Raw genomic sequence first — 72,089 nt, 5'->3', positions numbered from 1 at the left:
TCATGTAATGGTTAACTTTCCCTGTGTTTTTTCTTTTCTGAGCATGCCCAGTCTTGCAAATCTGCGGTCTGTCGGCCGAATTCTGTACTGACTGGCGAACAATCGGGCGTTCTGGTGTCGGCATACAAAAATTTTAATGCTTGCATGACAGATTCTTGTCGGCAGAATGTGCGCTGACGGCTGTCGGAGGCATCATACTAACAAGCGTACAATCGGCAGATCATTCGTCGGCCGACGCTTGTCTGCCGACGATCGGTACGTGTGTACGGGCCTTTAGTCTCAATTAGTATTTGCCGTGAAAACTCCTTCATGTGTCTAATGGGCTGCCTTTTAGTTCTACAGAAGACGTGCACAGACCTAATAGGCTGCCCAAAAGCCAGCTACATGGCAGGTAGACATAGTTGATTCTAATTACAAGGAAGTGGCTTAACGTTCTCATTAGAACCAAGTGCTCTTACTGGCAGGATTTGCAGTTAACAAGCTTTACAACAGATTCACAAAAACAATTTACCTAAAGCTGAACTTCACTCTCTTACTCAACATTTACTATTTTTAATATTTATACTGCTAGCATTAGTAAATAGATAGGAGAGTATATCAAATTAACTTGTTTTAAAATATTTTTATTTCTCTTCAGTTACTTTCTGGTGTCTTTCTTAGCCAGATGATGTCATACTTCCCAGACTTCTGGAGGGGAGGAGGGGATTTACACCCTCCTGCCTGCATGCCTGAACTAAGGGCAGATAGATTTCAGGAAGTAAATGCTACATGAATCATCTGCCCTCACTCAAGATGACCATGGCCAGAAATGCTAGGGGGTGTTTTTAAAATTGATTAATCTGCAAATTAAGCATGGAGATATGGGTGGATGGGTGAGTTTGCTTTAAATATTAAAAACGAGTTAAATAGCATTTTTGCTTTGTGGTTCTTAGATGCAGTGTAGTTCCCCTTTAAAGCGAAGCTTCACCCAAAAGGGGAAGCTCTGCTTGTTTGCTTCCTCCCCCCCTCCGCTGCCATGTTTGGCACCTTTCGGGGGGGAATGGGGGAGCAGATACCTGTCAAAACCGGGTACCCCCTCCCACTTACTGGTAAGATCGCTGCAATCTTTGTGCGGTGATCTTAAAAAATGTCCTTTCCCCCCAATGCCTTCTGGAAGACACATAGGTCCAAGCACACAGCAGGGCCATTCAGATAATGCAGTGGACTCATGCATGCGCAGTAGGAAACAGGTTGTGAAGCCGCGAGGCTTCACTTTTGGTTTCCCTTAGTGAAGATGTTGGCACCTGCACTCGAGAGCCCATGGACGGATTAGCTTGGGGTGCCGACATGGTCCCTGGATAGGTAAGTGTCCTTATATTAAAATTCAGCAGCTACAGTATTTATTGTCTCTTCCAAATATAAGGAAGTCACCCTCTCAGAACTCTTACAATTTTCATTTTTTTTTCCAACACCAGTCATTGCGAAGTCTGTGCTATCAATCTACTGCAACCTTTCTTAGCCACGGTTCTTTGGAACCCTAGGGTTCCATCAGAGATTTCCAGAGGTTCCAGTTTCTGCTGCACAGATGTAACCAATGACACCAATGATCTATTTAGCTATTTATAAAGGACTGGACTTAGCATTGGTGTAAGGGGGGGCTTCTTCCAATGACCTCCAATGTAAAAGGGTCCTTTCCTGAATTGCCACCAATATAAAGGAGCCCTTCTCCACTAAGCACTAGTGAAAAGGGGCACTTTACTAATCAACAATGTAAGAAAGCACTTCTCCATTGACCACGAATATGAGGGAACACTATTTTCATTGTTTGCATTTCTTTTCTGACCATAAATATTTTATCATTCATATTTTTATAAAAATAAAAAGTTTATAATTAATTTAAAACAGGAATTCCTTGGATGCTAAACGTTATTTTGAAGGATCGTTCTCGTTAAAAAAAGTTAAGAAAGATTGATCTACTGTATTTAACAATATTTTACAAAATTTACTTTTGACAGCATGATGCCATGTAAGAGGTAAATATGGGTTGTTGTGAACATTAAAGCGGTATTAAACCCAAAAGGAAACATTTATTATATTGCAGTTTACCAATTCTTAGATATGATGGCTGCATTTGTTCTATTTTTTAGGCTTTCTTTCTTCTATTTTCACATTATGAACCAGCCAGCAAGTCTGTTGTTTTTCAAAAGAAGAAACTCTTTCAGATGTATCAGTTTACAGGCATGAGACAAAGTATTTAAAGCAGAACTCCGGGATCGACAAAAAAATTCCCCATTAGTACACCCCCTACACAACACACTAAACAGTTATTACATTTGTGAAATTCCTTACCATCGAAGAGTAAAATCGAATTGAGTTTTCAGGAAGTCCTCTCTGTAATTCAAAATATGCAGCATCTATTGTGCCAAGAAGGAGCTGTAAATGCAGGGAGACATCACATCCTCCACTTTCACTCTAAACTCATTAATGACTACAATTCCCATCATGCAAAGGGAATTGTGAATGCGGGTGGGTAAATTTTGCCTGTGTACTTGCCCACTTGTATGGCAAATTACGTCCCCACATTCACCAGCTTTAAAGGCATTAAAGGCTAGAATTAGATAAATAAAACGTGTTTTCCTCCTTCAAGTGTTCAGGTTTTAGAACAACGGTAACTCATAGCTCATCCCTGGCTGCAACCAAATCAGAAACAAAGTGCCTGGGCATGCGACCCTGTGGTAAAACAATTAAAATTACACTCACAAAAGTCCACTTGTGACAGGCACATCATCCACTGACCTGTGTATATCTCCGCCACTGACCTGTGTATATCTCCGCCACTGACCTGTGTATATCTCCGCCACTGACCTGTTTATATCTCCGCCACTGACCTGTGTATATCTCCGCCACTGACCTGTGTATATCTCCGCCACTGACCTGTGTATATCGCCGCCGCCGCTGACCTGTGTATATTGCTGCTGCTGAGCTCCTCTGTATGGAGCCAAAGAGATGACACTTCAGGCTCCAGTTGCAGCTCTAGCCGAGCACACACTCTCCTAGCAGAGACTACCTGCTGCTGTCCTCTCCTCCCATGTAGTGCTGTTATGGACCTGGCTCTGCTGATAGCTGAGAGTGCCCCTCGCCATACGCTGGGGGCCTGGATACCTGTCAGCCTGGTATGAGTTTGTGCTAGGAGAGTGTGTGCTCGGCTAGAGGAGCTGCAACTGGAGCCTGAAGTGTCATCTCTATAGCATCACACAGAGGAGATCAGCGGCGGCGATATACACAGGTCAGCAGAGTTGATATACACAGGTCAGCGCAGCGGAGTTGATATACACTGGTCAGCGGAGGCGATATACACAGGTCAGCGGAGGCGATATACACAGGTCAGCGGAGGTGATATACACAGGTCAGCGGAGGTGATATACACAGGTCAGCGGAGTTTATATACACAGGTCAGCGGAGGTGATATACACAGGTCAGCGGAGGCAATATACACAGGTCAGCGGAGGCGATATACACAGGTCAGCGGAGGCAATATACACAGGTCAGCGGAGGCAATATACACAGGTCAGCGGAGGCGATATACACAGGTCAGTGGAGGCAATATACACAGGTCAGCTGAGGCAATATATACAGGTCAGCAGAGTTGATATACACAGGTCCGCGGAGGCGATATACACAGGTCAGCAGAGTTGATATACACAGGTCAGCGGAGGCGATATACACAGAGCAGCAGAGTTGATATACACAGGTCAGCGGAGGCGATATACACAGAGCAGCAGAGTTGATATACACAGGTCGGCGGAGGCGATATATATACAGGTCACCGGAGGCCATATACACAGGTAAGTGGCGGTGATATACAGTTGGCGGTGATATACATGTTGTGAGTGTAACATTTAATTGTTTTACCACAGGGTTGCATGCCCAGGCACTTTTTTTTCTATTTGGTCGCAGCCAGTGAGCCAGTTGCCGGTGAGTAAACAGTCAGCTGCCCCAGACCATTCTGCTACTATAGGATTGGAGGAGAGGCCAAGACTCCTAGCCTGTAAGCAGTCTGGGGGGATCAGAGCACTAGTCTCCGCCTCACTGGTCTGCCCACTACAGCTAGCAGGGATTGTATCACTTCCTGCTCGCTGTAGAAAGAACTACAGTGGTGTTGTGAGTTGTGACAAGACTGGTGGTCGGTAAAATACAAGGCAAAGCGGCCACCGGTCTTATAAAATGGAAGAGAGAGGGAAGTAACCCTGTAGTTCGAAAAACACATCTGCTATATCACAGAAATTACAGAGCCAACTCAAAAATGGACTACATATTTTAAGAAGGTATAAAAGCAGGATTAAAAGTCAGTAAAGAAGTTTTGCTTTAACAGAGTTCTGCTTTAACAGTAAAACTGCTTAGAATGATCAGCTTTATTTATTTATGTAAACCCTTAATGGATCATAAAGAATGAGTTGCAATTTGGCTTCAACTTTATAGTGTTATCTAAATCTGCTAGAACATTTTAACACTCCCCGTATCCCAGATTGACATTGCTGCTGTCTACTGTGCCCCCTGTGCCCCTTCAACTATAGTGGGGGCACTCTAAAACAGGAGTTGTGTTACAGGCTGGATCAAGAGTGAAAACGGAGAGAAGAAAAAACCTAAAAAAAAAAGAAAACAAATGCAGTCACCAAATCTAATGATTGGTAAGTTGCAATATATTACACTTTTGGTTTTGGGTTTAATACCGCTTTAATGTTGTGAAGGCTATTGTTTTATGACTAGGCATTTTAATGCATCAGCTGTCTTTTTAAAATTATGCTGCAGTAGGAAGATTTTAGATTGTTTCATAAATTGCTGTGTTACAAAATCTACCAGCGTATTGTTTTTTTTTTTTTTTTTTAGAACAGATATAACATTTTCAATATTCTATACAAGGAATGTTCCCCTGCAAGTTACAGTTTGTTCATTTTAATTATACTGTGATTCACAAAACTGAAGTTGCTGAAAGGGTCAGTGGGCCTGAAACATCAAATGCTGGTAAAAGTATTCCCGCTGTAGGTATTGCTCAACTCTGCATGCTAATTAGTGCTTAAATCTTAAAAAGTTCCTATGTGATACTGAGCAATAAGTTCAAGCTGTATTTATACTGTAAGTGAGCTTACCATTCAATTAAACAAAATATAAATATCAGCATTAAGGGACTGTCCAGAACTGTTGTTGGGATGTTATTCATAAATCAATGTATTTGACATCTAGAAAACATGCCAAGACCATAGAATTTAACATATCCCCTAAAACCTAAAGTGGTTGCAAACCTCAGGCATGAAATATGAACAAAGCATATCCCTCTATAGTGTGTACTTGTCTCAATCCAGAGCACTAGGTGTCATTTACTTCTGCTGGCACATTCCTATACTACCTGCAGGAGTCACTTCTGGCAAGTTTTTTTGACATCAAAAAGTAAAAAGGTGACAGGGGAGGGAGCTCCAGCACACAGCCTGTGATTGACAGCCTCAGCTCTGTTCCTATGTCCTATGTGAAGTGGGGTGTGTCCCTTGCATCCAAACAGCTTTCAGCTCTTCCCACTGAGCTCTGCAGAGGAGTGTAACTTCAGCTCTCTGTCCTTCTGCTTACTGAAAGCTCAGACAAGCTATATACATTCTGCACTTTGAATGGCTATAGAAAAGAGAATGGTGTAGATATACTGGTACAACTTATGTAGGAGGATCTGTTTCCTCTCTGGGTATTACCCAAGGCTAGTTATTTCACTGGGTATATGTAAGGGTTTACATCCACTTTAAAGCGGAACAAACCAAAACGCTATTTAATTTACTTTTAATATTCAAAGCAAACTCACCTATTCATTCCTGTCTCTATGATTTAGATTTCAATATTTTTTTATTAATTTTGTAAGAAAGAAGACACAAAGGTACAAATAGTCCATGACTGTGGAACAGGACAACAAGATCTTTTCAAAACATTTGACATGGTGTTCAGGTTAATAAAACAGTGGCATAAACATCAGCAAATGGTACAACTCCTCCGTGCCAACTGAATCTGCGCTGGCCGGCACGGACCCCGCCATTCCCCCTCCGGCTCCCCATTGGGAACATACTGTGCCCCGAGAGGGAGAGCGGCCGCCCGACCCACCCAGCTCATAATACCAAAACTAACCTTGAAGGGGTCCACCACCTGCAGTCCAGCATGTATGTCAGGTATAGGCAATAGCCGCGAGATGCAGTGGCCGAGGACCAACATTGGTCCATGAACGTCCATGTCATTTATAGAACATTTAAAATAGAAGATGAAGAAATATAAAGAAGATACGGAGAAGGAAGTAAGGATAGAAGAAGGAAAGAAAGAAGGTGGATAGTAAAGTGTCGGTCCAAGAGCCAGGGGGTAGGTGATATAAGCAAACTATGTGGTCCCATTAAGTGGAGACTCCCCCTCTGATCAGGGAGTGCCAGCGAGGTACCTCACCCAGGGGTCCCATGTTTTCTCAAAGAGGTGCATTTTGTCTTGAAGCATGGCTACCATCCTCTCATTTATCATGATCCAGGTCAGCTTAGCCTTTAGCAATTCGATCGGCACCACCAGAGTTCGCCAGGAACGGGCTGTCACTATTTTTGCTGCCATGAATATGAACGCTATTAGGCGTTTGGTATGATTTGGTGTTCCCTCAATAGGTTTGCCCAAAAGCGACTGATGAGGAGATTTCACTAGGTTAATTTGCGTGAGGGAACAGATTAAATTATACGTGTTGATCCAAATTCGTTGGACCTTCGTGCAAGTCTACCAGGTATGGAAGACTGTGCCCACTTGACCACATCCCCTAAAGCAGCCAGAAGAGGCCTCCCGAGCCGCGGCAGCCAGTCTTGCTCGGGACCATGTACCATTGCAAAAACACTTTATAATTAGCTTCTATCAAAGATGTATTAATCAAGGATTTCGAGTTGAGCTGAGCTAATGCGTTCCACTCCGCCCTATCTAATTCTTCACCCAGGTCCCCTTCCCAACGTCTCATGTAAGGTAGTTTAGTTTTGTCTTCCTTCAGTTGATTAAATATGGTACATATATAGCCCGTCTGCTTATCAACTGTATTGCATAAGGAGTCGAAGTGGTAATATAGCAGATTTGTTTAGGAGAGTTCATGTAGTGGTAGATCTGAGAGTACCAATAATATTCCCGCATAGGGAGAGAGTATTTTTCTTGTAACTTAGCTCTAGTGAGCAAACCTGTTCGGTCACACAGGTCTGCTAACCAAAGAAACCCTTTGTTCGTCCACCACTCAAATGCGGAGGGACAGAGGCCCGGAGGGAACAATGGATTGCCTAAGAAAGGCGCTAGTGGTGTATGAGGGGACTTAAAGTTATGTCTTTTCGACAGTCTATCCCATAGTGTCTCTGATTTATTTTGCTGTGAAATCATTACAAAAACACCCCCCTAGAATTGGCCATCTTGAGTAAGGGTAGATGATTCCTGTAGCAATCACTTCCTGGAATTCATCTGCCCTTAGCTCAGACATGCAGACAGTAGGGTGTGCTTGGCTAAGAAAAACCCTTCCTCCACTCCTGAAGACTCTTGGGATGTATGACGTCAGTTGCCTTGGCCTGAAATCCAGGAGTAACCAAAGAAATGTAAAAAAAAAAAACTATTTAAAACATGTAACTATGATATACTTTTCTATCTATTTACTAATGTTAACAGCATAAGGATTAAAAATAGTCAATGCTGATTGAAAGAGTTAAGTTCCACGTTGACCTTTTCCCGGCACTCAAAATATTAATGTAAAGTGCAGCCAAAATAATAATAATAATAATATTAATAGTAAAAAAAAACAGAAAGATCAGCACAAGGGGCATAACTTCAAGGGAGGTAGGGGTAATACAACTAAAGGGTTGTCACAGGCCCTCATCAAGAGTGCCCGACTATGCCTGCCCTTTCCGCCCAGGTGCTCCATTCACAGAAACAATATTACAGCTTCTGTGAATGACACATAATCTATGAATGAAGGACAGGCAGATGATTGATAGGTCTACCCCTCCATTCAGAGATCCTCTGTTGTACTTGCTGTTGTTTCTTCTGTTCTCCCTTTCCTGCAGTCCTCTTTGATTTTTTTTTTTGCTAGAGACCCCTCTCCTGTGCCTTGACACAAGCAAGCTCTATCCTATTTATGTGCTCAGGTAAGCTGTGCACATGCATGACCATGGATAGGTGTATGCCTCCTAATTGCTCTATATTCCAGCATCAAAGACGAATTGCCTATTGTAGCGTACAGATCACTGTTGCTAGTGTTTGCGTCTCTGGGATCCTTATTTTTAGCGGAGTTCTTGTTCCTGTACTCTTGTCTCCTTGTTTGTTTCACTATGGGGTTCTGTCTGTTTTCAGTCTGTCTAAACTCTGTTACTATTGTCTGAAACTCTTCATCCTTTTACTACTACTGTACCTCTGGCCCATTAAAATCCTTGAATTTTATTGCTTGCTTGACCTGACTTTGATAGAGCACCTTTCATACTCACATGGTCAACTCCACAGTCCTTGCTCATCCTCACTGGGAAACAGTCCAATTAAGGCCCGATAATCCTGGGTTCTTTTGCTTTCCCATGCTATCAAAAAAATGGTATCAATACCAATAAATGCGAATAATAAAGGCGAAGTTCAGCTTTTTTTTCTAAATTCCAACTTTAAGTACCCATATATTATTAATGTACTTGAAGAAAAGAAAAATCTGCCCCTGTATTCTAGGGCAGTCTTTACCTTTGCCCCAAGGTTCTTCTATTGAAAACTCCTCCATGACTTCCTGGTATACGTCCTATAGGAGGAGAAAACTGTTGGTGAACTAAGGAAGTACTCCAGCAGCTGATCTGCCCTCCCCCCTAGTAAATTGCTCCTGCTCACCTAAGCAGTGTTTTCCTGATGTTTTTCTGCTTATGTATTGTTTTGTACCTTACCTTTTTCTTGCACAGATCATTCATTTATTAGAGTGTGCAGGAGCTGAACAATCACATAACAGCTTATGTGGAGTAGAACTGTAGTACTGAAAACAGAAGAAGTGTGTCCCTAGAAGTCTGTAAAGCTCACACTGCACTATACAATCTGATTGTACAAAATCCTTTAGAGCTACCATCAACTATGTGGTGCAAGATTGCATACACTAGGCAATCTGATAGTAAAATCTCAGTACAATTTCATTTAGATTTACCAAAACGATGTAATAGGACCACCCACACTGCCCCCCTGTGTCATCCACACTGTGGCCCCCTGAGTCACCCACACTGTGCCCTCCTGAGTCACCTACACTGTGCCCTCCTGACCCCCTGTACTGTATCCCATTGACCCATCCGCACTGTGCCCTCCTGACCCCCTGTAGTGTGCCCTCATGACCCACCTGCACTATGCCCTACTGACTTCTCATGCTGTACCTTCCTGCCCCTGTACCGTGCCATTCTGATCCCCTGTACTGTCCCATGCTGACACCCCTCCCCCCATTTTGCCCTTCTTGGAAGTACTAATAAATATACAGTATGTTTCATTCTAAGAACTATTTATACTTTAATTCTTGAAAGTATGTGCATAAGTTGGGACAGGCTGGTAGGATATCTAGTACACTACTTTGCCCAGGGGCCCATCATTGTATTAGGATGGCCCTGAGGAAAGTGGGTGGACATAAAGAGGTGGTGTAGTGAGGAGGGAGGTGTGGTCCTGAGAGGTAAACACCCTATTCTGTGATGCAGTAAAGCATGATGGTCACATGATGCTACAGGAAGTCATGGCTCAGAATGCATATTTTAACATTTTGAACAGAAAGGTGCAGATTCAAAGCTGCCATGGATATACTGTACATATTTATTATGAAAAGTGAAATTACCGTATGTCTTAAGTTTGTAATTGCATTTAAAATGTATAAAAATTGGTTTTGTCATCTGAGGTGCAAAAATGAAGGAAAACTATAGTATTGAAAGGTTACCATTGTTCTTTTACCCTTAACCTGGATTGTAATCCCCTAACCGTAAACCTAACCGTTACCCTTAACCCCTAAATCTAAACCCTGAGACTAACATTGAATTAACCTCTAACACTTTGAAACACTCTTTGAAAACCTGCACCAAAGTAGGTAAGCACTCTTCTGTTTGAAGAACTACTGATAAGCACTGTTTTTTGTAATATGCTAAATACATTGCTAACATTCAGGCTCAAGCAAACTTAATCTGTCATTTCCCTGACAGTCTTGCCATGGCTAACAAATTCTGAAAAAAACAGCAGTATCTAATTTTTTTCCCTCTTGTCATGCTGTTGACATCTCCCAGCAGGGCAAAAAATTGCACTTCTAGCCATGCTTTGTGTATACATTTGGGACTTTAAAAGAATGGAATGGAAAGAGTCATCCTTTGACTGCAGCAAAATGTTGATCTGCAGCAAATGTTGATGATGTTAAAGTGCACACTGTAGTGTTTTTGGTCCTGTTGATCATTTCAATATATTTATTCTTTCATCTTTCCAAATTACTGTGCCTTTCTTTGTTTAAATTCCACATTTGGCACACCGTGATGGTGGAGCCAGTGGCGTCAGGACGCTGTGCCAGGAAGTAAGCACAGTTTGCTAAAATTAACCTGCAGAATGCCAATACATCTACAAAAGGGGACAGTATATGTGTCAATAATGTAGTGCACCAGTTCAGTGCATACTATATTATGAGAGGAAAAGTATTTTTTTTTAAGCAGAAAGCACTATGTTTGCTTTTATTTCTTTGAGCATATTTATGCAAGATTGAAGGACCATATAAAAGTCATAACTCACAAGGAAATTTAGGCACACAGGAGGGGATGCCGGGCAAAACTTGTCAGTGCATAACCCCATTTGGAGAACCTAGAATAGTATATAACCCCTTAAAGGGGAAGGGCTGATTTGATCTACTATACTCATAGGTCAAAATGGGAAGGTGAGAGCTATGGTGGAAGTGGAGAAGATAAGGAGGAGGATGTTATTGATTTATGTTGAATTATATATTTATTTATTTCAGGTACTTATATAGCATTGTCAATTTACGCAGCGCTTTACATATACATTGTACATTCACATCCGTCCCTGCCCTCAAGGAGCTTACAATCTAAGGTCCCTAACTCACATACATACCCAGTAGGGCCAATTTCTTTTTTCATACAGGATCCAATTAAGCTACCAGCATGTCTTTGGAGTGTGGGAGGAAACCCACGCAGGCACAGGGAGAACATGCAAACTCCAGGCAGGTAGTGTCGTGGTTGGGATTCGAACCGGCGACCCTCTTGCTGCTAGGTGAAAGTGCTAACCACTACACCACTACACCACTGTGCCGCCCGTATATGTTTGTTTGTTTTTCCCATTACCCACAAGGTGTATAACACATATGTATATAGCTAAAGATTTGTTATTTTGAACCCTTTATTTTGATACATTTTGAGAATTTTTTAAGCTAATTGAATTTGGAAGAGTTGAAGGAGATTGCTTTTCCACAATGTCATTTTAATTTAAAGCTGGGTGGAATGATGACGTGTTTGGACTAGCTGTACTGCACTTATACAGTTAATACTCCACAGTGCTGTACATTGGTCCTATAGCCTTCTGTCATTACATGTTTGTTTATACTGTGCTACTGTCTGGAAATAATGTATTTATATGTGTTTATTGTATTTATTTCTAAAGCTGTGGGCCTCTCTACCCAGTCTTCAAATTTTAAACTCAATGATGGTCTTTCAACACAATCTACCTATTACTATTTTTCCTGGATAAAATATAGTCAATGAAATATTTATTATTGTTGCTCTGCTGTAATAATGCATTCTGTCAGCACATATTTTCCTGATCATACAGCATACTATAATGCTTCCTTGTGATTTTTATATGGCTTCATATTTTTTTGGTTAGAACATTTTCTTAGTGAATAATGTCTTTCTTTAAAATGTAAATATTTGGGAGTGTCTCTACTCGGTCTCCACATCTGGAATTCCCTAACATTGTTTTTTTTGTGATGCTGATGTACATTTCTCTATCCTGTTGCTTGGCATATCCCCTGTCAGATCTTCAGTGTTGCTGTCATGATGATCTTTATGATATTGCTAACACACGCTGTCAGTTATCTATTTTTCATGAATGGGTGATATTTTTAAGGAAATTTACTGTATATCTTCATCTATATTTGTTTTCTTTACTGTTAGACCTTCAAGGTTGGAAGTCCACAATGGCCTTAGGAATTGACGCCCTATGGCAACAGAAATATTTTTTAATCCACTTTAAATTATAGTTTTTAATGGATAGATTTATTTTAATGTATTTCAAAACTTGAAGGGGAATCTCTGCCTAGTCTTCAAAGTTCAGTTATAATTTGTTGTTATAGCCATACCCTGTCTTTATACTTTTAAATGGAAGTAAACGTTCCTGACGTTTTCAGACAAGGAAGCTACTATCTTGGCCTATGTTTATTCTTCAACTGCCATGGTGCTGCATATGTGATCCGTTATGACACCAGCCATTGAATGGTTTGACAGTTTGGTTAAGATCACTAACAATGTGACAATTACATTCCTGACACGTGCCAGGAATGTAACTGTTTTTTGAAGCTGCTAAATTAATTGGTTTACCTCCACTTTAAAATGGAGTTCCGCCCCCCTTAAAAAAAAATAAAAGTCAGCAGCTTCAAATACTGTAGCTGCTGAATTTTAAATAGTAAAACTTACCTGTCCAGGGAGCCCGCGATGTCGGCACCCAAAGCCGATTTTCGTATCGGCTCTTGGGTGCCGCCGCCATCCAGGGTAAGGGAACCCGGCAGTGAAGCCTTTCGGCTTCACTTCTGGTTCTCTACTGCGCATGCGCAAAGCGCACTGCACTTTGTAATTGGCCCAGCTGCGGAGGAAAAAGGAGGGGGCCGAACTTCCGAGGGACAGCGGCGCGGCACTGTCTCCCAGGAAGTGGGGAAGGGTACCTGTCAAAAACAGGTACCCGTTCTCCCCCCTCCCCCCTGAAAGGTGCCAAATGGGACACCGGAGAGGGGGGGGGGAAGCAGATCAGCGAAGTTCCACTTTTGAGTGGAACTCCGCTTTGAGTTTCAATTTCTTACACTGTTCGTAATCCATTATTTTTGGAAACCATTGATATTTTTACATATACTTGCCTTACTCAGTCTCTTCTTTTTCAGTGCCATTTCTTCTGCTTTGTTTGTCCTGCCTTGTCCAAGATGCTGGTGGTGCTGTTACTGGTTACTTAACCAAAATCCCTATTCTCTTAGCTGAACACCCTTTCTATACTATTATTCTTACTATTATTATTATTTAAAAAATGAGTGTTAGTCATAGATGAAGGAGGGTCTAAGGTGCTACACAACCTAAGACCCTGTTTGGTTAGTTGTGCCCCTCACTATATTATTTAACACGGTTTTCTTTGGGACCCTAATAGCCCCTATGGAACAAATATACCATTTAACCAAGGACGGTCAAGGTTGCATTTCACACTAGATCACCCAGACGGTGGCTTAGAGCACCAGTGCCACCAGAGGCAGCGATTGACTGTCAAGACAATATTGAAGTCCAGTCTTTTGCAATCTAGAATTTTGATTGTGTTGATCCCCTGTTTGGTTTCTCAGGTTCATGTATGCACTATTTTTAGATGGCAGACTTATAGTGCCCAAATACATATTGGTAGCTGTCTAAAAAGCCTTTGTGGTCTCTGTTTCTGGGGCATGCCACAAATCCTGGCCAAGCACTGGTATTTTTGAACTGGAATTGTTGCAGCATAGGGTATGCTACAACAACACATGAGTCACCCTACCTATGTTACAACACCACATGTGTCACCTGTATTGCAGCAATCCATTGGCACATGGGATGCATACATTTTTTGAGTGAACCTGTGCTTTGCCAAAGCAAATCAACAAGTCCACTCGAATCCCTTCTGCACAGAAACCTATAAGTGACATACATTTGATCATTATGGTATTGATTGTAACTTTATGGGTATTTTTAGTTGTCAGCACAATAATTATGTTGTTTCAGTGGACATAATATTGGTTGTGATTGGATTCATTATTTGGTTTTGATTCCACTTCTGTAATGTTGATCATAATCTTGATATTGCTATAATATTGTAAGTCTTGATAATTTCTTTTGTTTCTGTATACGTTGTGTGTTGAAGAGTGATGAGTAGGGGCTGGAGGGGCCTAGGGAACAAAAAAAAATTAAATTAGTTCCTGATGACCATATGTATCCTGAGCTGCGTGAAGCACACAAAATCCCACAGGTCAGATACTACTATAGTGGTTTGATGTAAGCTTATTATTATCGATAAATGGGTTAAATGTTAAGATTATGATAAAAATTAAAAGAGAAGTATGACCAAAGCTTTTCTTGCCATACTTCTCATGTGGATCACAGGAGTGCACTTATTTCTGTACTCCTTTGACCCAGAGTCAGTCAAAGCCCGCTGTCGGTTGACATTACAGAGTTATATAGAAAAGTGTGCTATATATGCACACAATCAATAGTGATACCTTCGTCCTATAATATCAAATACACCATAGAACATTGGATTAAGTCACTAAGACTTATATGGTACGGTATGAACTACACAATGCTTCTATTTAAAATTCCAAATATTTAGTACAACATTTGAATTAAAAACACATCCATACAATGGATAGGAATGATGCAAATATACACTTTTATAGTTCAACGAGACAAAAAAATATATAGTAACTGTAATTCTGGCAGAACCTAACTTCCTCTAACAACAGATTGAACAGTGTATGAGGTGTCCAAGATATGGAAAACCTCAATCAATGTAGTTCCAATCTTACACTCTACATGTTTCACGGGGTATCCGCTTCTTCAGGAGATGTTTTAAAGAGGATCAGTTGTTCACATCAACAGCACATGGGACCATGACGCCAATTGACAGTCTCCTGGGTGAGTGTGGGAACCAGCTGGACAATAGATAATGATAGATGCTAAAAAGTTAGAACAATTTAACAAAGCACTGGACAATCAGACAGCAGTGAAAGATAAGCCAAACTAACAAGAGAACAACTCCTCAAAAGTGATCTGTGGGCAGATGATTGGACCTTGTAATGATTAGTTATGGTTCATACAAGGACAAAAAGTAGTGGAAAAAATGTATCCACATGCGTCACGCAAATAGTAATGAACCAGGGTGCAGTAAATAAATCATAGGGAGACTGGATAGCTATTAAATCAATGTACGTGATGCCTACATCAATAACGGCCAGCATGGATCACAAGATGGATAGAACATCTAGAGAACATCTAGAGACATTACAGAGTTGGTCCAGGCTCTGGTGCTCTTGGGAGTGCTGGAGAGCCAGAGCAGAGAGCTGGTGACTCACAGTCACCACACTTTGCTCAGTGAAGACCAAGAACTGAAGATCAGTGGTCATATTATCACCCTTTTCTCGGTCTTAGAGTCGGCTGGGGACAGATGTAGCATCGGACTGGTGCTGCAGCATCATAGGGGAGTATGTATGATTGTTTATTTTATAACCTACACTTCTCCTTTAAGTGATGGGAAAAATTAAACCTTAAATTTAAGTTTTCAGGATTAAGTTAAAGGATAAATTCACCTTTTTAGGAAAAAATTATAAATGCACATTTTATTGCAGGTAAAAAAATGTGCTTTTATTTTTTGCAGGAGCCTGTAAAGCATTGCACCAGTGATCAGCAAATCGCTTAAGCCATGCAGGTCTCCTGCAGACCTGTCAGTGTATCTGCTTCCTCGTACAAGGAAGCCGATACATGCTGACAGGAAGAATGAATAAACTACCACAGCGCTCACAGTGCCATGGTAGTTCATTGAAAACGACAAGCCAACAGCTGCAAAGGCTGCCAGACCTTGTAGTTTTCCAGTGATGCAGCCAGGTAGGCGGCTATGTTTTTTTTCTTTTTTAAATTTTGGGAGCTAGCGATGATCCGGTAGGTGCGGGTGCCAGTGAATTCCTAATCTTACACCCCAAATATGGGTGTAACATGTTTTGAAAGGTGAACTTAGGGCTCTTTCACACGGGCGGTCCGATCAGATCCGCCTGTCAGTTTTTTAGGCGGATCTGATCGGATCCTCCATGCAGCTCTATGGGGCAGCGGGTGTCAGCGGAGCTCACCTCCGCTGACACCCGCTGCCATCCGCATCCGATCCTGTGCTGAAATCTGGACGGATGGAAACCCTATTTTTCCATCCGTTCAGTAATCGGAGCGGAGCGGATCTGATGAGAGCGGACAAGCGGTCCGCTCTCCTCCGATCCACCATAGAGGGCAGCGGGTGCTGAGACACCTCCCTCTCTGCTCTGCAAGCGGAGACGGAGCTGTCACCTGCCCGGCTCAGCGGGGATCGATCCCCGCTGAGCAACACGGATCCGCCTGCGGAGGCGGACCGTGTGAAAGAAGCCTTATTCTTTAAAGCAGTATTAAACCCCAAACCAAAAGTGTAATATATTGCAGCCTACCAATCCTTAGATGTGGTGGCTGTTTTTGTTTTTGTTTTAGGCTTTGTTTTCTCTATTATCACCTGATGATCTGGCCAGTAACACACCTCTTGTATTAGAGTGCCCCCACTCTGGATGAATGAGCACAGAGGGCACTTTTGGACAGCAGCATTGTCGGTCTGGGGGGGGGGGGAGGCGAGTGTTAGATGTACCAGCAGATTTAGATACACTAACAAATTGAAACCAAACTCCAGCTCATACTGCAGTTACAGTAACATAATTTTTTACTTTTGGGACAAAGGTTTTACATGAATAAAAAAAAAGATAATTATTGTAAGCTCTGTCAGTGGTAAATGATTTGCCTTAACATTCTTAACTGATTCATTTGCTGGACAGCCTGTTCTTTTGAAAAACAAGAAACTTAGGCCCCTTTCACACTTTTGCGACCTGAAAGTCGTGCAACTTCGCTGCGATTTTTGCTGCAATTTTGATGCAAGTTTGACTGGACTTGAAGCAATGCCTGTGTAATCTTGAGGTCTATGGATCTCAAGTTGCATCAAAGTCAGACCAAAGTAGTGCAGGGACTACTTTGAAGTTGAAGTTGCACAGATATGCATGGTACTTAAGCCCCGTACACACGTACTGATCGTCGGCCGAACGATCGGCCGTCTTTTGTCCAGGGCTGTCTTGTCTGTTGAAAACTGCAAAAGACTGCACACGAATTTTGTCGGCCAACAACAGCCGACTGCAGAAGTGATGTCATGTGATGGTTAACTTTCCTTGTCTTTTTTCTTTTCTGAGCATGCCCAGTCTTGCAAATCTGCTGTCTGTCGGCCGAAATCTGTACTGACTGACGAACAATCGGCCGTTCTGGTGTTGGCCAACAAAAATTTTAATACCTGCACGACAGATTCTGTTCGGCCGAAAATGCACTGTCGGCTGTCGGAAGCATCATACTAACAAGCCTACAATCGGCCGATCGGTCATCGGCCGAATATTTACGGCCGACAATCGGTACGTGTGTACGGGGCTTTACTGGAAATCCTAGAGTATGACTTATCATGCGACTTTGCAGTCTCAGTACAAGAAACATAATGCATCCGTTATATCTTAGAATTGGTAAGCTGCAATATAATAAATTGTTTGCTTTTGGGTTTAATACCACTTTAAAGTGTTTGTAAACGGTAGACATTTTGACCCCGTTCACATTGGGGCGACGCTACTTGCCGGGGCGACCTCACAGGTCGCGGTGCGCAGCTCGAACCGCGACCTCGGAGCGGCCGGCACGGACTTCATATCATTGAAGTCAATGCAGGTCGCTCCAGGTCGCCCCAAAGAAGCTCCGGACCCTTTTTCTAAGTCGGAGCGACTCGTGACTCAATCCTAATAGATTAGGCTGACACAACAGACTCCCAGAGATTTCTTGCTCCTCTCAGAAAACACTGACAGCGCTTCCTTATGTTTTCCCAGTGTTTGTCATCACACCTTACCACGACCAAGACCCTCACCAGCCCTAAACTATTTTTTTTTTTTAAAGTTTTGCAAAGTGAAGACATTAGCCAAGTTGTAAACATCCATGAATGTTCCCAAATGCTCTTGCCGTTGTTGCTTTTGCTAAATACAGTGCCCAGTTAGAGCAGATATGCCAGTGGTACAGTGACATCTATTTTCATTTCTCTTTCTTGTATCACTGCTATAAATGTAACTCCTCACTACACAGATTGCTACAGTTTCACCACTTTCACTACCACTCCTTACATTTTTATAGAGGGATGAGCTGAAATTGGAATGTCATATCTCTTTCCCCCTACATCTAGTTTATGAAATACATCTTCTTTTTGATGCCAATTTGATTAAAATCATCTGCTTCTTCTCAAAAGTCACATATATTTATATTCATGTGGAAGGTTGCTTGAATGTCTGGTTTAAAAGCACAAAGTTCACAAGTTCACAACACAAAAATGTCTGGCAGGGAATCAGCACTGTTCTTCACTGATCTTTGGGTCCCCAGTGCTGCCATCTGTGTGGGAAGCAGGCTGTGACTTCCTACTGGCTCACAGCCTGGCTCCCCACTGCACATGCGTGAGTTGCACCACACTTTATGAATGGTCCTGCAGCCTCCCTCATGTCCCAGGAGGTTGCAGGCAGGGAGGGGGGGCGGGCAGCAACTGCCACTAGGCTGCCTAGGCCATCTGAGCGAAAATGGGAGCAGGTAGTTAAAAAAGTAGGTACCCGTTCTTTAATAAAAAAATGAGCAGAAAGTCAGATTTTATTTGAAGTTCTGCTTTATTGTACATTTACAAATCTTAAAAGAGATGTTTGGGTTTTAGAGAAAGACAAACAGTTATACTTAGGTGGTGCAGCATCAATCCGATGCTTCATCTGTCTTCCCCCACCTCTACAAAGACCGCTGATCACTCAGTCTTCAGTGAGCAGAGAGCCAACAACTGTCAGTTACTGGCTCTCTGCTCTGTCCCTCCAGTGCCCACTGTAACTCCAGGCTGTGCATGGGGTGGGAGCAGCTTGCTCAGGCTCTCAGCGGAGAGCTGAGGGGCAGAGCCAGCTGCTGGTCCAGGCATCTGGGTGGATCATGATGTTAAAGTCAGGATTCTACTAGAGTCTGGACAGGCTGAGTATGGGTCACAGGAGTGCAGAACGAAGTGCGCTTCTGTGATCTCCAGGAGAAGTTGGGCCAAAAGATTTTGTTTAATTGTGTCCGACCCTTTGTGACCACATGGACCATAGCATGCAAGGCTTTTCTGTCCCCCAAGTATTGACAGCCTTTGCGGCTGTCAGCTTCAATGGACTACGCTGTTGAGAACCGTGGTAGTTCATTCTTTCTTCCTGTCAGTGACTACCTGCTTGCCTGTACGAGATACGGGCACACAGATACATTGATAGGTCTACATGGAACCAGTGATCTGATGATCGCTGGTGCAAAACTTTACGGGCTCCAAAAACAAAAAAATAATAAATGCACATTTTTTTAACCTGTAAAAAATGTGCATTTGTTATTTTTTGGTAAAAGGTGAACTTATCCTTTAAACTCTTTTGCAGAATGTTGGTGACACTGTGTGCATGTGCTTATGAACAGCAACTAAACTCCAAAAATTTATAATGTTTTTCTTTAAATGTATTTTTTAAATTATAGAACTACCCAGAAAGCCTCAATTAGTAAATTGCTAATACAATACAAGAAATGGTACAGCTGTGTTAAAGTTATACAATGGACATTTTTATGTTGCATTGTATAGCATCCTTTCTAATTAGATTCAGAGACATGCAGCTTGTAAAGCCTTCCTCTGCTCACAAAAGGTGCAGCACACAGCTATAAAACTTTGATGGACTAAATGGCCTTCCTTGGTCACCAGCAGGTGGAGGAAGGCTTTCCCTCAGGTATAAGTTCTAGTAGTGCCTAATCTTCACTAGAACCCTTGATAATAGAAGTAGATTGGACTGCCTGACAGTTCACAGCCTGCAGTGTGCAGGAATGCTAGGCTGGTGAGAGATACAAGTCAGATAAGATCAGAGGTTGTATCAGAATTATAAGGCAGAGTCATAATTAGGTTTAGAGCAGACATCAGAGCAGACATTGGACAATGTAATCAGGCAGTTGGTAAAGGAAGATAGATAACAAAACCCAGAACTAAAGCTAAATCTTAAATTAGGATAACCAATTAAAAGTAGTAGCCAGAAGACAATCTGCATTCACACAAGGAGTGGAAGATTAGAAGATACCGGACAAGCCAAGTCATAGCTGAAATAAAGCTAGCCATAGATGGCTATTTTTTTTTTTTTTTTCATTCAGTTTCCATCCACACAAAGGTCCCATTTTTCAAGACGACAAAGAATGACATCTATCCCCTCATCACTATCCAAATCCTAAAAAAAAAAAAAGTTTTGCCTTATACTTGAAGGTCAGATGTGAACCGCAACATTTCCATACAAACGAATGCTTGCTCTTTTTTTTTTTTTTTCCAAAAAAAATTGCTCATTAAGGAAGAGATCATGAAGGAGAAGGGAATAAGCCACATGTTGACTGTGACATGTATGAAGCTGTAATAAAAACGAATTACAGAGTTTGACATTGGACTGATATTTGTACAGTACTAACTTTGCACCACAGTATAATAAAATGGATATGTTTTGCCAATAATGATATACCCACAACCTAGCAGGTCACTAAATAACCCCAGGGTTAGCATGTATACAGAGAATGCTTTAATGCCTATAGTGGGGTACACACTAGTAGAAAATCTGCCAAAAATTCCTGTCCGAGGTAACATCGTCCGATTTTCACCTTATGTGTACACAACTTTCAGCAGCCGATGCCGACATTTTCAACGAAAAAAAACGGAGGGACAAACACCAAAAATTTTTTTGTCCGTCCCCAGACGACCGATTTTCATTTAATGTGTATGCAGTACGTCCGTGAAAAACCGGATACGAAAGACCGCGCATGATCTGAAGTTGCTGACAACCCGGAAGTCTAGGAACAAATGTGCCAAAAAAAAGAAAAATCGGACGAGAAATTTCGTGAACATTTATGCACTGTCAACTAAAAACGGTAATGAACGCTGAGAAGACAGAGAAAAATCGGAGGATATTTCATCCGATTTTCATCAAGTGTGTACGGCCCTTAAGTTTAGTCAAAATAAAAAGAGACAAAAAACAGCAATTTGGACCTTACTATGTAAGAAATGTCCCTTGTGCTGCTGAATTCCTTGAATTCTTCATCCTCTGACCTTCCTCTACCGCTCCCACCATATTTCTTCCAGTGCATCGGGGATTAATAGAACTGAGGGGACTGCAACAGGCACTAATCAAGAGTGCTCGTCTATGCCTGCTCTTTCCACCCAGCTTTTTCAGTCTTAAGCCCCGTACACACGTACCGATGGTCGGCTTACAAATGTTCCTCTTTTCTCCCCGGGATGTCGGTGTCTGCTGAAAAGTGCAAAGACAGCACAAGGACAGCACAAGAATTTTGTCCGCCGACTGCAGAAGTGATGTCATGTAATGGTTAACTTTCCCTGTGTTTTCTATTTTCTGAGCATGCCCAGTCTTGCAAATCTGCGGTCTGTCGGCCGAATTGTGTACTGACAGGCGAACAATCGTCCGTTCTGGTGTCGGCATACAAATATTTTCATGTTTGCACGAAAGACTTTTGTCCGCGGATTGTGCGCAGACATCTGTCGGAGGCACCATACTAACACGTGTACAATCGGCAGATCCTTCGTCCACCGACGTTTGTATGCCGACGATCGGTACGTGTGTACGGGGCTTTAGAAGCCATACTATAGCTTCCATGGATGAAACAAAATCTATGAATGGGCATTTAAATGAAAGTCTGCCTCCTCCATTCATAGATTGTTTCATTCATAGTTGTAGTACAGCTTTTATGAATAGAGGAGCTGGGCCAAAAGGATGGGCATGGTTGGGCTCTCTTGATGAGTGCCTATCACAGCTCCCTCAGTTCTCTTAACCTTCACTGTACTGGAAGATTATGGTAGCAATGGTAGGGGGGGTCAGAGGATGAACATTTCAAGGAATCCTGAAGCCAGCAGTACAATGGACTCATTAAAATTGTAACGGCCCTTGTTCTGATTTTTAATACAAATATGTTTTATGTAAATAAAAAGTAGGCTTTAGGCTGACCATTACATTTTTTTTGTTAAGCCTACTAGCTGAATAAAAAAATCTAACGGAATCCTCCATCTATGTTTTACAGTATGCCTGGATGGATCTCCCTGTTGGTGGCTGTCAGAATACCCTATTGGATGCAGCCACTGTTCGGTTGACAATTTTCCATCCGGCTCCTTTGATTTTTAATTTAACCACTTCCCGCCCGCCCTATTACAAATTGACGGCGGGAATGTGGTTGAGTTATCCTGACCGGACGTCATATGACGGCGGCAGGATAACACCGCTCTGGGCGCCCCCCGGGGGCGCACAGAGCGGCGATCGGTGATGCGAGGTGTCAGTCTGACACCCTGCACCTCCGATCTCGGTAAAGAGCCTCTGACGGAGGCTCTTTACCATGTGATCAGCCGTGTCCAATCACGGCTGGTCACATAGTAAAACAGGAACAGCCGTTGATTGGCTTTCCTTAGTTCGTGCCTGACAGGCACGAGTAAAGGAGCGCCGATCGGCGGCTCCCCTGACAGGGGGGGGGGGGTCGGCACTGGTAATCAGATCATTGATTACCAGTGCAGACCCTCGGGGGGGGGATGCCACTAGAACCACCAGGGATGCCCACTATGACCCCAGGGATGCCCACCTATGACCCCAGGGATGCCCACTATGGCCACCAGGGATGGCAATCAGGGCTCAGGGAGCCCCCCATTGCCCTCCCCATCAGTGATGCCCACCAGTGTCCTCCCTATCAGTGCTGCCCACAAGTGCCCATCATTGCCATCCTTTAGTGTCGCCCACCAGTGCCCATTATTGCCCACCAGTGCCGCCTATCAGTGCCCATTAGTGCCCATCAGTGCCGCCCGTCAGTGGCGATCAGTGCCGCCCATCATTGCCCATCAGTGCCCACCAGTGCTGCCTATCAGTGCCCATTAGTGCCGGTCAGTGCCACCTATCAGTGCCCATCAGTGCCGCCTATCAGTGCCCATCAATGCCGCCTATCAGTGCCCAGCAGTGCCGCCTATCAGTGCCCACCAATGCTGCATATCAGTGCTACCTATCAGTGCCTATCAGTGCCGCCTATCAGTGCCGCCTATCAGTGCCACCCCATCAGTGCCACCCCATCATTGCCTCCTCATCAGTGCCTGTCAGTGCAGTCTCATCAGTGCTCATCAGTGCAGGAAAAAACTTATTTATTTACAAAATTGTATAACATAAACAAAAAAACTTTTTTTTTTTTTTTCAAACTTTTCTGTCTTTTTTTATTTGTTTAGCAAAAAGTAAAAATCGCACAGGTGATCAAATGCCACCAAGAGAAAGCTCTATTTGTGGGGGGAAAATGATATAAATTTGGTGTAAGTACAGTGTTGCATGACCGCGCAATTGTCATTCAAAATGCAACAGCGCTAAAAGGGGAAAATTGGCCTGGGCGGGAAGGGAGGGAAGTGCCCTGTATTAAAGTGGTTAAAGGGTGTTGAATGAGAAAGGCTGATAGGTCAACCCCCTAGGTGAATTTCAGCTGCTTCATCAGAAATGGGCTGAAATTTGTTTATGGTCAAATTTAATCTTGTAGGAGAACCTGGGCAAAGTTGTGGGCTTCTTTCCCAGAAGCAGTAGAAGCATAGGGCTGGATAACAGGGGAGATTGTGCAGTTATAATTAGTCTGGCAATATAAATGTTTTCCAACTGTAATACATCATGCAGGGCTGTTAAAATGTTTTCATATGCGTACAGAAAAAAAAAAAAAAACGCTATTGCCATTAAGGAAGAGGTGTAAATTGTATTCACCTGTGTTCTAGGACAAGGTATGCTGTTCTAAGTGCTGTATGTTATGCACTTTCTGCCGCATTCTCTCTCTCTCTCTCAGATAAGCAATTTCTCCATAAATGTCTACAAGGGAATTTTCTGAAGTAATGGCACAGAACAGCCAGCAAGATGCACAAAAATTAACAAAATTGCTTGGCATATGACCTTCTGGGGACGGAGAGGTGACGGCTGTGTCTAGAAGATTTAAATGGCTATATGTCTCATCCTGCAAGATTTTGTCCATACCATCCTCTAATCATAGCCGTTTCTTTTAACTTTCCAGCTTTTCCTTTGTAGCTTAATCTTATTTAAAAAAAAAAAATAACAGGCTCTTAGGTATTATATGATCTCTAGCGGTACTTATGGCATGGTTTCCTTTCATACTTTGCCTGTAAATCTTTTAGCAGCATACAGCCACTATAATATTAAAGTGTCAGCTTCCTAATTACAGGAAAGACCCATTAGCTGATTTTGGAAACAGCAGGTATTATATAGAACATTTATTTTTTTATCTAAATATACTGTATGTTAAAGTGATACTAAACACACACAGTTTTTACCTTGTCCCTTCTATTTCTGCATGTGGATGTTGGTAGTGTAATTATTTTAATTAAATAAAAACATCCAAGTACCTTTTTTCTAATCCAAATACAGCTGTCACATGACCCAGCTCTTTCCCAGCCTGAAACATAAGCAGGAGGAGCTTCTAGTCCTCTGCTGCTGGTCACACGTTAAGAAAAAAAAAAAAAAAAAAACAGCCTTTGGAATACAAAATAAAAATAAATAATATCAATAAACTTTTTATTTTTTATACAAATATATATTTAAAAGCAAATCATTGTTTTTTGGCAATATAATCGTGTGGGTGGATTTCTGCAAGTCACAGGCAGTGTTACGCCTCTCCAGCCTGTGTCTTAGAATAAGAGGGAGGTGAAGCCTCCATCAATCTACATGTAATGTCCCACCCCTATTGTGTTTAGCTAGTTAGTGGGAATGGAGAAGGAGGGAGGGAGTAGGCGGACTTATAACTGTGTATCTGCTCACATGTGTGACTCTATAGTTACATGGGCTGCTCAGATGTGATCGGGAGGATATGCTTAGCATAGAAACTCACCGAAAATTGAGCATGCGCAGAGCTGCCAACACTGCTCTGCACAATCTCCAGCTGAATTAATGGCTTGGACTGAAGGGGGAGATAGAGAAGAGCAGGAACTGCTAGGTTTTTTTCAGAATACATAAAATGAATCTCTTAGTGTCTGAGTGAGTATAAACAGCATGTAATATAGCATTTATTGATAGGTTTTTTTTTTTTTTCTGTTTTGTTTTTATGATGTGGGTCTAAGGACACTTTATAAGCCAATCTCCAGGTAAAGCTCTTAAACCCATTCACCTTTTGTACCAAAAATAAATAAAAAAGCTTTCTGAAGCCTGTTTTATACTCTACTGTTTGTGTCCCTCACCAGTCTCTGTGCCACTCACAAACATCGGCTGGGGTGCCAACATCGCTGGATTCTAAGACACGGAAGTGTCCTAATATTAAAAGTCAGCTGACTTTTAATTTTTGGAGGGGGGGACGACTCCATTTTAATCTTACATATTTTAAATATTTTTAACACAGGCCAGCATTTGCTTACATTTCTTATAGGCACATGCTTTAAGAGGCAAAATAACAGGCTTGACCTCGGTTTCATAATGCATAATAATACATGATTTAAAGTGGTACCAGACCCTAAAACAAAAATGTAATATATTGCAGTTTACTAATCTTTAAATGTGGTGGCTGCATTAGTTTTATTTTTTTTTTATTTTTTTTTTAGGGTTTTGGCTGGAGGAGCAATGGAGACTTTGGATGGAAGTATTTCTTTCTAAGGAGAAGATAGTGTTAGATGCACTAGCGGATTTAGGCAGACTTGGCTAACAAATGAAAGCCTAACTTCAGCTAGCACGTTTTAGGCAGTTTTGGGATAAAGGTTTTACCTAAGTGAATAGGATGACTATTGGAAGCACCCAGTCAGTGTTAAATTTCTAATTTCTACTTTTGCTGGGTAACTTGGTCTGTTAACCACTTTTGGACCGTAAGATTTTCCCCCTTAATGACCAGGCCATTTTTTGCAAATCAGCACTGCGTTACTTTAATGAAAAATTGCGCGGTTGCGCAATGCTGTACCCAAATAAAATTGATGTCCTTTTTTCCCACAAATAGAGCTTTCTTTTGGTGGTATTTGATCACCTGTGTGATTTTTATTTTTTGCGCTATAAACAAAAAAAGAGCAACAATTCTGAAAAAAACAATATTTCTCTTACGTCCTCCGACAGTCGCCGCCTCTTCATATTCGTCACATATGGGGTATTAGACTTTGCTCCGAAGGAGTAGCTAGGCAACAGAATATGTTAACAATAAAGCTTTAACATATCCCACCCTCAAGGGGTGGTCCCCTCAGTCAATACCCTCCTACTTCCTGCAACCATATCTCAGTTTTAATGTCTAGCTTGTCAGGAGTGGCTGGCTCTCTCTGTGCTGGGACTTTCTGTCCCAGACTCTTTCTTCTTTTTAATATTTTGTTTGAGTTTTTCTCTCTACCTTTAATTAGCTGTTATTTTGTCAGCGTTAGTTAGTTCTTCGGACGAAGAGGATCATGCGGACTGGGTCTCGGGCTGATCCCCCTGGTCGCAGGTCGTAGGTCAGTGGCTTCCCAGTCTGCCATCGAGCGTTCAGCCAGGTAACGCTCCTGGCATAGTGAACGACCCATCCCTGTTCGGTGCAGGGATGATTGGTGAGGTGGCTACCTCACTGGACGCTGTGCGGTTTCTTAACCCCCATTTTGTGCGTCTTGAATTGCGACTCTCCCTGTCTCATGTGCAGCGGCTTGTTCGCCTGTGCGGGTCCCCCACGCCATGTGAGGTAAGTGTATTTATGTGGGGACCTGTCTGTCTGGGGGGGTGTCAGTCTGGGACTGTGTAACCTGCCTCTATTCACACTGCTTGTCTCCCTATCTCTCGGCTGCATGCTGTGGGCTGCAGGGGGGGGGGGGGGAGCTGTATGACACTGTGTGTGTCAGACTGGGCAGTGTGAGAAGCTGTGTGCTGTGGGGCATGTTTTTTTGGCATGTTTGGGCATATACAGCGATCGCTGCGGCGATCTGACATGTATTCTTATATTGGAATGTAATGTGTGTTTTAATGCACTGTGGAGCGGCGGTTTCGGCGCCAAACGACGCCATTTTGCTTACACCCGCTCCGGCCGCATGGTTTACATGCATGGCGGCCATTTTCTTGTAGCCTCCATAGGCTTACATAGAGCGCCCTGGCAGCATCACTTCCTCTTTCCAGGAACACCGATCGAGGCAGCAGCAGCGGCGAGGGTCTCCTCAGGTTTTATCCTTCTGTTCTTGCTATCCATTGCCTGTGTTCAGTTTGCATATTCCCTGTGGGGGTCTCATTGTGCTTGAGTGTGGTGCGGTGGGCTGCGCTTGCCGCGCTTGCTAAAAAGGGGCAGTTAACCCTTGGTTGTCTGGCATTACAGGGGCAATGGATTCTCAGGAGGGCAAATTTCCTACAGTATTGGTGGAAAGCCAGGGGACCGCTGTTTCCCCCCCAGGGGGGGATTTAGCCACTATTGTGGCTGGCCTTGCTGCTCAGGTGCAGATGCTGGTGGCTGCTCAATCTACTAAAAGGCCCAGAGTTGCTCTTTCCTCTGATTCTGAGGGTGAAGGTGATGGGGCTGTTCTGGCAGGGGCCTCCTTATCGGGGTCCCGCTCCTCTCTTGATCTAGTGGGGTCTGAGGTGGAGGCTGAAGTTGAGGGGGTCGATAATTCTCCCCCTGGCTCGCCTGAAGAGCTTGCAATCATGGATGAGTTGATTGCTTCCATTAAGCAAACGCTGCGTTTGCAGGACGAAGTGTGTCCCCCCGCTGCCTTGGCGGCTTATGGGACGCAGAGAAAACGCAGGACGCCGCAGGTTTTTCCCTGCAATGCTGATTTTCAGCGCGCTGTTAAGGATCAATGGCGCGATCTGCGCAAACCTTTTGCGGTACCAAGTAAATTCAAGCTGCGTTATCCTTTTTCGCCTGCCACTGATGAAAGGTGGTGTGTGCCTCCACCAGTGGATCATGCAATTGCGGTTTTGAACAAAGCCACTGCGATTCCTGCAGAGGGTTCCCCTGTTTTCCGTGATGCCACGGATAGGAGACTGGAGTCTCTTGCCCGTCATACTTATTCTGTTACGGGTTCTATGCTTAAGGCTCTGTTTGCTTCTCTCATGGCAGCCCAGGCGATCGCAAGTTGGACGCAGATGCTTAGGCGCGTCCTAGTGGCCGACTCGGCCTCGCCGGCGACCCTGGATATGGTGGATCAGATCCACCAGGGTGTCATGTATCTGTGTGATGCGGACCTGGACCTGATTCCGTTGGCTGCACGTGTGCACAGCGTGGCGGTGTTGTCTCGCCGCCTGGTTTGGTTAAAATGTTGGTCGGTGGACCAATCTTCACGTAAGACCTTAGCCAATCTGCCTTATGATGGGTCTCGCCTTTTTGGGGAGTCCCTGGATGTGTTGATTAAGGGGATCACCGGGGGTAAGAGCACTCTCTTGCCCCATTTCCCCAAGGCTAAGGGGGCTTCTGGGAAGAAGCATGCAAATTTTCGGCCCCCTCAGGGGTCCTTTCGTGCCTTTCGGCCGCACTACAAGGGCAAACCGTTCAAAGGTCAAGGCTCTCAGAAGAAGCCCTGGTCTGGGAAGCAGAAGTCCGGCCAATCCGGACCTGCAGCCCATAACAGTTTTGGGGTGGGGGGGACGCTTGCTCGGTTTTCTTCAGCCCTGGTTGGCCCGTGTGCGGAACAGATGGGTTCTGGAAATCGTTTGATCTGGTTACAAGATCGAGTTTCTCTCTCGGCCGGAGAGCAGATTTTTTCCCTCAAATCTTCAACTGTCTCCAGAGCGCTTGCGGGACCTGCACCTGGCGGTGCGGGACCTGAGGGCTCAGGGAGTGGTGGTTCCGGTGCCTCATCGGGACAGGTTTCGGGGGTTTTATTCCAATCTGTTCACCGTGCCCAGAAAGGAGGGCAAGGTTCGTCCGATTCTGGACTTGAAGGCTCTGAACCGCTCTGTGCGGGTTCGCAAGTTCCGCATGGAATCCCTGCGGTCGGTGGTGGCTGCCCTGGTTCCGGGGGAATTCATGGCCTCCATCGATTTGAAGGATGCGTACCTTCACATCCCCATATTCGAGGGTCATCAGAGGTACCTTCGATTTGCCATTGCGGAGGATCACTACCAGTTCGTGGCGTTGCCCTTTGGTCTCGCCTCGGCTCCGCGGGTCTTCACCAAGGTGCTTGCACCGGTTCTGGCATTATTGAGGGCCCAGGGCGTTTCTGTCCTGGGGTATCTGGACGACATTCTGGTTCGGTCTGCGACCAGACAGGGTCTGGAGGAGGACCTGTCTGTCACAATGCAAACTCTGCAGGAGTTTGGTTGGACGATAAATTTTCCAAAGTCGACACTGAGTCCGTCGGTTCGTCTCCCCTATCTGGGAATGATACTGGACTCGGTGCAGGCGAAGGTCTTCCTGCCGGAAGACAAACTCAGGACTCTCCGGGAGGAAGTCAGGTCCCTCAGGGACGTTCCGAACTCGTCTCTGCGGACGTGTATGAGATGTCTGGGATTGATGGTCTCGGCCTTCGAGGCGATTCCTTTCGCACAGTTTCACACGCGGGGTCTCCATGCGGAGATCCTGTCCAGGTGGGACGGGCGACCTCAATCTCTGGATCTTCAAATCTCGTTGAGTCTTCGCACCAGGGAAAATCTTCTGTGGTGGCTCCAGTCCCCGTTGGTGTCCGGGGGCAAGTCGTTTCGTCCGATCTCGTGGACGGTAATCACCACGGATGCCAGCCTGTCGGGCTGGGGTGGAGTTCTGGGCGTTCTGTCCGCTCAGGGGACTTGGTCGGAGGGGGAGTCTTCCCTTCCGATCAACATTCTGGAATTGCGTGCGATAAGGCTCTGTCTTCATCGCTGGACGGACCGGCTGCAGGGTTGCCCGGTTCGGGTGCAGACGGACAATGCCACGGCGGTGGCCTACATCAACCACCAAGGGGGCACCAGGAGTGCCCGAGCGGCTCGAGAAGTGGCCGACATTCTGTCTTGGGCCGAGACTCATGTCCCGGCGATAACGGCGGTTCACATTCCGGGAGTGGAGAACTGTCAGGCGGACTATCTGAGTCGCCAGACCCTGGATCAGGGGGAATGGTCTCTCCATCCGGCTGTCTTCCGGACGTTGTGCGCGAAGTGGGGTCTTCCAGATGTGGACCTGTTCGCGTCTCGCCTCAACAACAAGGTGAAGAGGTTCGTGGCAAGGACGCGCGACCCTCGGGCAGACGCGTCGGACGCGTTAGTGGCCCCGTGGCATCAGTACAGGCTGATGTACGCGTTTCCACCGATTCAGTTGCTGTCCAGGTTCCTTCGCAGGTTACACTCGGAACGCAACACGGTGATTCTTGTGGCACCGGACTGGCCTCGCCGGTCCTGGTACGCAGACCTCGTGAATCTGGCGGTCGACGCCCCGTGGCGTCTGCCTCTTCGAGACGATCCACTGTCTCAAGGACCGATATACCATCCTGCTTTACAGTCGCTGGCTTTGACGGCCTGGCTGTTGAGACCGAGGTCCTGAAGGAGAGGGGTCTCTCTCCGGAGGTCATTCATACTTTAATCAACGCGAGGAAGTCTTCCTCGGGGAAGGTTTATTACCGTACTTGGAAGGCCTATTTTGCCTGGTGTGAGTCCAGGGGGTTTTCACCCCGCACGTACTCGGTGTCCCGTGTGCTGTCTTTCCTTCAAACGGGTGTTGATCAGCGTTTGGCGCTGGCTACGATAAAGGGTCAGGTGTCTGCTCTGGCCGTTCTGTTTCAACGTCCCGTGGCTTCCAACCCATTGGTTGGCACCTTTGTTCAGGGTGTGCGGCATCTGGTTCCCCCGAGGCGGGATCCTCTGCCCCCTTGGGACTTGAACCTCGTTCTATCTGTGTTACAACGTGCTCCTTTTGAACAGATCAGGGAGATCTCGTTGTCTATGTTGTCCAAAAAGGTCGCCTTTTTGGTGGAGATCACTTCGGCTCGCAGAGTGTCGGAGCTGGCGGCTTTGTCCTGCAAGTCTCCGTACCTGGTTATTCATTTGGATAAGGTGGTCTTGCGACCTAATCCTTCTTTTCTGCCGAAACGAGTTTCGAAATTCCATCTTAATGAGGATATTGTCTTGCCTTCGTTGTGCACGAAGCCTAAACATCCAAAGGAGGTGAGATTGCACTCTCTGGATGTTGTTCGGGCGATAAGGGTTTACCTTAAATCGACTGAGTCTTTTCGAAAGACGGACTCCTTGTTTGTCCTTCCAGAGGGTCCTCGGAAGGGCATGGCGGCTTCGGCCTCTACCATCGCCAAATGGATCAGGCAGACCATTGAACAGGCCTATGCTTTGCAGGGGAAGGTTCCCCCTGTGCCTGTGAAGGCGCACTCTACTAGATCTCTGAGTACGTCTTGGGCCTGTCGTCATGGGGCTTCTGTAGCCCAGGTGTGTAAGGCGGCGACTTGGTCGACCGTGCACACTTTCACAAAATTCTACAAAGTAGATGTTCAGGCATCGGCGGATGCTTCCTTTGGCCGCAAGGTTCTTAGTGCGGCTGTTCCCTAGGGTCCCTTGTTGGGGACTCCTGGCTGTTGGGATAAGTTTTGTATCCCCTGGTTTTTTTTTGTCTTTTCCTGGGTTGTTGCTCCTGTTGAGCACTTGTTTTTGCTGTTGCCCAGCTGGTTTCCTTCCTTTGGTAAGGTTCCTTCTTGATGCGGAGACTGCGTTGCCTTTCGGCGCGCATGCGTTTCCCACCCCTCATGTTTGCACTGCTTTGGGACGTCCCCATATGTGACGAATATGAAGAGGCGGCGACTGTCGGAGGACGTAAGAGAAAACGGAATTTTTGTAAAATCTTACCTGTAAAATTCCTTTCTCTGAGTCCTCCGACAGTCGCCGCCCCCGCCCCTCTTTTGGGGTTTGATTGTATACTCTACTGCTATTCCACTAAAACTGAGATATGGTTGCAGGAAGTAGGAGGGTATTGACTGAGGGGACCACCCCTTGAGGGTGGGATATGTTAAAGCTTTATTGTTAACATATTCTGTTGCCTAGCTACTCCTTCGGAGCAAAGTCTAATACCCCATATGTGACGAATATGAAGAGGCGGCGACTGTCGGAGGACTCAGAGAAAGGAATTTTACAGGTAAGATTTTACAAAAATTCAGTTTTTTCACTTTTTGATATAATATCCCCCCCCCCCCAAAAAAAAAATGTAAAAATCATTTTTTTTTATTATTTTAGGCCAATTTGTATTGTGCTACATATTTTTGGTAAAAAAATCCCAATAAGATTTTTTTAAATTGGTTTGCGCAGTAGTTATTGCATCTACAAACTATTTTGTCATTTTTATTTTATTATTATTATTTTTTTTTTTTTTTTTACTAGTAATGGCAGTGATCAGCGATTTTTTGCAGGACTGCAACATTGCAGCGAACAGATCAGACCCCTAACTGACATTTTTGACACTTTTGGTGGGACCAGTGACATTACTACAGTAATCAGTGCTAAAAATATGCACTATTACTGTAATAATGACACTGGCAGGGAAGGGGTTAAATGTCTGCCTAGGGGGTGTTTTCTAACTGTGTGGGGATGGGCTTGTGAAATCAACACAGAGACCTGTTTTCCTAAATAGGAGGAACACAGGAGCTCTGCATTGATTCCTGAGAGGACAACAGTCTGCTGTGTTTACAACAGCAGACCGCCGTTCTCTCTTCACGGAGAGCAATCGTGGGTGCCTGCCAGCAACTGCAGCCGCCGGCTCTGTGGAATGGCTTCCCTGCTAGGGAGTGGGCCCGCGCGCCTCCAGGATCGCTCCCACGAACCTCCATAGAGGTACGGCGATTCGCGAGAACCTGCCGCCATATATAGGGAGGCGGCTGGTCGGCAAGTGGTTAAAGAAGTGTTTTGCAACCTTTTTTCAGTCAAGGCACCCTTTAAAATATCTGCACAATCTCAAGACATCCCTTTCTACAATGAAAAAAACTAAAGGAATAGTTTTTCATAATGCAGCAGCATGCACACACGTAGGATACCCAACGTTAAAGATGATTTATTCTTCCAACACAAATACACCTTTGCACACAAAGTTTCTCTTCCCCCTCAGTTTTTCTCCCTCACTCAGCTAATGCGACCCCAGTGCTGGCAGAGAGGGGCGAGTGAAGGACAAACAAGGTGCCCAGCATCCTCTTAACCAGTGATGTCATTGGTTAAGAACCCCAGCATCTGGAAGGTTTTAAAGGTCCACAATGAGATCATGTGGCTTAATGCAACTAAAAGGCAGGCTTTATTCATCCACTGCCTTGTATACAATTTTTTTGGACAATTTTTAGATATTTTGTCAAGGCACCCTTGAAGAGATTTGAACACCCCCCTGGGTACCCTGGTTGAATAGGGCAGTGTTAAAGGATGTTAGGAAATAAAAAATAAAAAAACTTACTGGACACATCACCAAGTGAAAATAAAGGGAAAAAAAAGAAACGAGTGCAATCATCACATCTAGTAACTGGCAAGTTGCCATATATAATATATATATATATATATATATATATATATATATATATATATATATATATATATATATATATATATATATATATATATTTTTGCGGTTTATACCCATATAATTTGTATGATATTTTCTTTGTTGTTTCTTTTTATATACTTCTAATCCCCCCCCCCCCTAAATATCTTTATTTTAGTTTGGTAAAAAAAATGCCTGATTTACTGAAGTCAAGCTCACGCAAGTGCTTATACTTCTTTACTGGCAAATTCATGTCTGTTTCTTTGTAGATTCCTGCGGAGACACATATGCTTTCACAAAACCAAGGAGGGCTATGCTCATTAAGGTGTCTCTAGGATGTAACCTAAATTATGTAAATAAATGTTCTACTAAAGATGGATTGATGGATGCCTTGGCACCACATACCTTGTATAAAGAGTAGAAAAGACAAAACATGCAAAACAGACAATATCCACCTTTGGGAAATTTTAGGTGCTGAAAAAAAATGGTAAAAAGCTAACAGTATATGATTTATTAGTCATTTTTCTGGCACCTAAAAGTCTCAAAGGTAGATATTGTCTGTCCCACATTTTTTTTATCTTTTTCTACTAAATCATTAAAGTGGGAGTAAACTCCCTTGTATGATTTTTACCTTTTTTTAAACCTATAATAATGCTTACCTATAGTTACTGTAAATATCTCCTAAACATGCATCGTTTAGGAGATATCTACTTTAGATGCAGCCGGAGACGTCACTGGCGCATGCACTCTGAAGGAACAGCATACCGTGCCATTCTTTCAGAGCCGTGCTGTAAATAGTGACTCCCGCTTGCATGGGAGTCATGTCCGACCCGGCCATTCATACCACCGAAGCTCGTGAACCCAGAAGGAGGACTCAGTGAAGATGGAAGTGCCTTCAGCAGTGACAGCGTGCCGCTGGAGGGCTTGATTTTTAAGCCTTTCGTATTGTGGTAATATGGGATGCACACTACCACAATATGACCAAAACTGACCGGTGCCTATTTTTTTGAATGCGGTTTACTATTGCTTTAAGCATCATTTTTTATATGTATTCTTTAAAACCCTTGCAGCTGTAAACATTTTATATTCTTTAGTTTGTATATAGAAAATGTATATATGTGCACTTCCTTGGTATTAGTGGAAAAAGGCTCCTTAAAGGGGCTCTTTAGTAATTTTTTCATCTTTCCCTCTTAAATCTTCTGCCCTTGTTGTTTTAACTTTGGATAGTAAAACATTTTTTTTCTGCCAGTGAATACCTTATACAGCCCACTTCCTCTTTCTCGTCTGGTAATTAGCCTAGGCTAATGACCTCATGCACAGGTATCTCTCTCACTCTCATGAGAGTTTGCCAGCAAGGGAGGGATTCTCATTTTATCCAGAATCGTGCAGCTCCAATAGTATGTATTTGCTATACAGGTGCATCTCATAAAATTAGAATGTCATCAAAAAGTTAATTTATTTCAGTAATTAAATTTAAAAAGTGAAACTCAAATATATTTTATATAGATGCGTTCCACAGTCAGGTCCATAAATATTGGGACATCAACACAATTTTAATCATTTTGGCTCTATACACCACCATAATGGATTTGAAATGAAACAAACAAGGTGCGCTTTAACTGCAGATTTTCAGCTTTAATTAGAGGATATTAACAACCAAATCAGGTGAACGGTGTAGGAATTACAACAGTTTGTATATGTGCCTCACACTTTTTAAGGGACCAAAAGTAATGGGACAGATAACAATCATAAATCAAACTTTCACTTTTTAATACTTGGTTGCAAATCCTTTGCAGTCAATTACAGCCTGAAGTTTGCTTGTTCTTGGGGCATTTTCCCTTCAGATTTGTCTTCAGCAAGGGAAATGCATGCTCAATCGGATTCAGGTCAGGTGATTGACTTGGCCATTGCATAACATTCCACTTCTTTCCCTTAAAAAACTCTTTGGTTGCTTTCACAGTATTGTGTATCAAGTAGTGCAGCGCTATGAACAGCAAAATTAATTGTGCTTAAAAAGTTAATAAATTAATATACAATTGACAACAAGGCAATATAATGAAATAAATCAATTGCACTAAAACAAAAGTCCATTCGGCATATATAGATGGTGGAGAGTCCACTAGAGGGTGAAGATCCCAAGATGTGAAAGAGCAATGGAAATAAAACAGTCACCCGTGCGGATAGGCAAGATGGCAGCTTACCGCAATGAGTGGGCCTCCAAATTAATGGATGGGCCACTAAGAGCATAAGGTAATAACTCCTATGGACTGGGTTCTCTCCTCTGCATGAACGGACCAAGTATCACTAGACTGCATCAAACCCTCACTCGCTCATAGATCCAGACACGACTCCAATATGTATGGCAATATGTGGAGGATAAAAGCAGTCATAGCGTAATCCCGTTTGGCGGTATAAAAACAGCTTTATTCAAGGTTCTACTTACATGGCAGTAGATCAACACAAGCGAATAACACATAAAAAGCGGCGTCCCGCTATGATCATTACAAAGCCGGCGTCTTGGGGGCGTGGCAAGCGCGATGTCCGGAACCTCCCGACCGGTTTCGTCAGAGTGACGTCGTCAGGGGCGTGGTTACCGGACATCGCGGTCACGCCTTACAAATACCCCATACAAGAATCACATCCGGAACTTCGTCCAATCACGGACGAGAAGGGCGGAAGTGACGAATCTGACCCTTGGCCATTAAGGGCGGAAGTGCACTTATAAAAACAATAGCGTCGAGGAGGACATAGAATTCAAAACGGAATACTTAATTAGCCATCCTCGATCAAGCTAATCAAATAAGGGCAGCAATACTTACTTCGACAAATAATATAAAAAATAAACAATAAACATGGTGTTATATGAAAAAAACCAGGATTAAATGCATATATTGATCACCGATGTCAGTAAGCGCCATCTAGTGGCCAAATAGTATATAGTCAAAAAAACAAATACATTTGACTTGATGGAAAAAGAGAAAAAATATTAATAAGGCCAAAAGGCAGATTGCAGCACTTTTCCCTTATAGTACATAACTCTACATATCAGCCTGACAATGGTCTCTAGCAGGTCAGCAAAAGCAAGAGATATAAAAACTTAAAAAAAGATTTTACCACATAGTAACAAAAAAAAAATGAAGAATTCATATTCATACATGAATGTTGAGTGGGATAGAGCATGATTATACTTTTCCCATCTCAGCAGCAATTAACTGTTATTGATAAAACTGTTAATGTCCCACTCAACATTCAAACCATGAGGGACATAGGTTTTCAAAATATAAATCCACCGCGTCTCAGCGCGGGATAACTCCCTTTTAGCATTTGCCCCTCGCCAATTTGGAGTGAATTTGTCAAAAGCCACAAAAAGCGTATTACGGGGGTCTTTATGTCGGCAGTGGTCAAAATGTTTCGACACGCTATGGCCAGGGAACGCTTTACGTATATTTGCCACATGTTCCCCCATACGGATTTGCATGTTTCTCAGGGTTCGTCCAATGTATTGTTTCCCGCATTTACATTGAAGTAGATACACTACATTTTGTGTTGAACAAGTTATGAAGGATTTAATTGGATACTCTCTCCCGGTGACATGGGACCTGATTTTCTCAATTTTTCTACCTTTAAACACATTAAGAGCACAGATGTTGCATCTCTTACACGGGTAGAACCCTTTTAGCTCCGGGAGGAACATGGGCCGCTCCGGTCTTTCTATAACATTGTGGGCCACCTGGTGTCGTAGTAATGGAGCCCCTCTAAAAATGACATTAGGTCGGTCTGGAAGGGCCGGACCTAGTACTCTGTCATTTTTGATGACAGACCAATGTTTCTGCATGATTCTCTTGACCTCATAATGTTGTGTACTAAAAGAGGTCACAAAACAATTTTTGAAAGGTCGATTATCGTTGTTTCTAATACGTGGGGCAAGTAAAACAGACCTATCCATGTCCGCCACTTCCCTGATGGTCTTATCTAGGGAATCGGCCTGGTAACCCTTATCCAGAAATTTGTTCTTAAGCTGTGAGGCTTGTGTAAGAAAAATATCCAAATGAGTACAATTCCGTCGCAGCCTCATGAATTGTCCTTTTGGGACAGCCTGTAACCATGATTTGTGGTGACAGCTGTCCACTGGGATGAAGCTATTGCGATCGGTTTGTTTAAAGAAGGTGGAAGTGACCAACCTATCCTCCTCGACCACCAGATTTAAATCTAGAAAATTAATACTGGTTGTACTACTGGTACAGTCAAGTTTGATACCTCTATTGTTCTCATTTAGTGTGGACATGAACAGGTCAAGGGAACATTGGTCACCATCCCAAAGGAGGAGGATGTCGTCTATGTACCTACGCAACAGCACCAGCTGGGGCGGTCGGTCCCTATAGACGACATCCTCCTCCCACCTGGCCATGAATAAGTTGGCCAGGCTGGGGGCAAATTTCGCCCCCATAGCCACACCACGACACTGCAAGAAGTAAGTGTTGTTGAACCAAAAAAAATTGTGAGTCATTGCAAAGTTCAAAATTTCCAAAATGAACTCAATCTGTGCTCTATCCAGATTACTCAGAGTGTTTAAATAATAATGTACCGCCTCATACCCCAGTTGATGCGGTATGATCGTGTACAGGGACATAACGTCCGCTGTAGCAAGGATCATGCCTTCCTTCCATGTGATGTCCTCAACAATATTAAGAACATGGGTGGTGTCCTTAAGGTAGGAGGGCATCTGCATCACCAAGGGTTGGAGGAAAGAATCCACATATCTTCCAATGCGGGAACATAGGGAATCTATCCCACTGATTATGGGGCGGCCGGGGGGTTTGGTGGGATTCTTATGCACTTTTGGAAGGAAGTACATAACCGGCAAGCGAGGAGCCAGGGGGACCAAAAATAGTTTTTCCTTCTCTTTTAAGATACCTTTATCAAAGGCCTGCTCAACTAGAGCCTGAAGCTCTTTTTTATATTTGATTGTTGGATTTCTTTTGAGGATCTGATAGGTATCCCTATCACTAAGAATGTTGTTCATCTCAAGGACATAGTCATCCTTGTCAAGCACGACAATTCCTCCGCCTTTGTCGGCCGGACGGATGACTATGTCCTTGTGTTCACACAATGTCTGCAACCCGATCTGCAAAGAGTTATTGGTTGGTGGCTTCTTTATTTTAATCCTTTCAAGGTCACCCAGTACAAGTTCCTTAAAAACCTGTACAGAAGAGGAGACCTTTCCGGGTGGGTTGAAGAGGGACGCATTGGCCAAAGTAGTATGAGTGTATTTACTACTATTGTTGGATGTTGTTCTGGGGTTAGACAATATATATCTCTGTATATTCAATTTTCTGATGTATTTATGAACATCGATGAAGGTGTCAAACTTATTGATTGTCCTAGGAGGTGCAAATTTCAACCCGCGGTTTAATACGGATTGTTCCTCTTTTGTGAAAGAGGCTTTAGAAAGGTTGAATATACCCCCATCATTTAAAGTCGCCTTCTTTTTTGCCCTCGCCTTCCGCCCCCCTCTGGTCCCTCTCTTTGTTCGGTGTCCCTTTGGATATTTTGGTTGTTCCTGGGAAAATCCCTCTGGGCATTTTGATTGCCCCTGGGAAAATCCCCTTGATATGTATTCATATCAGCCGGTGGGGGTGGACGATAATTGCGCGGTGAGTCGAATCGTTCGTACTCAGAAACGAACCGATCACCGAAACGGTCACCATTATCATTCCACTCCCTCGAGTCATTCCTTGGGTGTCGAGTGATGACTCTATTGTCATTAGGAGAATCCCATCCATTATTTTCCAAAGGAGTAAACCGATTAAAGGTGGGTACAATACCTCCTTGTCTCGGAGTGTAGGGAGCATTATAATAGTTATATTGCGGTGGACCCCGTCTATTAAAAGGCGGTTTCTGTTGATTAAAAAATGGTGGTCTATTGCCATTTCTAGTATTATTATGGCTGTTAAATCCTCTGTTGGGTAGAGCACCTGTGGGAAATTTGTTAGAGTTTTGACCCCTCACATTATTAGTAGGCCTGTTAGTAGCCCCTCCAGACATTGTGTGAACACAAGGACATAGTCATCCGTCCGGCCGACAAAGGCGGAGGAATTGTCGTGCTTGACAAGGATGACTATGTCCTTGAGATGAACAACATTCTTAGTGATAGGGATACCTATCAGATCCTCAAAAGAAATCCAACAATCAAATATAAAAAAGAGCTTCAGGCTCTAGTTGAGCAGGCCTTTGATAAAGGTATCTTAAAAGAGAAGGAAAAACTATTTTTGGTCCCCCTGGCTCCTCGCTTGCCGGTTATGTACTTCCTTCCAAAAGTGCATAAGAATCCCACCAAACCCCCCGGCCGCCCCATAATCAGTGGGATAGATTCCCTATGTTCCCGCATTGGAAGATATGTGGATTCTTTCCTCCAACCCTTGGTGATGCAGATGCCCTCCTACCTTAAGGACACCACCCATGTTCTTAATATTGTTGAGGACATCACATGGAAGGAAGGCATGATCCTTGCTATAGCGGACGTTATGTCCCTGTACACGATCATACCGCATCAACTGGGGTATGAGGCGGTACATTATTATTTAAACACTCTGAGTAATCTGGATAGAGCACAGATTGAGTTCATTTTGGAAATTTTGAACTTTGCAATGACTCACAATTTTTTTTGGTTCAACAACACTTACTTCTTGCAGTGTCGTGGTGTGGCTATGGGGGCGAAATTTGCCCCCAGCCTGGCCAACTTATTCATGGCCAGGTGGGAGGAGGATGTCGTCTATAGGGACCGACCGCCCCAGCTGGTGCTGTGGCGTAGGTACATAGACGACATCCTCCTCCTTTGGGATGGTGACCAATGTTCCCTTGACCTGTTCATGTCCACACTAAATGAGAACAATAGAGGTATCAAACTTGACTGTACCAGTAGTACAACCAGTATTAATTTTCTAGATTTAAATCTGGTGGTCGAGGAGGATAGGTTGGTCACTTCCACCTTCTTTAAACAAACCGATCGCAATAGCTTCATCCCAGTGGACAGCTGTCACCACAAATCATGGTTACAGGCTGTCCCAAAAGGACAATTCATGAGGCTGCGACGGAATTGTACTCATTTGGATATTTTTCTTACACAAGCCTCACAGCTTAAGAACAAATTTCTGGATAAGGGTTACCAGGCCGATTCCCTAGATAAGACCATCAGGGAAGTGGCGGACATGGATAGGTCTGTTTTACTTGCCCCACGTATTAGAAACAACGATAATCGACCTTTCAAAAATTGTTTTGTGACCTCTTTTAGTACACAACATTATGAGGTCAAGAGAATCATGCAGAAACATTGGTCTGTCATCAAAAATGACAGAGTACTAGGTCCGGCCCTTCCAGACCGACCTAATGTCATTTTTAGAGGGGCTCCATCACTACGACACCAGGTGGCCCACAATGTTATAGAAAGACCGGAGCGGCCCATGTTCCTCCCGGAGCTAAAAGGGTTCTACCCGTGTAAGAGATGCAACATCTGTGCTCTTAATGTGTTTAAAGGTAGAAAAATTGAGAAAATCAGGTCCCATGTCACCGGGAGAGAGTATCCAATTAAATCCTTCATACCTTGTTCAACACAAAATGTAGTGTATCTACTTCAATGTAAATGCGGGAAACAATACATTGGACGAACCCTGAGAAACATGCAAATCCGTATGGGGGAACATGTGGCAAATATACGTAAAGCGTTCCCTGGCCATAGCGTGTCGAAACATTTTGACCACTGCCGACATAAAGACCCCCGTAATACGCTTTTTGTGGCTTTTGACAAATTCACTCCAAATTGGCGAGGGGCAAATGCTAAAAGGGAGTTATCCCGCGCTGAGACGCGGTGGATTTATATTTTGAAAACCTATGTCCCTCATGGTTTGAATGTTGAGTGGGACATTAACAGTTTTATCAATAACAGTTAATTGCTGCTGAGATGGGAAAAGTATAATCATGCTCTATCCCACTCAACATTCATGTATGAATATGAATTCTTCATTTTTTTTTGTTACTATGTGGTAAAATCTTTTTTTAAGTTTTTATATCTCTTGCTTTTGCTGACCTGCTAGAGACCATTGTCAGGCTGATATGTAGAGTTATGTACTATAAGGGAAAAGTGCTGCAATCTGCCTTTTGGCCTTATTAATATTTTTTCTCTTTTTCCATCAAGTCAAATGTATTTGTTTTTTTGACTATATACTATTTGGCCACTAGATGGCGCTTACTGACATCGGTGATCAATATATGCATTTAATCCTGGTTTTTTTCATATAACACCATGTTTATTGTTTATTTTTTATATTATCTGTCGAAGTAAGTATTGCTGCCCTTATTTGATTAGCTTGATCGAGGATGGCTAATTAAGTATTCCGTTTTGAATTCTATGTCCTCCTCGACGCTATTGTTTTTATAAGTGCACTTCCGCCCTTAATGGCCAAGGGTCAGATTCGTCACTTCCGCCCTTCTCGTCCGTGATTGGACGAAGTTCCGGATGTGATTCTTGTATGGGGTATTTGTAAGGCGTGACCGCGATGTCCGGTAACCACGCCCCTGACGACGTCACTCTGACGAAACCGGTCGGGAGGTTCCGGACATCGCGCTTGCCACGCCCCCAAGACGCCGGCTTTGTAATGATCATAGCGGGACGCCGCTTTTTATGTGTTATTCGCTTGTGTTGATCTACTGCCATGTAAGTAGAACCTTGAATAAAGCTGTTTTTATACCGCCAAACGGGATTACGCTATGACTGCTTTTATCCTCCACATATTGCCATACATATTGGAGTCGTGTCTGGATCTATGAGCGAGTGAGGGTTTGATGCAGTCTAGTGATACTTGGTCCGTTCATGCAGAGGAGAGAACCCAGTCCATAGGAGTTATTACCTTATGCTCTTAGTGGCCCATCCATTAATTTGGAGGCCCACTCATTGCGGTAAGCTGCCATCTTGCCTATCCGCACGGGTGACTGTTTTATTTCCATTGCTCTTTCACATCTTGGGATCTTCACCCTCTAGTGGACTCTCCACCATCTATATATGCCGAATGGACTTTTGTTTTAGTGCAATTGATTTATTTCATTATATTGCCTTGTTGTCAATTGTATATTAATTTATTAACTTTTTAAGCACAATTAATTTTGCTGTTCATAGCGCTGCACTACTTGACACACAATATGAATGGGATTACTATGAATCCAGTGTTCTAGCTGCTACCTTGTTTTATGTTAATTTATCATATACTTTTTTATTTCACTATTTAAGCGCAGGATATCCCCCTTGATTTTATTTGCTTTCACAGTATGCTTCGGGTCATTGTCCATCTGCACTTTGAAGCGCCGTCCAATGAGTTCTGAAGCATTTGGCTGAATATGAGCAGATAATATTGCCCGAAACACTTCAGAATTCATCCTGCTGCTTTTGTCAGCAGTCACATCATCAATAAATACAAGAGAACCAGTTCCATTGGCAGCCATACATACCCACGCTAAGACACTACCACCACCATGCTTCACTGATGAGGTGGTATGCTTTGGATCATGAGCAGTTCCTTTCCTTCTCCTTACCCTTTTCTTCCCATCACTCTGGTTCAAGTTGATCTTGGTCTCATCTGTCCATAGGATGTTGTTCCAGAACTGTGAAGGCTTTTTTAGATGTTGTTTGGCAAACTGTAATCTGGCCTTCCTGTTTTTGAGGCTCACCAATGGTTTACATCTTGTGGCGAACCCTCTGTATTCACTCTGGTGACGTCTTCTCTTGATTGTTGACTTTGACACACATATACCTATCTCCTGGAGAGTGTTCTTGATCTGGCCAACTGTTGTGAAGGGTGTTTTCTTTAGGGCTGCCACGACGCGTCGACGTAGTCGACTACAAAAAATCGTCGACGTGCGGAAAAAGCGTTGACGCGTCAACGCGTGACATCACACGCCCCCGGCTGGCCGCCGCGCCGCTTGAAGCATTGCCGGCCGGGTGAAATTCCCCCGCCGGGCTCCGTCGGAGACGAGAGGTGAGCGCTGACCGTCTCCAGCACCCCTGTACTCCCTGTACTGCCACAGCTTCTGCCGCAACACATTCGCCATCCTCCCCGATCACCCAGCTACTTAGACATGTCACATGTGCGGCGCTGCACCGGCTTGTAATGGCCTGTACTAGGTGGGAGGGCTTACTGGGGGGTCTGTACTGGGAGGGGGGCTTACTAAGTGGTCTGTACTAGGTTGGAGGGCTTACTAAGGTGTCTGTACTAGTGTACTGGGAGGGGGGCTTACTAAGTGGTCTGTACAGTACAGACCACTTAGTAAGCCCCCCTTCCAGTGCAGACCCCTCAGTAAGCCCTCCCACCAGTACAGACCCCTCAGTAAGCCCTCCCACCCAGTACAGACCACTTAGTAAGCCCCCCTCCCAGTGCAGACCCCTCAGTAAGCCCTGTACTAGGTGGGAGGGCTTACTGAGGGGTCTGCACTGGGAGGGGGGCTTACGAAGGGGTCTGTACTAGGTTGGAGGGCTTACTGAGGGGTCTGTACTAGTGTACTGGGAGGGGGGCTTACTAAGTGGTCTGTACAGTACAGACCACTTAGTAAGCCCCCCTTCCAGTACAGACCCCTCAGTAAGCCCCCCCCCCTCCCAGTGCAGACCCCTCAGTAAGCCCTGTACTAGGTGGGAGGGCTTACTGAGGGGTCTGCACTGGGAGGGGGGCTTACTAAGTGGTCTGTACTGGGTGGGAGGGCTTACTGAGGGGTCTGTACTGGGAGGGGGGTTTAGTAAGTGGTCTGTACTAGGTGGGAGGGCTTACTGAGGGGTCTGTACTGGGGGGGGGGCTTAGTAAGTGGTCTGTACTAGATGGGAGGGCTTCATGAGGGGTCTGTACTGGGAGGGGGGCTTACTAAGTGGTCTGTACTAGGTGGGAGGGCTTACTGTGGGGGTCTGTACTGGGAGGGGGGCTTACTGAGGGGTCTGTAGTGGGAGGGGGGCTTACTGAGGGGTCTGTATTAATTACAGGATTAATTAGCTAATCAAAAAAACACTAAATTAAGCAAAAAAAATAAAATAAAAATAATCGTTAGATTAGTCGACTAATCGTAAAAATAATCGATAGATTAGTCGACAGACAAATTAATCGTTAGTTGCAGCCCTAGTTTTCTTCACCAGGGAAAGAATTATTTGATCATCCACCACAGTTATTTTCTGTGGTCTTCCGGGTCTTTTGGTGTTGCTGAGCTCAGTGGTGCATTCTTGCTTTTTAAGGATGTTCCAAACAGTTGATTTGGCCACACCTAATGTTTTTGCTATCTCTCTGATGGGTTTTTGTTTTTTCAGCCTAACGATGGCTTGCTTCACTGATAGTGACAGCTCTTTGGATCTCATATTGAGAGTTGACAGCAACAGATGCCAAATGCAAATAGCACACTTGAAATTAACTCTGGACCTTTTATCTGCTCCTTGTAAACGGGATAGTGAGGGAATAACACACACCTCGCCATGGAACAGCTGAGCAGCCAATTGTCCCATTACTTTTGGTCCCTTAAAAAGTGGGAGGCACATATACAAACTGTTGTAATTCCTACACCTTTCACCTATATTTGGATGTAAATACCCTCAAATTTAAAGCTGAAAGTCTGCAGTTAAAGCACATCTTGTTTGTTTCATTTCAAATCCATTGTGGTGGTGTATAGAGCCAAAAAGATTAGAATTGTGTCGATGTCCCAATATTTATGGACCTGATTGTATATTTCAAGCATTTATTTCTTTTAATTGTGATGATTATGACTTACAGCTAGTGAAAACCCAAAATTCAGTATCTCTGAAAATTAGAATATTACATAAGACCAATAAAAAAAAAAGGATTTTTAATACAGAAATGTTGGCTTAAAAGTATGTCCATGAACAGTATAGTATGCATTCAATACTTGGTCGGGGCCTTCTGAATTATATACTGCAGAATCACAGTACATATAAAATAATATGCACAGTGGTTGGAGGGAAGCTTCAGTATTTGAGCTTTGGTTGGGGACTTTTGCATCATATACTGCATCAATGCAGTGTGGCAGGGAGGTGATCAGCCTGTGGCACTGCTGAGGTGGTATGGAAGCCCAGGTTGCTTTGATAGTGGCTTTCAGCTCATCTGCATTGTTGGGTCTGGTGTCTCTCATCTTCCTCTTGATAATACCCCACAGATTCTCTATGGGGTTTAGGTCAGATGAGTTTGCTGGCCAATCAAGCACAGTGATACCATGAAGAGTAAACCAGGTATTGGTACTTTTGGCAGTGTGGACAGGTGGCAAGTCCTGCTAGAAAATGAAATCAGCATCTCCATAAAGCTGGTCAGCAGAGAGAAGCATGAAGTGCTCCAGAATTACCCAGTAGAGCGCTGCGCTGACTGTGGACTTAATAAAACACAGTGGACCAACACCAGAAGATGACATGGCTTCCCAAATCAACACTGACTGTGGAAACTTTATGCAACTTGGATTCTGTGCCTCTCCACTTTTTCTTCAGTCTCTGGGACCTTGATTTCCAAATGAAATGCAAACTTTACCACAGTCCGTTAAACCATAATCCTCAAAATAAAAAGAAAGAAATGCTTGAAATATATCACTCTATGTGTATGCATCTATTTAAAATATGAGTTTCACTTTTTTAATTGAAAATCTGAAAGAAATTACTTTTTTAATAATATTCTAATTTTATGAGATGCACCTGTATTATTTATTATATCTGAAGTTAGTTGGCGGCAAAGATGTATTCATGAACATACTGTATATGAAAGGTCTTTTAATATACAGTATTCTGTATGCTAATTATTTAAAACTGTAGGACCGTGTTTCTTGAACTACGGGTAGGAATCCAAATTGGGTTGTGGATGTGGGTTGAGTTGTAGATGTGATTGTGATGAGTTGTCACATGTCTATGTAGGGTGGCCTAGTTTGCCAAAGAGCAAAATCAATGATGAGTAACGTGTTACATGGCCATTGGTATTCGTCCCCCGAGCGCACAGCCCGCGTGAAAGGACCCTCATACTTTTTAAATTGGAAGTAAAGACAACACTTTTCCCATCTGTAGCAACCTTTACCCTTAATTCAAACAATTAAGGAATTATTGGGGATTTTTGAGGTGCCATGAAGTTACACATTACAGCATGTTTAATTTTGAAAGTGTTTTTATTAATACAGTTTAAAAGGTTGATATAAAAAAAGAAGCTTAGAAACATTGGCAACAGCACATAAACATACAATATATTCACATACACAAATCCCTATGTGCCAATTATTGATCACAGTTTAACCAGATTTACACTTTTTTAGCACAGAAACATTAGTGGGATTGTAGGCCACACCCACACATAATCTATCGTAACCTACTAAAGCAATAACACAGACTCACAGTTTTTTGGCAAAGAAAGGCCACGGCACTCTTTATTGGTTTAATATTAATGAAATCATAAACATTTAATTGCTTGTATAAATCCACTTAAATACCGAAAAAATTTGTAATTGCTCAGTTATAAACAACTCGAGCAACAATAAACATAAATTACCATATAAATTACAACGTCCCCCCCTAGAATACCAGGATGACGCAACCACACAAAGGTGCTCGCGGCGGGGAACTTTTTTCCTTGTGCTCTTTGGTGCAAAGGGAAGAACTCCAGACCATTCCAGCCTTATATAGCCTTTACCCCAGCTACCAGAATATTCCCTGACACCTTATTGGCTGATACCTGTTACCAGTGCTCAGATAAAATTAACCTATTGATAACCTAATACTGACACCTTAAAAACCCCCTTGGCTCATTTAACTAAATTGCTAAGGGTGGCCACAATCCCACACAAGCGGCCACATACTGTGCCCCCTTTTTTATTACTCACATAAGGTCACATTTTCATTGCATTTCACAGAGATCTGCTTCCTTGGGCAATATGGGAAAAAGATCTATTGTTTACCAGGCATACTATATCCCTTGGGGATGGTTATTTTTTCCCATCAAGGGATCTAGTCAAAAAGGTACATGCTATACATGGAAAACACAATTGTATTATGCTCCATAAATTTCAATTGAAAATTCTGGCATTTCAGATCCTTTAAAAATCATGTCCGAAAAAAACAAATACCAGTACACATTAGCCCCAAACTCAATTTTAATATCGGTTTTAAATTAGTAACAAACTTTCAGTGGAATTAAGCTACATGTACACTAGCCTACCCTGACCGTGGCCATGGGAAAACACAGCAAAAACGCAAATCGTGATTTTACCGCAATTTGTGTTTTCCTGCAGCCATCGGTCAAAACGTTTCTATTCTGAACACGATTTTTCTGCGTTAGGAAGAGGGAGGTTTAACCTCACCTAAACATGGCAGCTCCTAAACCCTGCTAAATGGATTAGAGTTAAGGAGCTTCTGCAAAAAAACGCCAAAAGCTCCTAAACTCAGTTTAGGAGCTGCCAGTGTACATGAAGCCTTAAAGGATTGCTCTAAAGTGTATTTCCACTTTTGTAGCCAGGTTGGGATAACACCTATCTGTATGATGGTCGCCATTCTCTATCACACAGCAGGCTTTGACTTGATCTGTGGTTCCCTGGACACCTATCACTCTCTACCATTGCTTGGAGCATAGATGAGCTCCCTTCCTGGCCAGCACTCACAACAGTGGGTACAGGACTTCATTCCTATACAGCCTGAGTGGCTCACACACATATCTTGGTTTCGCAGTGGGATAACACCTATGTTACCGTATATTTGTTATGTGTTCCTTCCTATATACAGTGGTGATCGAAAGTTTGGGGACCCCAGGTAAAAATTTGTATTAATGTGCATAAAGAAGCCAAGGGAAGATGGAAACATCTCCAAAAGGCATCAAATTACAGATTAGACATTCTTATAATATGTCAAAAAAGTTAGATTTTATTTCCATCATTTACACTTTCAAAATAAGAGAAAACATAAAAATGGTGTCTGCAAAAGTTTGGGCACCCTGCAGAGTTAATATCTTTTACTGCCCCCTTTGGCAAGTATCACAGCTTGTAAACGCTTTTTGTAGCCAGCCAAGAGTCTTTCAATTCTTGTTTGAGGTATCTTTGCCCATTCTTCCTTACAAAAGTCTTCCAGTTCTTTGAGATTTCTTGGCTTTCTGTCACGCACTGCTCTTTTAAGGTCTTTCCATAGATTTTCAATTATGTTGAGGTCAGGAGATTGTGAAGGCCATGGCAAAACCTTCAGTTTACGCCTCTTGATGTAATCCCCCGTGGATTTCGAGGTGTGTTTAGGATCATTATCCATTTGTAGAAGCCATCCTCTCTTTAACTTCAGCTTTTTCACAGATGGCATCAAGTTACCATCCAAAATTTGTTGAAATGTTATTGAATCCGTTTTTCCTTCTACTCGTGAGATGTTCCCTGTGCCACTGGCTGCAATACAACCCTAAAGCATGATTGATCCACTCCCATGCTTAACAGTTGGACAGAGGTTCTTTTCATTAAATTCTGTGCCCCTTCTTCTCCAAACGCACCTTTGCTCATTCCAGCCAAAAAGTTAAATTTTAACCGCATCGGTACACAGAACTTGTTTCCAAAATGCATCAGGCTTGTCTATATGTTCATTTGCAGAGTTCAAACGCTGATTTTTGTGGTGAGGACGTAGAAGTTTTCTTCTGATGACGCTTCCATGAAGACCATATTTGTACAAGTATCTCTTTATAGTGGAATAATGTACCACAACTCCAGTGTCTGCCAGATCTTTCTGGAGGGATAGTACAGTCAAACGTGGGTTTTGAATTGTTTTTCTCACCTGTCTGATATTTTTCTTCCAGATCTTGCTTTAACTTCCACTGTTCCTGATGACTGCCATTTCTTAATTACATTCCTAATAGAGGATATTGACATCTGAAAAAGCTTTGCTATCTTCTTATAGCCTTCTCCAGCTTTGTGAGCTTCAACTATTTTCAGTTTCAGTTTTCTAGACAACTGCTTAGAAGATCCCATGGTGCTGATTGTTGGGGCAAGGTCAGATGAGTCTGGGCATTTAAAACCTTTGAGATTGACATCACCTGGTCTTCCCAGATGATGATTGAGAACAATCCATGACACTGGCAGGTCTCAGCCTTGCAAAGGGGGCAGTGCATGCTATAAATTCTGCAGGGTACCCAAACTTTTGCAGACGCCATTTTTTTTCGTTTTCTGTAATTTTGAAAGTGTCAATGATGGAAATAAAATCTAACTTTTGTTGACATATTATAAGAATGTCAAATCTGTAATTTGATGCCTTTTGGAGATTTTTCCATCTTTCCTTGGCTTCTTTATGCACATGAATACAAATTTTTACCTGGGGTGCCCAAACTTTCGATCACCACTGTACATAGAGGAACTTTTACAAATTGCTTTTCGTGTACTTTATTCTTACCTAGTAATTCTTACCTATGTAATATAAAGGAAGCTGGTGTGCAATGTTTAATAGTATTACATTTTTGTGTACTGTGCTGGCAGACCTCCGCAAATATACTGTTCACTATGCAAGTGAAGTTACACTGTGCAAGGAATTTTTTCCACAGCTTGTTAAATGTGGTGCAGCTTTAGGCTCCTTTCACACAGGCTGAAAAACTGACAGGCAGACCTGATCGGATGCTCCATGCTGCCCTATGGAGCAGCGGATGTCAGCGGTGACATGTCCACTGACACCTACTGCTATCTGATCTGATCCTGGCCGTGAAATCCAGATGGATGGAAACCCTATTTTCCATCCATCTGGATGATCGGGTTGGATAAAAACAGACAGGCGGTCCATTTTCATCCGATCTCCCATAGTGGAGAGCGGGGATCCGACAGGTTTGTCTCTGCAAAGTAAGCAGGGACAGACCTGTCATCCGCCTGCTCAGCGGGGATCTGTGGATCGATCCCCGCTGAGCAAAACGGAGTTTGCCAGGCGGAAAGCCGTGTGAAAGGACCCTTACTTTGCAAAGAATATACAATCACATGCAAGTAACACAAAGTAACAGCAGTTTTGCTAGCACATGATTGGATGATGCAATGCAAGTTTTGATGCAGCAAAACTTCACCTTAATCACCAAGCTCAAGGTATAATTCCCTTGTAGAAAGCAACTTCACTTGCAAAGTAATCAGTCTATTTTCCTTTACTAAATCAACCCCTATCTGTCCTAACAAAGGGTTAAAGGTCTCAAGGCTTGGGTGGTGAATTGTATAGTAATGCACTTTATCTCACTTTGTCCCCAGTCTGTCCCCACATAGAAGTGGTTCAGAATAGCTTGTGGTTCTTTATAAACCTGCACCAAAGAAACAACTTAAAAAGTTACTAAACCCACAGCAGTACAATAAGTTTGTATATGCCTTAAAGCATGCTTGTTATACTCTCTGTGGAACCTAAGGGGCTAATCTTCCACATTGTGTAAAAAGGCTGTTTGATCCTGTCTTCTTTGAACCTCCCTTCCACTGTCCCCAATCTATCTCCTGAAAAGACAGAGCCATTCTCAGTTTGGTGTGTATTGCTAGAGAGTATTTTTTTTTCTTGATAGGGTGCATATCAGCCAAGGGGCAATCGGCACTGTCCAGACAGAGGGTCAGGGGTCCACATAGGACAGTAGCATGAAAAGTGCTCCTACAAGCTTTAACCAGACACTGATAGAAGTCACAATACTTCTATATACTGCTGATAAGAAAAGGTATTTAGCAGTTTATATTTTCTAAAATAATTGTATTTCCATGTTTTGTGATACCGTGGGAGACCAGATATAGTAAATGCAGGCTCCTGGGTTTAATAACACTTAATAATATTTAAAAAGTTATATTTCTTACCTTTCTAAAGTATGCCATGTGAATAGGAGCACATAGCAAACCTACTGTATAGAAGGGGTTTCTCAAATGTAATGGCAAAACTGGAACTGCACTTTAAATATTCAACAGATTGCCTGCAGATGTCTAACAACTTCTTCTTTTTAATGTTGTTTATCTGAAACAGCTATTGATTCTTCCTTATCTTTTTAGGACAGCTCATCAAGTTCTCTTGGGGGCAGACCATTCTTTGGCCTTTAAATTATTTTCATTAGCAGGCCAACTATAAAAAAAAGGTTAATTAGTTCTCTTCTAAATGATGAAAAACATTCTGTAAGATAGAACATCATATACATTATGGTCTAAAACCTGATTTAGGTTTTTATCCTAAAGGGAATTCTTTCTTGCTCATCAAGCGTATTTTCATTAATCAAATCAAACAAAATAGACTATGCCTATAAATCATAACAGTGAAATTTCCACTGTACAACATAAGTGTCACTAAGTGAAAACTGTGCAGATGGCTCGTATTTAAAGTTCTCCTTATTTAAAGAGCCTGTCTCTGCTTGTGAAAATGACACTAAAAGAAAAAAATTTCTACACTGGAGGTCACACACTCCTGCTTATAGAGACAAATTACCCTGATGGTTTTGCCTTTTTGGACTAATGAAAACATTCTCCTTTTATTGACTAGATTTTAGACCTATACAATGCATTGCTGCTTGTTATCTTTCTTTCTCCTGACTTTTTTTAAATATTTTTTTTATTCTATCGTAGGTGACATATCTACTTTCGATGCACTTTTTACAATCCTTTTGTTGCTCAGTTAATTTTCTTTTTGATTTAGGAATTTATGCCTTATGGAGGGACTTGGGTTGTCTCCAACTTTTATGCTGTATATTTTGCTTTTAGTACTTTTCCATATAATGCCTCGTTTCCACTGAGTGGTTCGGTTCGGTTCAGTACGGTACGGTTCGGAACGGTATACTTTGCGTTTCCACTGCCAATAGTACCCTTTCATGATAGGCGTGGTGTAGCAGGAAAGCTGTGATAGATGATTTTCTGTCAACCAATCAAAGTTCTGCAGAGTGTAGCTCCACCCTGTTGGTACGGTACTAATGTGCTGGGTACCCCAAAGAAAGGGTTTCAAAAAAGTGGTACGGTTCAAAATTAGGGTACCATTCACAATGGAAACAGCAAAAATGGCGTACTGTACCGAACCGTACCGTACCGCTCAGTGGAAACGAGCCATAAAGGTCTGATGGATTCCAAATCTCTCCGCTTTTTTTTTTTTTCGTTTTTTATTCCAGATTTCCAAGATTCTTTTTTCTCAACAAGGGTTCTATCTAGAGGTTAGGGTTCCTCTGCCTTAGAGTTCCTCCAGAGGTTCCTAGGAGTTCCCTGAGCAATGAGCAATTTCTCCCTCTCAGAAAAGTTCCCACTGACACCATTGATCTTTTTAGCTATCTAAGGGTATTTTTCCTAATGTCCACAAGTGTAAGGAGCATTCTTCCCACCGACCATCACACTAATGTATCATGAGTTGTAGATTTTGTTTAGCAATTTGTAGCCGAGGTTCCCTGAGATGGGAAAGTTATTCCAAGGGTTCCTCTATGTTGAAAAGGTTGAGAAAGGTTGATCTAATTACTTCAATTCCATGTATTTTTTCAATTTCTGATCTGAAATATGTGTCTGTTGTGTTCCTGTATGGTTGTATAGAGCTTTCTTTAACTTTGTTTTTAATATATCCATAGCTGTTTTAGGTTCTTTGGACTGATGTTTACCAGTGCTTGCATCATTCTCAGAGATTTCCAGGGGTATTCGTCCATTTGTCATTAAACTTCTGAGTAGTAGAAAGCTAAATACAGATTTCCTTTCATTAAAGCATAACTGCACTTTCAATAAGCATTATACATATGTACACATTCTTGAAGCCTACAATTCACCACTTACTATTGAGAAATCCCCCATTGATAATATATTTAAATCCAAGAACTAAAGTGTCGTATATTGCGACCTGTTGGCTGCATTTATTTTCTTTTATAAACTTTTTATTTTATCTTCACCTGGTAATCTTGTCAGCAACACACTTATTTTAGGGCGACAATGCTCACCAATAATGTATCTATAGAGGAGCAGTGCTGCCACTCTTCGATATAACATAGGGGGATGTGTTTTGTAATCCACCTAACAGTGCAGCACATACAGAAAGCACAAAAAGTTATCACTCACAAAATTTCTAGCAGGATTTAAAGAGAAGTATGAGTTTGTTTTTTTTTTTTTTAAATTCATACTTACATAGGTGGATGCAGCATCGGTCCGATGATCTATCTGTCCCCCAGCGCCTCTAACACTGAGAATCGAGCAAACGAACACCGCCAATTGCTCAGTTCTCAAAGGCTCTGTTCTGCCCCCTCCTCGCTCACCGGAGCGCTGAGCTTTAGAGGGGGCGGGAGCGGGTGGCTCAGCCTCTCAGCGGCTCGCTGAGAGGCTGAGCCGGGTGTCGGTCTCAGGTGTCGGTCAAGGGATTTGGGTCGATTCCAACTCTGGTCATGATGACACAGAGCCTGGACCAACTCTGTGACGTCAGCAGAGAGCGGACTTCAACCTGCTCTCTGCTGAAAACTGGTCACAGGAGTACAAAACGAACTGCACTCTTGTGATCCATAGGAGAAGTACAGCCAAACAAGCAAATTACTTTTCTTTTTTATTTCTGCAGCCACTGTGATTTTGTGTAAAATTAAATGCAATATGGCAACCTGGAGGTGTTCTTCACAATATTGGTGTACAGAACACCCCAGAAATGCCATCTCTGCTCAGGTGATTGATTCGCTGATTTTTCTAGGGGTCTGTACTAAGATACAAGTCAGGTTTTAGACATCCTCTGAAACAGGACTTTTAGCTTTTGCTGAGATACTCTACAGTAGTTAACTACTTCCAAAGGAATTGCTACATTGCTTTTCTCATCAGAATAACAAGCCCCTGTGCAGTGTGCATGCAGTGTGCATGCAGTGTAAAAAACATTATTTCCTATGGTGCAGCCCGACATTTGCATGGTGAAGTAGGTTTTTTGAAAAGTCGCTTCTACTTCTTTTGCTGAAACACAATGTATTTAACCCTATAGATTTCAATGAGAATGGATGAAACATGTTTTTGGTGCAGTTCTGTGCTTACACCCAGTGTCTTCCTGCTAGAAACATTGATGTCACAGCAGATATGCTCGCCTTTGGCCAAAACCAAAAAATGCATGAGGCATGACCAACCAAGCATAAACACAATACAAAATGCACTGAAATGCACATGATTATGCAAGAGCACTAGTGTGAACCTAGGCTACGAGTTAATTATATTGAACCAGACACTCTCTTATTCAGTATCGATCCACCAAAGAAATATACTTCAGTACAGAAAAATGTACGGTTTTGTAACAAAGTTTGTTAAAATTCTTACAATGTACATGGATCACCCAAAGGGATTTTTTTTTCCTTTCAACAAAAGTAAAGTTACATTTTAACAAAACAAAACACTTTCAAATGTATATTACCACTTGAAGACTAGCATGGTAAACCTCCCTTCTGCCCAGGCCATTTTTATGTTATTTTTTTGAGAGAGATGGAGCTTTCTTCTGGTGATATTTAAAAGAGAAGTATTGGATTTTATTTTTTATTCCTACTTACCTAGGTGGATGCAGCATTGGTCCAATGCTGTATCTGTCCCCTGCCGGCCCTAAGACTGAGAACCCAGCGATCAAACACCGCTGATCGTTTGGTTCTCAGAGCTCTATGAGCAGAAAGCTAGTGACTGTCATTCACCGCTGTCCACTCTGCCCCCCGCACTTAACTGGAGTGCTGGGCTGTGGAGGGGATGGAAGGGGCAAGGCTGAGCCACGTACTGGTCCAGGGTTGTGGGCGGCTCCTGACCATATTGTCGGCATCTTTCCACAGCCTGGAACAGCTCTGTGATGTCAGCCGACAGCGGGCGTCAGCTGTCAGGGAGCTTCAGCCCGTTGTCTACTGGAAACGTGTCAGAGCAAACTGCACTCCTGTGATACACAGGGGAAGTACAGCCAAAAGTCGTACTTCTCCTTTAACCACTTCTGCTCCGAAAGGTTTTACCCCCTTCCTGACCAGGCCATTTTTTGCAATATGGCACAACATTACTTTAACTGAAAATTGCGCGGTCATGCAGCTCTGTACCCAAATAAAATTGTTTTCCTTTTTTCCCACATATAGAGCTTTCTTTTGGTGCTATTTGATCACCTCTGCTGTTTTTATTTTTTGTGCTATAAACAAAAAAAGACCAACAATTTTGAACAAATAGAAATAAAAAAATGTTTACTTTCTGCTTTAAAATATATCCAATAAAAAAATTTAAAAAATCAAATTTCTTCATAAATTTCTTAGGCCAATATGTATTCTGCTACATATTTTTGGTAAACAAATCCCAATAAGCGTATATTGATTGGTTTGTGCAAAAGTTATAGCGTCTACAAACTATGGGAAAGATTTAGGGACTTTAAATTTTTTTTTATAGTTTTTACTAGTAATGGAGGCGATCAGCGATTTTTTTAACGGGACAGTAACATTGCGGCAGACGAATCTGACACGAAATGACACTTTGTGGTGACTAGTGACACCAATACACTAATCAGTACTAAAAAACAATGCACTGTCACTGTATAAATGACACTGGCAGTGAAGGGGTTAACATCAGGGGCAATCAAAGGGTTAAATGTGTTCCCTATGAGTGCTTTCTAATTTTGGGAGATGTGCTTTGACTGAAGGAAAACATTTTTCCTCTCTGCCCCCTGAACGATCGCAGTGTTCCCGGCAGACATTGTGTCCGCCAGACCTGCTGATTGGCTCTCGCTGTGTCCAATCACAGCGGGTGCGGGGCTCTGGTGGCGCACGCGCACCCCAGAACCGAAGAAAAAAACATGTACAGGTACGTGATTTTGCGCTTCAGGGCCGCCCTGCCACAGTATATTTACTTGGGGCGTTCTTTATCGGTTAACCACTTTAAGACCGGAAGGATTTTCCCTCTTAATGACCAGGCCACTTTTTTCAACTTGGCACTGCGTGATTATAACTGACAATTGCGCGGTCGTGCAATGCTGTACCCTAACTAAATTTACGTCCTTTTTTTTTCACAAATAAAGCTTTCTTTTGGTGGTATCACCTGTGCAATTTTTATTTTTTGCGCTTTACACAAAAAAAAGCAACAATTATGAAAAAAAATCAATATTTTTCACATTCTGCTATATAACATTCCCCAAAAAAATTAAAAATCTAAATTTTTTTAACATTTTAGGCCAATTTTGTTTTCTGCTACACATTTTTGGTAAAAAAAAATTGCAATAAGTGTATTTTGATTGGTTTGCGCAAAAGTTATTGCGTCTACTATCTATGGGAAAGATTTATGCCATTTTTATTGTGTTTTTCTTCTTTTTTTTTTTTTTTTTTTTACTAGTAATGGCGGCAATCTGTGTGTGTGTGTGTGTGTGTGTGTATATATATATATATATATATATATATATATATACTGTGACCTGTGAGTAGGCACTGTTGTATCACACATTTCACAGAGCCTGCCTTCTGAACTACAGAGTTGCAGGGGAGAGGGTTTTCAGGAGGCGGAGTCAGTACAAGAATCACTGCTTGCCGGCAGCAAGGTATCATGGGAACACAACTATTCTAATCAGATCCGCCTGTAAATTTTTCAGGACCAGATCGGATGGTCCATGCACTCCTGTGGATCGATGGGTGTAAACAGACTTTTGTCTGTCTACACCCGCCTACCTCCGATCTGACCTGGTGTGCTAAAAATAAACAGAAGAGAGTCCATCTCCCTCCATCTAGGCGGATCGATCAGAAAAACTGACCTGCTGGTCAAAACAGAGTCAGACCAGTGTGAAAGGGCCTTGGAAATTGAAAGTAAACAGCAGAGGAGAATTTTCAAAGCATGCTGGGAATCTAGAAAGTAGTGGAAAGAGATGGCCAGCAGACAGGCAGCACTCATAATATGAAAGAAGATTTTTCAAGTAAACTTCTATTAGATTGTCAAATATAACTATTGTTTGTATTGTTATTACAGTGCTGATAATAAATTGAAAGTGTATGCTGTGATCGTAGAACTCTAATAATAAAATAGAAATAAACAGATAAAAATCAACAAGAAAATGATGGTTGAAGGGATAAGGGAAAAAATAAGGTAATTAGAAATGATTGATATCTTTTTTTACTTGTTAGATCTACCAATGAATGAAACAGAGTAGATACAAAAGTAACAATGATTCTTGTTATCTCTCTATTTTGCATCTGAACGTTGTCATTTTGAAAGAAGCTGCTAGTGCTGCTGAAATTAACTATCAGCACCTGTCTATATGTTCAGAGCTTAGAATTGCCAGCAAGTGGGAGAGGGAGGGGGACTTGTGGTGGTGGGGCAGAAGGGCTTGATGTGCTACACATGTTCTGTGTACTTTGATGATGTTTTGTTGGGGGTGTATAGCATGCCCATTGTCCTCCATAGGTTAAAAGGGAATGTTTACATCTATGCATTTTAAAATGTGTGTTTTATTGTAATTTGCATGCACATTTACTTGTGGTTTTGCGCAAAATATGTTATTTTTAGTTTTAATTTTTGTTATATAATGCTCTGAAACACATTTGGATGCAGATGCATTTGAAATCTGTTAACACGAATTTACCAAACTGCACCATTACAACATGAATATGAAAATTATTTTATTCTTTTGTTAATTTTACATGTGTTTCCAATTTGAATGAAAAGATACACAGATTCGAAATGGGGGTATCTTTATTTAAAAAATTTTTCCATTGCCAATTTTTACAGAAACTGATGCCAAATATAAACTGTCATGCTGGTAAAAAAATTCATTCATGCTTACTCAGGGAAAAAACAAAATTAGCTCAACACTGCCCTCCCAGACAATTGCTCTTCTATTGGAAAATGGCATCTTGACTTCATATAGCACAGGGAGGTTTACCTGTCAATACATAGAATAAATTAGTGATCTCCAATATCGGTTTTTCATTGCCGATACCGATATTTCGACCAATGCATATCGGTATCGGCCGATATGCAGCGATATTTTGAACATTTAAAGTTTTGCAAAATAAACACAAATTTCAAAATAAATCTGTTACTGAACATGTTAATGTTTGTTTTTTAACACTGCAGTCAGTGCAAATTAAACTGCTAGAAAAAAAGCTAGACAACAACAAACAGCTAGACAGTGGATTGGAGGAGTCAGTGCACTACTGCTGCCGTAGTACGCTCACTGCAATGATTTTAAATCACTAACTGCAGTCAGTGCAAAACTGCTAGAAAAAAGCTAGACAGTGGCTAGTCAGTGGACTACTGCTGCAGTAGTACACTCACTCACTGAAATCATTTTAAATCAATACTGCAGTAACTGCACTGCAGTAGTGAATTAAAATTATTGCAGCAGTGACTGGCGCACTACTGCAGCGGTAGTCCACTGACTCCAATCCACTGTCTAGCTTTTTCTAGCAGTTTTGCACTGACTACAGTGCAGCACAGTCAGTGCAAAACTGCTAGAAAAAAAGCTAGACAAAAGCTAGACAGTGGAATGGATTGGAGTGGAGTGGACATTAGTACTATACTATTACTCTTTCAATACTCCCAGTTAGGTAGAACAATATTATACTGCAGAAAGCATAACATTTCAGCATGTTCACCAGTTAAACGGCTTCTTTTCTTTTCATAAATTGCTGCCACTTTACTAAAAACACGCCCACTTGGTACCGAGGAAGGAGGAGCAGAAAGGTCTCTTCTAGCATGAGAAGCAAGTCTTTTGTAGCATGCCTCATTGTCTTTCCACCACTGAAGAGGATCACTTTTTCTGTTGATTACTGGTTCCTTCAAATAGAGATGAAGTTCATCATCCAGGCTCATTATTGCAAATTCAGAAAAATCCTCCGCATGAGGCCCCAATAAAACACTGAACATGGCATCTATTTCACCACGATGTCCGTTGTATTTTTGGACATTTTTCTTCTGCATCCTGCTCTTCCACATTAGAAACCTTCTCTTCTTGACTTTTGTTTTCGGCAGGAGGAACCCCCTGCACCTTCTGTTGAATATCCTCTGTCAGCCATTTTTTTGCCTTGGCCAATACATCATCAGAAGAGAAAGGATGGTTCTTGTATCGAGGATCCAAAAGACATGCAAGCACAACATTTTTATTCTCGCTATGCTTCTCAAAATGTTTGGCAAGGCTGTCCCTCATGGACTGCCTATATGTTTTAATGCCACGTGTGTTGGGTCCTTCATTCTGTTGAAGAAGCATCTTCAGCACTCTCACACATTGGATGACAGATGATACAGATGAGTCGTAATGACACACCTCTAGTGTCACTTCCTGTATGGGGAGGAGGGTCTCAATGCTACAAAGTCCCACTGATAAGCAGTAGGACAAGAATGTCCTCCAAGTCCATATTCACCTGAATATATGGTAAGAGCTCGCTTCTGCTCCAGCATTCTTTGCAGCATGTGAAGTGATGAGTTCCATCGTGTTGGAACAGCCTGAATCAAGTTGTTTTTGGGTAGGCCAAGGTCTTCCTGAATGTACCTCAGTCGCTGCTTGGCAAGGATTGAAAGGTGGAAATGGTCTGCGCTTTTCTTCAGCATGCTAATTATGTCAAGCAAAGCTTTCTGGTTTGACAGACCATCATTTACCACAAGTTGGAGGGTGTGTGCCATGCAACTGAGGTCTGACACTTCAGCAAGTCTCATTCCTTTCACCATGTTCGCTCCGCTGTCTCGAAGCACAAACATTACTTGGTCTTTGGTAATTCCCTATTCTTCTAGTATGCCTAGAAACATTTCTCTAATGTACTCCCCAGTGTGGGATTCTTGCATCACTTTTGTATTCAACACCAAATGCCTTCTTGTCCATCCGCTGTCAATGAAGTGGCTTGTAAGACTCATTAGTGATTCTGTTTGTCCTGACCAGCAGTCAGTCGTGAATGAGAGTGAGTTGCCAGCATTCTCTGGTTGCAGCATAGCTTTTACTTTCACAGACCTTTTGGTGAATCTTTTCCAACATTTCAGTTCGATAAAACTTGTCACTCTTCAGTGTATACCTTGGCTCAACTATGGACATCAACCGTTTAAATCCAGAGTCACACACTATTGTAAATGGCTGGTTATTAGTGACCATCATCTCTGTGATTACGCTGTCCAGCAGTTGGGATCTTCCATTGAATTTTAGCCACCTGTTTTTTTTTCTGAAACATATCTCTTATTGTTGCCTGGGATGATGTTTTACCTTGTGATTTATTTTGTTTTTTCTGTGCTGCATGATACAATTAAACATGATGAACTCTTAGATGGGCCCAAAGTTTTGACGTATTTTTGGTTTTTGCAGTTATTGATCCCATTGTTACATTGTTTTTGCACGTGTTGTACAGTGCTGCTGCTTTTCCTGGAGATGGAGATGAGAAATAGTCCCAGACCACACTTTTAATTTTTCTAACTGCATCCATCTCCATCTCCATTGAAAGACTCTAATGAAATTGAATATAGGCTTAAAAAAACTGGCTGGCTTGCACCCTGTGGTGATGAGTGTCTGGCACCGTTTGGTGGGTGGCTGGCTGGCATTCCTTTGGTGGGTGGCTAGCTGGCACCCTGTGGTGGGTGGCTGGCTGGCTGACACTCTTTGGTGGCTGGCTGGCACCCTTTGGTGGGTGGCTGGCTGGCACCCTGTGGTGGGAGGCTGGCTGGCACCCTGTGGTGGGTGGCTGGCTGGCTGGCACCCTGTGGTGGGTAGCTGGCTGGCTGTCACCCTTGGTGGCAGGCTGGCACCCTTTGATGGCTGGCTGGCAGGCACCCTTTGGTGTGTGGCTATCTGGCACCCTTTGGTGGGTGGGTGGCTGGCTGGCACCCTGTGATGGGTGGCTGGCTGGCTAGCACCCTTTGATGGGTGGCTTGGTGGCACCTTGTGTGGTGGGTGGCTGGCTGGTACAGGCCCAGGGCCTGTGGCTGGCTGGCTGGCTGGTACAGGCCTGTGGGTGTGTGCTGGTGGCTGGCTGGCACTGGGCAGCTGTGAGTGGGTGGCCGTGGCGGCTGTGTTAAACACACTGTGCACTGTGACTGGTCACTGTACTGTATGATTGAGAAATAATCACTCACTGTCCCAACTGTGCAGAGACTCCAGTTGTGGCCACGGCAGCTGTAAAACACACTGTGCGCACTGTGAGACTCCAAAATGGGGCTGAGGGAGGCGGCATAAGAAGGCCACAGAAGCTGTCTCAGACTCCCAGTGTGCGGAGGCGCGTGGCGCAACATACGCAATGACGTCACGGCAATATTGGTAACCGCCGGGGCCGATTCCGTTATATCGGGGAAAGTGCATTTTGGCCTTCGATAAATCGGTGTTGCCAATAATTGGTCGATCCCTAGAACAAATGCACTTCAGCCTTTTCCTTGGTATGCCTTGTCCTTTTTTTCTATATAAATCAGCAGCCAGGTGAGTGGTTATGGATAAAGGGGAGGACCTAACTGTAGACTACCAACAAAAAGTCAAGATTTGAATACAAGTAGCTTCACTGTATAGTCTTAGTTCTTTATGCTCTGTGTTCTAAATTGTTTTACGGAAAGAAATAGTGTATTTGAAACTTATAATTGAGTAGATTGTGTTTACATGCTGTAGGCACACAAAAGTTTACATTTTCTACCATTTTGTACTGGTTACTTATGCTTGACATTTTTATTTTGGCATTGTGTATTTAAGAAGAGTTAAGGGATGTGTCTCCTAAGAAAATAATGACCTATAAAGAAAATAATATTGCCTGCTCTGATAAAGTTCAGCTGAGAAAATGAAATATGTCAGCATTTTACTCATGGGAGTACCTTGTGAGATATCTGAGCAGTGCTGATATACTTTAAATGCCTGAAGGGGATGTTGTATACGCTGTCTAGTTGCATTATATAGTGCATGAAAAATGATCTAGTTGGAGAATTGTATAGTGGCTATGCAATATAACTATGATTTTTTTGGCACCTAATCAGAAGCTCTTTGTGGTGAATATTTACAATCAATCATGAAGTATGCAATTTAATAAATTGGCCCTAATGAACTACAATACCATGTGACTATATAATATAAATCAAATGATTTTCCAGTCGACAGGCATAACCCTGTGAAGTTATTTCTTACTGTCTACAGCATGACATTTTATGAACTAGTGGCTTTGCTACTATCATCAAATGTTTCCTTGAAATCATGTTGAGAATTGCTAGGGGAGTCCATAAAACAGATATTTGTAGTATTGAGAGAAAATAGACTGTATACATCCAGAAGAACCTTTATCCAAATGTCCTAATACTCTGTGTTGTCATTATTGTTAGCAATTTATGTTGGTTGCTAAAGGATGTCACACAATTGGTATTTAAAATATTAGGAATGATCATTTGCATGCAGCTCCTTCACATTAATATTTAACATTGTCCATTAAGGCTGCAGTCGCATGGGCGACTAGCGCCTGTGAGAATGACAGCAACAGGAAGCTTCTGATTCCTGCAGCTGTATCTGCTACCTGTTTGCTGCTAGCTGTGGGTGCTGAGCTCTGTACACTTCAATGACTAGTCCTCGGTGGCCACAGCTATCCAAGGCTGTGCACCCAGCAGTGATCACTGCAGGTACATGCATAGAAGGCATGAACCACTTGACCTCTGGAAGATTCCCCCCCCCCCCCCTCCATAACCAAGCAATTTTTTGCTATACGGCACTGCATTATTTCAACTGAAAACTGCATGCAACACTATACATAAATGAAATTTATGTAATTTTCTTTCCCACAAATAGAGCTTTCTTTTGATGGTATTTGATCACCACTTTTATTTATTTTACTTTTATTTTACTTTTTGGGCTTTAAACAAAAAGGACCAACAATTTTGAAAAAAAAACAAAAACAATAATTTTTACTTTCTGTCATGAAACATATCTAATAAAACAGGGCTTGACAAATTTGCTTTGAATCTAGGAGCCAGCTAAAAATTTTAGGAACCACTTTTTTTATTAAACAAACCTTATGGGCAGAACATGTAACATGTTCCAGAAAGTAAACTTTTCCTTGAACCCTTTTACAGCCAGAGCCATTTTTTGCACACATTTAAAAAATAATTGAGGCCTGAAGATTACATAAAACCCCCAAACATTCTATATTTTCTGAAAGCAGACACTCTAGAGAATAAAACAGTGGTAGTTCCAATTTGATATGTCACATGATATTACCACATAACATTAAAATTTTAGGGGCACAAAAAATTATATAATTACCAAATTTTTTTGTAAAATATAAAAGCCAAGGTTGCACCGAGTACATAGGTACCCAACATGTCAAACCCTTAATTTGCCTGCACCAATGAAATGGTGACAATTTTCAGTACCATATAATTTCCTATTAAAAGACCCCTAAAGGGTTATCAGCTTAGTGATATGAAGGAAGTCTGGTGCTAGAATTATTGCTCACGTTCTAGGGGAAGGGCGAAAATATATTACACGTGTATCGCAATCAACGTTTTCCGGCATAGGCGCCCCCCTGAGCGCGTTTACATTTTTTACATGCATATATGTGGGGTGGGCCTCAATTTTTTTTTGGGGGGGGGGGGATTTTGTGTGCATGAGTGTAACTTTTTTACTTTTTTTAACATAACATTTTTTTTTTACCATCACTTAGGACAAAAATGCCTATATGTGATGATTTCTTTGGTGACAGGTTCTCTTTAATGAGACATCCGGGGTCTAAAATACCCTGCATGTCTCCTATGTGCTTCACTGAATGTAATGCAATGTACATCCCACTGCTTTACATTCTTTTCTGGCCTGGATGGCCGGGGACACTGTCAACGAGGACGTGTGTACACTCTCCTCCCTCCCTTCTACTCTGTGGCACCCGCTATACCAGTTCCGGGCACACAGATGAGCAAACATAGACATTTTTGGCGCCACTGCGAACTGGCGCCTAGTGTTTTTCTTTTTTTGAGCCCTGCAATAAAAGAATTTTAATAAATTGAATTTCTTCATACATTTAGGCCAATATGTACTCTGTGCTACATATTTTTGGTAAAAAAAAATCCCTATAACCATATATTGATTGGTTTGCACAAAAGTTATAGTGTCTACAAACTATGGTATATACAGTGGGTACGGAAAGTATTCAGACCCCCTTAAATTTTTCACTCTTTGTTATATTGCAGCCATTTGCTAAAATCATTTAGGTTCATTCTTCTTCCTCATGAATGTACACATAGCACCCCATACTGACAGAAAAACACAGAATTGTTGACATTGTTGCAGATTTATTAAAAAAGAAAAACTGAAATATCACATGGTCCTAAGTATTCAGACCCTTTGCTCAGTATTTAGTAAAAGCCCCCTTTTGATCTAATACAGCCAGGAGTCTTTTTGGGAAAGATGCAACAAGTCTTTCACACCTGGATTTGGGGATCCTCTGCCATTCCTCCTTGCAGATCCTCTCCAGTTCTGTCAGGTTGGATGGTAAACGTTGGTGGACAGCCATTTTTAGGTCTCTCCAGAGATGCTCAATTGGGTTTAAGTCAGGGCTCTGGCTGGGCCATTCAAGAACAGTCACGGAGTTGTTGTGAAGCCACTCCTTCGTTATTTTAGCTGTGTGCTTAGGGTCATTGTCTTGTTGGAAGGTAAACCTTCGGCCCAGTCTGAGGTCCAGAGCACTCTGGAGAAGGTTTTTGTCCAGGATATCCCTGTACTTGGCCGCATTCATCTTTCCCTCGATTGCAACCAGTTGTCCTGTCCCTGCAGCTGAAAAACACCCCCACAGCACCATGCTTCACTGTTGGGACTGTATTGGACAGATGATGAGCAGTGCCTGGTTTTCTCCACACATACTGCTTAGAATTAAGGCCAAAAAGTTCTATTTTGGTCTCATCAGACCAGAGAATCTTATTTCTCACCATCTTGGAGTCCTTCAGGTGTTTTTTTAGCAAACTCCATGCGGGCTTTCATGTGTCTTACACTGAGGAGAGGCTTTCATCTGGCCACTCTGCCATAAAGCCCCGACTGGTGGAGGGCTGCAGTGATGGTTGACTTTCTACAACTTTCTCCCATCTCCTGACTGCATCTCTGGAGCTCAGCCACAGTGATCTTTGGGTTCTTCTTTACCTCTCTCACCAAGGCTCTTCTCCCCCGATAGCTCAGTTTGGCCGGACGGCCAGCTCTAGGAAGGGTTCTGGTCGTCCCAAACGTCTTCCATTTGAGGATTATGGAGGCCACTGTGCTCTTAGGAACCTTAAGTGCAGCAGAAATCTTTTTGTAACCTTGGCCAGATCTGTGCCTTACCACAATTCTGTCTCTGAGCTCTTCAGGCAGTTCCTTTGACCTCATGATTCTCATTTGCTCTGACATGCATTGTGATCTGGAAGGTCTTATATAGACAGGTGTGTGGCTTTCCTAATCAAGTCCAATCAGTATAATCAAACACAGCTGGACTCAAATGAAGGTGTAGAACCATCTCAAGAATGATCAGAGGAAATGGAAAGCACCTGAGTTAAATATATGAGTGTCACAGCAAAGGGTCTGAATACTTAGGACCATGTGATATTTCAGTTTTTCTTTTTTAATAAATCTGCAACAATGTCAACAATTCTGTGTTTTTCTGTCAGTATCGGGTGCTATGTGTACATTCATGAGGAAGAAGAATGAACTTAAATGATTTTAGCAAATGGCTGCAATATAACAAAGAGTGAAAAATTTAAGGGGGTCTGAATACTTTCCGTACCCACTGTATATACTTGAATTTTTATTTTTTTTATACTGGTAATGGCGGTGATCAATGACTTATAGTGGGGCTGCTATATTGCGGCGGACAATCTGTTACTAAATGATGCTTTTGACACTTTGTGGGAATCGGTGACACTAATACAGTAATCAGTGCTAAAAATATGCACTGCCACTATACTATTGACACTGGCTGGGAAGGGGTTAAAGATCTAGGGCGATCAAAGGGTTAAATATGTGCCTAACCAGTTTTTTTTGTGTACACAGTGTGCTGCTTTTACTATGTTGCATTGTATTCTCTGCTTTGAAGGGAAAAAATTCTGGCACATCCCCACTGACGGGAAAGAGCTCCGCCTTGTTTACATATGCAGAGCTCCACCCAGTGTGTCTTCTCAGTGATTAGCGGCAGGGACGTGCAGGCAGGGGAGGCAATGCCTCACCTGCAATGAACATACAAAAAAAACCCATCAAGCTTCGAGGGCCATAGCTCGGTGACCTGGGGTACCTGAAGTCCTACCCCACAACTGGTCAAAATTTGGGGCTCCTAGTACCTATGGTTCTGGAGATAAGGGGCTCCTTGTGCAGCCTGTCAGAATCTGTTTGCAGCAGACTGAGAGAATGAGCTCACAGTGCCTCTGATTTCTTGTCAGAGGCATTAGGCTCAATGGACAGCTTGGAGCCTTGGACCAATGGTAAAGTACAGTGCCCTGTTCAATGTTTTGTTAATCTGAATTTTATGTGATGGATCAGAACACAATAGTCTAAGTTGGTGAAGTGAAATGAGAAAATAATATACATAAAACTATTTTTTAGAAATAGAAAACAGAAAATTGGCATGTGCATATGTATTCACCCCCTTTGTCATGAAGCCCATAAAAAGCTCTGGTGCAACCAATTACATTCAGAAGTCACATAATTAGTGAAATGATGTCCACCTGTGTGCGCAATATAAGTGTCACATGATCTGTCATTACATATACCCACCTTTTTTGAAAGGCCCCAGAGGCTGCAGCACCTAAGCAAGAGGCACCACTAACCAAACACTGCCATGAAGACCAAGGAACTCTCCAAACAAGTAAGGGACGATGTTGAGAAGTACAAGTCAGGGTTAGGTTATAAAAAATATCCAAATCTTTGATGATCCCCAGGAGAACCATCAAATCTATCATAACCAAATGGAAAGAACATGGCACAACAGCAAACCTGCCAAGAGATGGCCGCCCACCAAAACTCACGGAGCAGGCAAGGAGGGCATTAATCAGAGAGGCAGCACAGAGACCTATGGTAACCCTGGAGGAGATGCAGAGTTCCACAGCAGAGACTGGAGTATCTGTACATAGGACGACAATAAGCCGTACGCTCCATAGAGTTGGGCTTTATGGCATAGTGGGCAGAAGAAAGCCATTACCCTATGCCATTTTTTCATTTTTTTAAATCTGCATTGCTGGGAGCCGGCAATACATTACAACCACAAGCAAGTTTAAATTACATTTTATTCTTTAGAAATGTTAGTATTGCTGCAGCAGGCTTTATACATCGTACAGATGCGCCACTTTACAGGGGACCTCCAGGCAGGATAATTAAAGGAATTTTTCATTTTTAGTGTTTCATTTTAAGCATCATTAAAATCACTGCTCCTTTAAAAACAATCATTAAAAAAAAACTCTTTTTGCATTGATACATGTCCCCCAGGGTAGTACCCAGGTCCCTTTACACTTTTTATGGCAAAAACTTGCTTATAAGCCTTTTAAATGAGGACTTTTGATTTTTCATGTTCATGTCCCGTAGACTTTAATAGAGTTTGCATTTTCGCTAGAACTTTTTCCCTGTTCGAGATTTTTTGGTGCGAACCAAACGGGGGTGTTCGGCCCATCCCTAAAACCTGGTACTAGCAAGATGTACCTAATAAAGTGGCCCGTGAGTGTATGTCTCTAGAAGGGTTTCCTCTGAATTATATAGGGAAGAGCAAACCTGTAAACAGCAAGAGCATTCTAATTAGGTAAAGCAGCACAACACATTTCAGTGGCACAATTCCCTTTTTTCAAGTGTGGTGGTTATACATATGCAAATATTTTTAATATCTGTCAGGCACAGAGATAAATTACAATTTTGTGACAAAGAAACTAGGAAGAAAATGTGTCAAAATATAAATGACTAAATGAAAAACAGTACATTGTACAAAACTACAGATAAGGCACTCACGACAAGAAACGACAGACTGAAACTGCAGAATTTGTGTCAAAATACAAATGAAGAAATAAATACCATACAATACAGTTTACAACACTACAGAAAAATCTAGAAATATGCAAAAATAAGAAGAAAGCTACATCTGAATATATTTCTAAGTATAAAATCGTATGTGCTGTGATGTGATCAATTAATAAATTAGAAATAATCCTAATGTCTATACTAGTAATATAAGGGCAAAGAAGAAGAAAGAACAGCTGCAACCATTACAAGAGTGACCTCCAACACTAAAATAAAGCAATAATATACAGAATAAATGGTGCGCTTGTTAAAAAAAAAAATCCCTTTATGTACTTGAAACAATTAATAAAATGTAGCAATCAGTTGAGTAGCAATATATATATATATATAATTAAACAACAACATTTCAGGCCAATTTGTTTTCTGCTACATATTTATGGTAAAAAAAAAATCGCAATAAGCGTATTTTGATTGGTTTGCGCAAAAGTTATCGCGTCTACTAACTACAGGAAAGATTTAAGTCATTTTTATTGTTTTTTTTTTTTTACTAGCAATGGCGATGATCTGCGATTTTTAGCGGGACTGCGACATTGCAGCAGACAGATCGGACCCCTAACTGACATGTTTTACACTTTTGGGGGGACCAGTGACATTACTACAGTAATCAGTGCTTAAAATATGCACTGCTACTGTAATAATGACACTGACAGGGAAGGGGTTAATACTGTGGGTGATCAAGGGGTTAAAAGTGAGCCTAGGGGAGTGATTATAATTTTGGGGAGTGGAGCTTGTGAAATGACAGGCACTCTGTGATCATTCCAGAGAGAAGAACGGTCAGCTGTGTTTACAACAGCTGACCATTCTTCTCTCTCAGCGGGGAACGATCGCGGGTGTCACGTGGCAATCAGAGCCGCCTGCCCCGTGCGTCCAAGTCCCAACTGCCGAGTCGGGGCAGGAGCGTGCCGGCACACTCTAGCCCCCTAGCTGCAGGCGCACGACTGACATATACCTACGTCGGTTCGCGCAGGAGGGGCTGCCTGCCGCAGTATAACTGCGGTGGGCGGTCCTTAAGTGGTTACGTTTTGTGAAGTGTACATAGTTTTATTTTGCACCTTCACCCTCCTGGTTTCTTTCTTCATGCCTAGGCGAGACTGATGTATCTTCAGCAGTGTGTAGCTTTCTCCGATATTCACATGACACAACCAAAAGGTTGCCGGTCAGTAAGTGCCAAAACCGACCAAGATTTTGCACCTGCATGACTGACATCTATGCAGGTGTGAAATCTCACAATACATTGCACTTACTGACCTTCAGCCTTTTGGTATGTGTGATGTGGATAACTCGGGATGCAGCAGGCCACAAGCCAAATGAGGAAGTGGGAGAATAGAGGGGCTAACTATTGTTTAACAGCAATTGTGTATTAAAGAATTGTGGCAAAAGGAAGTGAATTATTTAACAAGAAGTGCCAGAGCTATAAAATATGCTTTTACTGACCCCTGTAGCTGCAGGTATTTTTGATAAATTCATCTTCAAAGTTTACAGCAGAGACACTAAAATAACAACTCCTTTACTTTCCATGACAACAGGTACTTGGTAACCCATTAGCCTTCTAATATAAACCAAGACCAGGTAAAGTAAGCTGTTAGAAACCCTTAGCTAGACTTATAGAACAATATTCACTTTCCGCTGGATAACTGGCGTTTATAGACAACTTCAATATTTTACGCGTAGTCTACCTCAAGTCATCTGCCTCCCCTTCCTCTTTAACCCTTTTTGAGAAGCTCTATATGTCAACCTCCATGATTCTGCATTCCATCTTCCATTCTTTTTTATGGAATGCTGCAATTGGTGGAGCCAAGAGGAAAGCCAGTATACATAAGGAAGTGGAAGAGAGACTTGCAAAATGTGTTTACTGAGGCCCAACTTGACCGTCCCACTCACACCAGCTCTGTGGATGCAAAAATGCAAGAAAATTGTTTTAAATTACTTACCCTCTGGTATAGGGTCCCATCTAAACTAGCTAGAATTTAACCAGCTCTGTCAAATGCTTGCTGGAGGAAGTGTGGGCATTGGGGAACGTTCCTACACACTTGGTGGGAGTGTCCCAAGCAACACCCCTACTGGCAAGACATTAGAACCCGAATTAAAGTGATTTTGGACATTAAGTTGACTCAGTGGAGTCAACTGGAGCTTTTGCTTCATGTCCCCTCCATCCATCTCAGCCACTACCGCAAGTCAATGCTGCCCCATCTTCTAAATGTGGCTAGGCGTTTGATTTCTGTGTTTTGAAAAAAGCTCAAATTCCTGAGCCGAGCGGAGTGGATTAGTCTAGTGAATGATATGACTGCGGAGGAATGGATAGCGACATGTAAGGGTTGCCACAATATGTTTTAAAGCATCTAGGCCACATGGAGTCATTACACAGGGGATGCCCTACCGGGCTCTCACTCAGCCCCATCTGAGCCGGCCCCTAACCCTGACACAGTCTAGACTATCTAAGGCCCTTTACTCTGGTTGAGCATTTAGGACAGAATAGACCTGATCCCCAGAGATCTCTAACGAATAGTTGAAATTATATTACAAGATTTACAGGGGGGAAGGATTATTTTATCCTTCCCTCCTCCTGTCTCCCTCTTCCCTTTCCCCTCCCTCCCCATCCTTCCTTCCCTATGTATGTTTTATCTCTGCCATTTCTCCTTCTGTCCAATTTATGGGTACTGAGTCCCCACCGGTTCTGATGTGCGTTGATTTACTTGGGACAATATATTGTTTTACGTTCTCATCTGTTATAGCACTAGTTATGTTGCTTTTTCTGCCCTGACACCCTCTACACAGGATGGTAACTGGACTCTATCATTTCCTGTTGGTTATGTTTATGTGTATCATGACGGCTACCTATTTGGACCTATTCTATTCATTTACATTCTTTTCTTGTCTGTTTTGAGACTTTTTGTATACAAAATGATGAAAAAATAAATAAATATTACATAAAAAAGATAGCAAGTGCCCTAGAAACGACTACAAGGCAGGGTTGGTTTTTTCATATATGGCCTAGATATAGGATTCTGATCACAGTAACCATATTTTTAGTTTTATTAGTAACAGACATACAATAAAGCAGCGCAGTCACAACAGAGATAGAATTATATTATATATATATATTTTTTTGTCTTCACTTTGCTTTACACACTGCTCATACCTAGCATTTTGTTTCACTTTTGGGGGCATTTCCTCCCCCTGATCCCTGCATCAGCCCTCATATTTACGTCCTTGTTGCTGTACATTCAATACATATTTATATTTATGATGAAGTTTATTCTTACATTTCTATAACCTACATATATTTATTTTAGTCAGTGATCATGGACACCTGGCATCTCACTCTACACATCTACACAATTTCCCTGTCCCTCATCCTCTCCTGGCTGGGTGGTTTTGGGTCCCTTTCCATCAGCTCCTGGTTCAGGCGTTCATGCCGCCACTGGAGTTCAGTGTCTCTTTGCTGTCCAGGCCCGGCCAGTTGGTAAGTAGGGGTCCCTGACTTGGGATTCTTCATGGGTTTTGTACCCTGCAAACATCATCAATAACTAATTTTTGGATTGTTGTTACAATACTATTTCTGCATATGTTTTTTCACAGACATGCATGTGTGCATCCATTTCTGAAGAAGTGAGCAGTTTGCTCGGGAAATGCGTCAAAGTTATTAAGATGCCTGTTCACAACACAACAATACAGTTACTAACTTCAAGCATGTACTATATTTGTGCCCATAACTTGTTTGGCTTGGTTAACGTTTTATG

Source organism: Pelophylax lessonae (assembly GCF_965119305.1).
Source record: "Pelophylax lessonae genome assembly, chromosome: 6".
NCBI classification, from domain to species: domain Eukaryota; kingdom Metazoa; phylum Chordata; class Amphibia; order Anura; family Ranidae; genus Pelophylax; species Pelophylax lessonae.
Note: the sequence above shows the minus strand (reverse complement) of the source record.